The following is a 72,089-nucleotide window of genomic DNA, read 5'->3' as shown; positions in this document are numbered from 1 at the left end:
GTTTTTGCATACTTTCTCGATATGAGAAAATTTTTTACAACTTCTACATCGAATATCTGGCATGAACCAACAATACCTCTTCGGATGATTAGTCTTCTTGCAATGAGAGCATGGTGTAACAACCCTTTTTTATTGGTGTCAGAAATAGTAGTTTCGAGGCCACCAAATCCAACGAGTAAGTTCGTAAATATTTTATTTAATATTTATGAGTTAATTGTGACTTTGAAAAGGTTTTTGGTATAGTGATTTTTGTTTTATAAGCGATTTATTAAGTTCAAGTGGTATGACCTTAATGTCAAGTGGTTTTAGAAATTGAGGTTTCGGGACCTCATTTTTATAAAATGAGTAGTAAATATTTTCATGATTATTTATAGAGTGTAATTAAGGTGTTATTAAAGTTCCGTTGGAAAATTTTATCATTTCAATAGTTAATTAAGCAAAAAGGACTAAATTGTAAAAGTTAAAAAATTCAATCGCTATTAGTTTAAAGGTGTTAATTAAGTAAATGATTATAATTAGGTGGCCTTATTGTGTAAATTAGCCATCCTAAAGATAATGGGACGGCTGGATGCTTTAATTTCTTTTAATTATCAAGTTTTATATGTTATTTTATTAATAAAATAAATCAAAGGTTAATAAAATAAAGAAAACATGATAGTTTTCTTCCCCAATTTGTTTTGTTCTTCACCGAACCACTATAGGAAAAGCTTCAAGCTTTGGTTATTCTTTAGATGATGCATGGTAAGCCATTTCTCATCCATTTTTAATGATTTTTATGTTTTTGAGATCGTTGCAACTAGGTCCAACTAGCCCGTACCTTTGATTTTGAAACTTTTAAAGATTTTGAATGTTTCCATTGATGAATATTGTGATTTTTTATGTTATATGATGAATTTGGAATGTTTATTTATATTTAAAAGTATTTTGTTAAGTAATTTTGATGAATTTTTCAATTAGGGACTAATTTGTTAAATTAATAAAAGTACAAGGATTTAATGTGAAATTTTTGCATAAATGGAATTTTTTGAATATTATGAACATTTAGATAGCTTGGGTTTGTATTAAAAATGGTTAATTTGCATGTTTTGGGATTAGGAACTAAATTGAATAAAAGTAAAACTTTAGGGGCAATTTTGTAAAAATTTCAAAAATGACCAAATTGCATTAAATGAATTTTTTATTGTATAATTAATATATTGAATGAAATTATTAATTTAGATCAAGATCGGGTGGAAAGTCAAGGAAAATAAAAAATTACCGAAATTCCCTTGAACCTTGGTATTTCTGCAATTTAGCCAGGTAAGTTTGTATGAACTATACTATGTATATTGTTGATTAAATTGAATGTTATTATATGAATTTTATTGAAAATGAATCGATATATATATGTTATTATACAATTTAGCTTATAATGAAACGAGGAAAATTCAACGACGCACGACGACTATCGAGTCCCGTTTGAACCTTAGGAATATATAGGATACAAATGACATGTCATTAGGGGTTACCATGTTTCGAGTGCTGGTCTTGTACGTCCTATCGATGGTTGAGTTTCTAGCATGTGTTGCGGTTACTTGACAGCTTATGTGAGCAGCACCGTGTAGCTAGGTCCTGACTGACAACTTGTGTGAGCAGACCTATATATGGCTCGAGAGAGAGCACTGATATGAGATATGTGATAGTAGTAGCTTCAACCACATGTTGGCACCTAGTGTGCAAGATTCCCGTGTATCCGATATTATTCTAGTGGTTCAATGGGAAATGTTCTGTTACGAGACGATATGAGTTCGATACGAACTAATACAGGTATATACATGAAAAATTTTTCTAACTGTATGTGTGTTGTAACATTTGATATCCGAATTCGGTGATTCGGGTTGAGTAGAGGGTGTTACAAATTAATTAGTATCGGAGCTTTTGATTTAGTCGATCCACTGGCAGTTAAGTGAAAGTCAGCCTTGTATGCATAATATGCTGAACTTGGCTTAGTCCCTCAAGGAAGTTAAGGACTTTTGTGTAAAGAGCACTTTGGTATACTATTAATGATAAGGAGGTGGCAACAAGAAAGAAAAGAAATTGCATGAGGTTAGGATGGGTTTGATGGTAAATTTTGATAAGTCTTTCAAGTGGTAACTATGTAGTTCTTATGTTTTAAATAATTCTTAATGCAATAATAAGTATGTTTTGCACTAGTTTTTAAAATAATAATTCTACTAAGTGTTTATGTGTTTTAACACCCGATATCCAAATCCGGTGATTCGGGTCAAGTAGAGGGTGTTACATAAGGTACTTGTTAACAATTTCACTGCAAGAGTTGATCAATGTGTTATATGCTCAAGAACAGAAAAGAGCATCAAAATAATAGGGGCATGTTGAGAGAGCCTTTCAAGCGAGAAACAAGAAAGGCTCGAGCTCCTCAAACAACAAAAGAAAGAAAGTCTGGACAGACAAAATAGAGAAGAGTTTGAGAGATGTTGACAAGGAGAAAAATGCACCATGTGTAACACCCCTAACTCGAATCCGTCGTAGGAACAATGTTATGAAGCATTAACAAAGTTTACAAATCAAACAGATAGAAGATGCAAACATTTCATATCATATAGCATTCATGTCAAAAACCAATCAAAATCATACATATTGTCCCTTATACAAGCCCTTGAGGTCCAAAATACACATTAGAAACAAATCGGGACTAAATCGGAACCTCAGAGAATTATTTTTGGAAAACACTTAAAATTTTCAAAACTGTAGGGGTCACACAGCCGTGTGGCCAGGCCGTGTGACTCACACGACCCAGAGACACGCCCGTGTCTTAGGCCGTGTGGGCATTCAAAATAGGGACACACGATCGTGTCCCAGCCCGTGCTCGTGCCCGTGTGAGTATATTGACTTACACGCTCGTGTGCTAGGCTGTGTGAACATACTAACTTGCAAACCTTTACAAGCTACAAGGGACACACGGCCGTATCACCTGGTCGTGTATCACACACGGCTGAGACACGCCCATAGTCTCTGCCTGTGAAGATGAAAATAGGCTATTTTACAAGCCATTTTTCACACCCAACAAGGCATGTACCTACAGTAAAAAATGTACATGTATACCAGCCATAGCAAGGCACCAAAATCATGCATAATCTAGCTTTAGACATATAGTATAACCATACTCTACCAATATGCACATAGGCATTTCAAATAACAACTTACAAACATGTATAACCAAGTACTCCATTTGGTCAAAATAAACAACTAACTTCTAATTTGATTTGCATCCATACATACCATAAATCTTACTTACCAAAACACAAACCATTTGGTGCCAAAATGTCATTCTTTAACTAATATCAATTAACCAAAATGCCTATACATAACAAGGTACCAAATCACCACATATACCACATATCATAAAGCACATATGCCATATGCATATTCAACTATCCTTTCATATTTTATCATTCAAATAAACAAGCCAAACATTAACCATAATAAGGCTACTCACATACATGCCAAACTTTGCTATTATACCATCAATATACCAAAACTCAACCAAGTCAAATGGTCATTTCAACATTCAAGTACATAGGCCAACATTAACTAGAATACCTATACATGCCATTATAACCAAAATCAAAACATCCGAAAGTATCGATAGAACCGATGGATAGTGTGATATAACTCTGGCAAGCTTCCAACTCGATCGAGCTTCCGATAATCTGAAAAGTAAAGAAAAAAAACTACATAAGCAACGAATGCTTAATAAGCTCGTATAAAATTTAATCATATCAATCCATTTCCAATATAAAATTTATACATATCAAGAATAATCATATACCGATACCACACAATTCAGAAACCAAATTCAACAACTCACAAAATGAGTAAGTCCACAACATCACTTATACATATTATCCCTAACATAGTAGGATTTTAAACAACTTTAAAATCTTCCAAATTTATTTATTTTCATTTGCATTTTATTACTTTCCACACCCTTTCCATATGTAGAACACAAGTCATAAGCATATCATTCAACCATAGCCACAAGCTAGTGCATTTAAACATAGCCCTTTTCGAATTAGTTACATGATAAGTCATTTCATAAGAAATTGCATAATTTAAACCTTACCACTTTTTTATGAGTAAAAGCATATTTTCATTTGAGCACTTACCATTTCAATACAACTTATAAGTAAACATAATATCATTCAACCAATAGCTTGGCACTTGCCTAAGCATCAAACAACAACACATGTTAGCATATTTGAACATATTTCATATAAATTCAACACTGATAACCTTATTTTCTCAATATGTCACACTTGAGTTTATTACTCGTCTCAACTTACATAATTTCCATGTATCAACATATCAAAGATATTTATATATGTACATGTCATGAAACATATCATTCTCTTACCGTTTCATCATATACTTATATCATTCATTTCAATATATCAATATATCATGTATCATCATTTCTATGTGTATTATTATTTTACAACTGGTGCAAAACATACTTATTATGGCATTAAGAATTATATCAAACTTTACAATATAATCTGTTTAAGGATTACATCAACTTATAAAAATTAGGTTACGACGTGACAACATAAAACTTAGTTAAAGACAAACTTCTTATGGCGTGCTGAACTAAAATCATATTCCTATAATGCCTTCTGCATGCATAGTATCGCAACAAGATCTGTCACCTTAGCGTAATCCTGGCTTGGTCCCTTTTGGTGTTTTAACATCCCTAACCCATCTAGGTTGCTAGATTAGGGTTAAAGATTATTACAATACAAAACAAAACATTCAACAACATATAGAAAAAAACCTTAAATTTAAATATTAACATTAAATTGCAAGTTTCATTCATAACATAAACACATTTACGAGCCTTAAACCTAGCAAACGAGCTTTAAAAATAGTTCGGAAACAAACAGGGACAAATTTCAAACAAAATAGAAAATTTTAGAAAAATAGGAAAATTTTGAAAATAAGGGTCACACAGCCATGTGACAAAGCCCTGGCTATGTAGCCAACTGTGTACAATTAGAAATATGGGTCATATGGTCGTATCCCAGCCCGTGCGAGTACTCAAAATAACGTCACACGGTTGTGTCGCAAGTCGTGTGCCAGACCACGTATATATTCGAAGTAAGGTCACACGGCCATGTCAGCAAGTTGTGTAACTCTCTGTGATCGTGTGGACTAACCTACACTTGAAATTAAAAATGACACACGGTTAAGTGGTGTGATCGTGTGTGGCACATGGCTATGTGACAACCTGTGTGCTTCCAAAATGACTCCCAATACAATCCAATTCATCAACCTTTTCTTAAACACCAAGCCAAACCATTTCTAATCACTTTCACATATTTAAAACACATTCAAACACACCTAAAACATGTCAAAATCATACAACCTATGTGCGTAACCAATATGCCCTCACTTGGCACCACAATTCATACACCAAATCAATTCAATTACAATGTTACAAATTGACACCTTAAACGTATATTAAACATACCAAATAACCTTTTCATTCATATTCCATCCTATCATAAGTCATCTACTTTCAAGAAGCATAAATAAAGTGACCAAAAACACATACATATAAACATTTACAGGTGAAAATGAAGTCATATACACAAATAAGATCAAACCACTTCACTTTGGCAAAATATCATAAAGGTTCCTATTACATGCCATTTATAACCATCAACCAAATAACAAAACAACTACCAAAGTGATGGACGGATAGTGTGTTTGTGCTTCGACTAGGTTTCAACCAGTCGAGCTTTCTGATGATTTACAAGAAAAGAAATAAACAACTAACGTAAGAAACTAATGCTTAGTAAGCTCGTATAAATCTTAAACATAAACTTACCAATTAGGCTCAATTTATATTCATGTATAATACCATTAGCGTGCTCATAAGTTAACCATTTCCTATATCACCAAGCTCACAAGTTAGTGAATTCATACATGACATCATGCACACAAACTAAAAACATAGTAACAAAAATTACATTATCACTTTTGCAACATGTATCATTCATTCATTTTCAATCATTTACACAAATACTTTCCACTTCATAATTTAGCATGTGACATATCATATACTTATGTTCTCTTGAATTAAACCTTTAATACCCGTTGAACCAAATGAAATCAAGCTGGATACACGAGAACCATGTTCACACAAAGTGTGTCTGTATCTGTAACTGTAACCAAATTTGAAATACTCAAATGAGCTGTGGGTCGGGATGTAAGCTACACGATGCAACTCACACGAGCTGTGGAGAATTCGCAACAAATGCAGGACCTCAACCATCGGTAGGACATCCAAGACCAGCACCTAAAATTGTAAAACCCCTAAAGACATGTCATTTGTATCCTAGGCATTCACGAGGTTCAAACGGGACACATTACATATCCAAATCCTTTATAATCAATCTATTATACCTTGTCAAATATACATCCATAAAATTTACTTTTTCAATCACAATCATCAAACTAATAAAACTATAATTTAATCCAAGTTACTAGTTAACATTTAATAATCAACTAGAGCTATATAAAGCACAACATTAACCAACAATTCAACCAAAATCTCAATTAACAAACTTAATCAATATACAAACTTACCTGTACAAAAATGATTTCTAACACGAACCGACGGCTACTCTGTTACTTTGGCTTTTTTGAGATTTGGGTCTGATTGGTTCGTTTCTTGATCTAAATAAATAATTTTTATTCAATTAATTAATTCAAACAAATTAAATAATTAACTTATACTTATAGACCCATTATATTAACAATGTACAAAATTACCCCAATATTTTACCCTTCATGCATTTTAGTCCTTAAACTTGAAACTTGCAAATTTACCACATTTAACCATCATTCATGCTAGCCAAATTTCCTAGAGTTCCTTCAACCCATATTTATCACCATTTCAAAAGATAACGATGGTGTTTTTCTAATTTAACAAATAAATCCGTAAGCATTAAAATTACTAAAAATCACTTAACAAAATACTTATATTTATCTATCAAGCTCATGAATCTATCAACTAAGTTTACAACCACACCTAACTCATTCATGGTAGGTCCCTAGGTTTTTAACATTTCATAAAATAGTCATTGGCCTAGCTAAATTGACTTCCCAAGATTTTAAAAATATAAAAATTATAAGAAACTAGTTAGAAATCACTTATCAATTAAGGCTTAAAGGTTGAAATGTGAAAACCCTAATTTTCTCGCAACATTCGGCCAAGGGAACTAAAGATGAAGAAAATGATAAAAATATCATCTTTTGTTTTATTATTTTAACTTATATAGTTTGGTTTACTTGTAAATATTAATACATTTTTAATTAAGTCATAGCTAACCTATCTTTAAACTTAATTAAACCTTATTATCATGGATGTTGACATAAAAATCCACTAGAATAAATACATCTTGGTTTAATTATTCAATTGACTATTGTTCTATTTAACACTTTATGTAATACAACTTTTACCTCATTTGAAAATTAGTCCTAAAGCATTAATTAATCAACTAAACATAAAAAAATATTGAACTAAGATTTTTTACGACACTCTATTTGATTTGTAAATATTAAATAAATAATATTTACTGACTCGCTAACCGGAATTGTGGTCTCGAAATCATTGTTTCTAACATCACTGAAAATAGGTTGTTATAGGTGTACCCATTCTTAAAGTGGAACCTGCAACATAACCAAACACTAGTAAGTTCAAACGAACTTAGTGAGATTACCCCAGATTACCTTGCATCAATTGTTGTTGATTTCCTTTTTTTTTAATATTCTGGATTTCATTTCTATCTTTGATGGATACCTTTCCAATATTAGGTGCATGCTTATATGCCAGATTCCATACTTGGTCATCTTATACACCATTTGCCTCATAGATAGATTTCCGAATTTACTACCCAATACAAATCTTATATCCTTTACAAAAAGCATATACATTTCTCAGAAGAATATCCATATGAAACTTACTTTCGAAGGATCTTCACTCAGATGGATAATGTATACTCTTTGAAGATTGAAGTATTCATGGATACTATTATTGGCAGACTAAATAATCTTTTAAAAAAATTTCATACGAATCCAATCTCAGACGAGTCGTCATAATGAATTTGACAACTACTAGAATACCAGTCAGATTATATGTCGAAACAACTCAACTCACACTTTATCCTGATAGAGGTAAAATTTTAAGTCAACTTTGGAAGTCTTCAACAATTATATCGCATATCATAAGAATGCCAAGTTTGGCGGATAACTTAAACTTTAGATAACCTTTTCTGTACAATATGAAACACTCAGATTTGGCGAATACTAGATAATTCAAATTAATTCCTTAAATAGCATAAACAAATTCAAATTTGACAACCCTTAAACTACTTATGATTTTGATTACACCAAATTACTTGTACTGACAGACTATTATGGTGGATTCAACTTACAAATAAAACCAATGGGAACTCTTTCAAGAGTATCCCTTAGGTCATATTCAAATTTTGCTATAAAACTTAACCAAACAGAGATACCTTTACGTTTACCAAAACTTTATCATAGTATCAACTAGTAGAGAAGTCTCAAAGCTTACCCAGATCACGAAACAGAAGCATTTGACCAAACTTCGCCTCAAGAACTTTATAGAATACGTCATGCAAATATCATATAATACGCAAACACAAGCTTCACTTAATACGCCGTTATAAAATAAACCACACAAGCTTCACCGAATACGCCATAAAGGCTTTACAGAACGTGCCACAAAGATGTCACAGAGAGTTACGTGTTTACTGTCCCATCAAACCACCTCAAAAGATGCCATGGGGTTCTCCCAAATGGTCTTATACATAAATTCATGTCGTGATCTTCTAGTCCAGTGCATATCTCACCGGTGGCATCACCATGTGTATTTTCATAGTCACACAAATTTTATTCTCATGTCATGTTTTACCAGTCTGATTTTCATCTCATTGGAAGCTACACCATGAGTGTTCTTATTGTCACTGTGATCATTTTATCTAGTTATCAATATATCTATCCTATCAGAGGCATTACAAGTGGATGTTTGCTCATAAGCCACTTACCCAGATTTGCTCACATACTTAACTGATTCATACTCTTTCATATCAGATTTCACATGCATACTTACCCCACATCTTCTTACTCCTACAGTAACCATTTTATCTCATTTAGGAACATGCAACACATTACGATACTTCATACACACTTAAAATTTGTCTAAGATAACATCAATATACAAATTCCAATTATAAATTAATATACATGAGTCAGGTTAATGACTCACCTAAAACTCATTTATGTTGTAGCTTGGAGTTCCAAATTTGATCATCCTTCTCGAACCAGTAGCAATAACTGCTTAAAAGAATATGAAACTGCCATAAAAACTTCATTTACAGATGATTTACTAACATATTGATTACAAACGACCCCCATACAAGGCCTCTTATCCACACCCTACTGTTTCTATGCTTCTAACATCTTTACTCTTTCAAAATCATAACATGCATAGTTATCAGACTTACTAGGAGGTTGAAAATCCACAGATTATCCAAAAATCTTTAGCTTATAGTTTAACAAAGAAAGAAAAAATATTTGGGTTTAAGTATAAGAATCCAGAACTTGGATCTGAATGAAGGAAAAATCCTTTCAAATATGCCATTTTTACCATATATATTCCCAGTTCCTCTTAGTGGAACTTGACAAATGTCGACTGTATACAAAAGTTGTCCTTTAAATGACCTATAAAAACCTGGAGAAATATAAAAGAGAATCCTATACAGATGTTATTTGAAGTCAATTCAATTGGCTCCTAACTAGATTACTTTACAAAACCTAATTGGCATAATGTTTAAGCAAACTAGGTGTACTATACCTTTGGTGGTACCTCTCTCAAGGCTTACTCTTCATTTTTTGTATTCTTCCTTTGACTATAGAATACCTCGAGACGAAATATTTAAATACTTTTATAGTCGGATACTTTAGTTCGCCAAAATTCTATAAATAGGCAGACTACACTACCATAATACGCCAAAATAAGTAACATTTATATCTACACGCCTTTTTCTCAGATTCGCCAAATTTGGGGTGGTACACCTCGAGTCTTCAAGAGAGGATATTTTTGACTCATACCTCTCAGGAAGTGTAGTTATACCTTTCTAAACTACCCTACTGTCACTGAACTGGTCTCCTAGCAATCTGGTGCTATTGACCACTGCCATTATCCTGTCTGCATATTGATTCACTGTCTCGGCCTCCTTCATTTTCAAATTCTCAAAATCTCTTCTGAGATTAATAAGCTTTTGTTGCCTGATCTTGTCCGAACTTTGGAACTCCTTATTTAGCTTATCCCAAGCTTCTTTGGGAGTCTTACAGGCCATAATCCTAGTGAAAATCACATCTGAAACACCTCTTTGTAAGCATGATTGCCTTGTACTTCTTAGCACGATCACCACTATGATACCTGTTCTGTGCTATGGTAGGATTCGCCTTTAATGGTGGTGGCTCAATATCGTTATTCACTACTTCCTACAAGTCAAAAGCTTGAAGGCATGTCTTTATCTTTACTACCCAAATATGGTAGTTTTCACCTTTGAACATAGGTGGTAGAAGAGGTGAAACATTTGCTGAAGATATTTTTGCAACACTCAAAAAATAACCCTTAAATATCAATGACTCTAATACAATTGTTGGGTTTTTTAGAAAAGGAAGAGAGCAAAATAGAGAAAATTAGCAATCCAATTTGACTTGCTATATTTGATATCATTTTCAATACAAATTATACTATATATAAGAGTTTTTCTTAACAAAAAATTAACTAATCCCACTAAAACAGTCTTGATACTTGAAAAACATTGCTTGTACACAAAATAAATTAACTAAACATGTCATTAAAAACCTAAACACATCACCAATCTTAACAACTAAGATTTGGTTTTATCCAAATGCACTAAAAACTAAACACACACTCATTACTGGTAGCGTGCATAAAAAACATTCTCGTGTTATTCGCAACTTGTAGCTTGCAGTTCTACTTATTGTGGGACAACTCGTTGTTAGACTATCGCCATGTTTGTGATTACTTTGTCTATTCGCTATATGTGTCTTCTATACGTGCTCGTTGTTTGGTATGTCCACTATTTGGCTTGCACTTTTACATCTCGTCAAGTGAGAGAGCTACTGCATCGATAACCAATTTCTAATAGATTTCCATTCTATAGACTATCAATGCCATCAAGTTACTTTGTTTTCTTTTAATTTTTTTGAGCAACATAAGCTTTTTTTTATTTTAAAAATCTTAGAAAATTTGACCTTTTAGCTTATAGCAATTGATAGATAAGGTTTATGAATGAATATGGCAATTAATGCAAATAGAAACACAAACTCACCATGCTAATGGGATATTACTTATTATGGTAACCCTTTTGACCAGTAGTCCAATGGAGAGCCCTATATCGTGAAGTAAACATGCATAAGGTTAACTCCATCATTATCAAGCTCCCTATATTTTCTTAAGCCTTCAAATTTCTTCTGGAAATATTAAGTTGATATACAATGAAAATGAGATGATTTCTTTTTTCTCTTTATGTAAAAGAAACAAAAGTCAAAATATCATGGGTCGTACTTGCAAAACACTTGGTTCGAGTGCTTTACAGGGACGATCAGCCCTTAATTCCATTTTGCCCCTGTTCTGGTGGTTCAGGGTTGCACGGTGAAATTGCATGTACCATAACAAAACTTTTAAACTAGAGTTGTTCATGGACAAGTAAAACAATTAAGCTCGTTTTCTAGGCCCGAACTCGACTAGGCCTAAAAAATGGGCTTAAAATTTTGCCCAAATTCGATCTAGATAAAAAAAGCTAAAACTTGAGCCTAGCCCAACCCAGCCTGTCCATATTAGATTTTTTTATATAAAAATAAATTTAAAAAATATAATACATAAAATACATTAAAATAAATGTTTCCCAACAAATGGAAAAAAATAAAAAAATAAATTCTTAAATAACACTAAGATAAGTGCAACTTAGCAAGTAAATACCTTTAAAATAGTAGCAAATTTAGTAATAAAAACAAGGATTATACAATATCCAACCAATAACAACAAAATAGTATTAATATAATAGCGAAATGATAGCAAAACAATGAAAAACAGTAATAAAGCAGAAAAAAAAGCAGTAGTTTTCTTTTGCAAATTCAGGCTGAGCTGGGTTAGGCCCGAAAAAGAAACTTACCTGAGTCTCGACCCATTTAGAAAATAAGCATTATTCTTTTATCCAAACTTAATTTTTAGATTTATATTTTTGCCCAAACTTTCTCACTTTTTGAACGGGTAAGTCCACATACAAGTCTATTTTAAACTAAGAGCTCATTTGGATGCCAACGCACTACAGTGCGTTGAATATTTTCCCCTTTATTATCAATCTCACTGCACTGGGACTGGACTGGACAACCTTAAGCTGACTGGTGGTAAAAGCTCCAGTTAGGTGTAGCTGGGGCAGTAGACATTTTTAGATGACAATAATACCCATACTTTAATTTATTAATTTACCATTTTATCCTTAGATGTTAAACTAATTTCTTTCCCAATCTTATTTTTTTCAGATTTGGGAACAAAACAGCAGTTTCTCCCCTAGTTCTTGTTGGTTTCTCCCTTGTTCTTACTGGTTTGTCCCTCATTTTTGCTGGTTTCTCCTCTCTTTTTTGCTTTGTTCTTGGTTGTGGGAGCTTAGGATCTTATGTTTCTTCAATCAAACTAACAAGTTAGAGATATCTTGTGTTTTTTCCCTCTATTTTCTCATGCTCAACATTTACCCTTTTTCTCAATTAACAGGGGAAGTCTACATTAATTAGTGCACTCTCAGATAGTAATCAGTATAATGATGCAAGGTATATTTATTCTTTAAAACAGTTTTTCCTAGAAGCTAAATTCTTTATTAAAAGTAAAAGGATGGATGTTTTATCTAATTGGAGGCAATGGCTTTGTGCAGATTGTTTGCAACATTGGACGGTTGGTTCAAAAGTGTTGTTCTTCCTTCAGGGTGAGATGGTTTGCTATCACTCACTGTTATTATTGTTGTTATTGTTATTGCTTTTCTTTTGAGTAGTCTGGTTCTAAATGATATACTGACCTTATCCCATAGGCAGCAACTATTGAAACCATTTTTTTGAAAAACAAAAATTTTAGGTTGTCGACTTTAAAAAATGAAAATTGGGAGTCGCCACCAATCTTTTATTGAGATGTGATTGGATCACCTAAAAAAACGGCTTTGGTCTACAAGATTTAGAAAAACAGATCCGGGAGTCGGTTACGTACGAGGAAGGATTAGCACCCTCGTAACGCCCAAAATTGGTACCTAGTTAATTAATTAGTGTCTTAATGTCGAAAATATGAAAAATATAATCCTTAGCAAAAACTTAAAAATGTTACTTATTAAGACCCTTATCATTTCGGAGAAAGAAAATGTCACACCCAATGCGTTAGGGCACAACATTCTCATTTCCTCAAAAACGAATTAGTCTAAAACTCATGTAATAAAAATTTAAAAGAATATTCATTTGTTTAAGATTTAAGAAATCGCGGCCCAGTACGTTAGGGCACAATTCCTCAAAATCCCAAACTTGAAATATTTCCTTTATTATTATTTTTTTCAAAAAAATTTTGTCTCGAGAAATCAATACGTTACATCCAATACGTTAGGATACAACATATTTAACTCCCCAACAACAAGCTTTTTATTTTATATATTTTTTTATTAATAAGCAACCCTCGATCGTTGGATTTAACGAAGAAAATCGGAATCCAATACGTTAGGGCTCAATTTCCTTGAAAATCCTAAATACGAGTGTTATCTCAAATTTGAAAATTTTAAAATCGAAAAAAAAAATGATGTGATGCTACATTAAATATAAAATGTAATAATAAATACAACAATGACATAGAAATAAACGAAATTAATGTACATAAACAACGACATGTAAAATATCAAATGAATATAAATGAAAACATAAATCAATAAGCAAATGAAGGAAATAAACAAAAAAATATAAAGAGAAAAAGGTACAAAATATATATACATTTGAAACTATGAAGAATAAAAGACATAAAGATAATTTACTCATAAAATTTTGGGTTATATAATACATAATGCATTTATGAAAACAAGGAAAATATAAATATATACATATAAAATATATGCATGCATTTACAAAAAAAATGAAATATATAAGTATAATATAAAAACGTGGAAAATATTTATAATAAGCTTTGAATGGAGTATAAATATATGTGTATATATTACAAAAATGTATAAACATATAAAAATCATAGAATATGGGCAAACGTATAAATATTATGAAATATAAATGTGTATATATATATGTATAAAAAAAACTATGAAAATAAAATAATAATAAAGTATGTATATAATATGTATATATATTAAAACGTTTAAAATATATATGTATATATATTAACATGCATATGCGCACATATATGTAGGTATAATAATATATAATATAATAATAAAAATAATAATAACAAATTTAATAAAATAGACTAAAAACCTAAAATGAAAGATTAAGGATTAAATTGAAAATCAATAGAATTAAAAAAATGAAGGGCCCAATTAAAAGGCGCGAATAACTCATAGGGCTCGAATGGGAAAATATCTCCATCCTTTGAAACGCGTCACTTTATTAGGGACAAATAAAATAAATAAATAAAATTCGCAGTGGTATCACCTTCTCCCTTTTTTAAAATCGTAATAAGTAAAAAATAATTGAAAAAGAAAAAAAAAAGAAAACAGTAAGCTACCTTTAAAAAACTTCCAATCGTTCTCCCTTTTTTATTGATTCTTTTCTCTTTTTTTACAATGAAGGGAGATGCCTCTATTTATAACTGAGCCTCCCCAAATCCAACGGTACAGATCAATTACATCAACGGCGAAGATTAAAGCGTATCTACAAATTAAATCTCTAATATTACAAAATCATATCTTCTAAGATTACATATCATATCTAAGATTGCATATATAATATCTAAGATTGCATATATCATATCTAAGATTGCATATCCTCGAAGATTATTTTTCCATATGTGAGTTCGGGCTAAAATTGGGTATTACAGCTGCCCCTCTTTGCTCGTTGTCGTATAACAGGAACGGAGCAAAGACTTTAGAAATGACCAATTTTTGCCCGGTCACGCTGGATCTTGGTGCTTTTCTTCTTCAAGCAATCATATCCATCCTACTACATCTTCAGAGGTATAGGAATTGATGTCTTGATCTACTCCACTGCAACGTCGGAGAGATAAGATTGGTAGCTTCGGCTTGATCTGCTGCAACTTAAAGATGAATTTGATGCGATCTGCTCTACTGCAATTTCAGAGAGATAAGATCCATCATTCTAATCCACTTCGCTACAACTTTAGGGAGATAGGATTTGTTTATTTAGTCTGCTCCACTGCAACTTCAGGGAGATAAGACTAGATGAGTTTTGCTCTCTGCAACTTTAGAGAGATAAGATCCAAGGTTTTAATCCGCTTCACTGCAACTTCAGGGAGATAGGATTATCGGCTTTAATCTTCTTCATTGCAACTTCAGGGAGATAAAATTTTCCATCTTCAATGTTAGAGAAACAAGATTCGCCGTCGTAGTTTCAATCTGTTCCATTACACCGCTAGGGAAGTAAGATTCGCAGTTGCGGCTTCAATCTGCTCCACTGTAATGCCAAAGAGATAAGATTCGCTGCCTACAGCTTCAATCCGTTCCACTTCAGCTAATCCAAGCTTTAACGCCAGGGAGATAAGATTCACCATCATGGCTTCAATTTTTTCCATTGCAACATCCAGGCTATAGGACTGATGTCTTCGATCTGCTTCACTGTCGGTGCAGGAAAGCAAGATCTGCTATTTTCCACCTACTCCACTACTGCTCAAGGAGATAGGGTTCACCATCTTCAACCTATTCCACTGCTGACCAGGGAGATAGGACCTACAATCTTCAATCTATTCCACTGCTGCCCAGGGAGATAGAATTCTCAATCTTCAACCTATTCCACTGCTGACCAGGGAGATATGATTCACAATCTTTAACCTATTCCGCTGTTGTCCAAGGAAATAAGATTCTTTAATCTATTCCGCTGCTGCCTAGGGAGATAGAATTCTCAATCTTCAACCTATTCCACTGCTGACTAGGGAGATAGGATTCACAATCTTTAACCTATTCCACTGCTGTCCAGGGAGATAAGATTCACAATCTTTAACCTATTCCACTACTGACCAGGGAGATAGGGCTGGGGTCATCAATCTGCTTCGTTGTATGTGCAGGAAGGCAAGATCTGCTATTTTTAACCTGCTCCGCTACAACCTAGGGAGGTAAGGCTGGTGTCTTCGATCTGCTTCGCTGTCGGTGCAGAAAGGCAAGATCTGCTATTTTCTGCCTACTCCGCTGCAACCCAGGGAGGCAAGGCTAGTGTCTTCGATCTGCTTCGCTGTTGGTGCAAGAAGGCAATATCTGTTATTTTTAGCCTGCTCCTCTGCAACCCAGGGAGGCAAGGCTGGTGACTTCGATCTGTTTCGTTGTCGGTGTAAGAAGGCAAGATCTACTATTTTTAGCCTGCTCCGCTGCAACCCAGGGAGGCAAGGCTAGTGTCTTCGATCTGCTTCGCTGTCGGTGCAGGAAGGCAAGGTCTACTATTTTTAGCCTGCTCCACTGCAACCCAGGGAGGCAAGGCTGGTAACTTCGATCTGCTTCGCTGCCAGTACAGGAAGGCAAGATCTGTTATCTTCACTGATCTGCTCTCTGGGAACATGACCTGTATAATGAACCTAATTATGTCTAATGATTAGGGTGCCATTAATCAAATGCTCCTAACTAGACATGTGTGAATGGTGTTTGCACGAATGCGTAATTTTTTTAATTTTTTAATTTATTTATTTATTTTTATTTTTGTTTTTTTTAGAATGATTCCACTTAGGTTGTTATTGTTCGAAGTTTATTAAGGCTTCAACACTAATGTGCTACAATGCCTTCTTGCTTGGCTAGCTTTTCTGAAGAAACATTTAGTAAGGTTGCCCCCCACTGTAAACCTCAAAGTTCAATCCATTGGGGCGCAAAATTTATACCATCATTCTCCCACTGTAACCCAAAGCTAGAAATATATGGCTTTTTCTCGATCCTTTCCTATCACAATTCAAGGATACATGATCTAAATCTCTCTGGTCCCTTACACTATTCCCAGGGTATCGTACCAGAGGCACATGCATAGATGAAGGCTTTCTTCTCTGAAGAAACCTCTTCCTATTGTCTGGTGATCATTGCTTGCTTGTTTATTTAAGCTTTGTCATCATCATGTCATTTTTTCAATCAATTTTTTTAACAGCAAAATCCAAAGAGAAAGTCCTAATTTAGCCTCTTCTTTTTCAGATTTCCAACCTTTAAACATGGTGCGTTCTAAACAATAGTCCTGTTTCAGGTTCCTGTACTATTTAGAAACTTCTAGAGTAATATGTCAAACTTCCATTGTAAAAGTTTTATTAGTCCATTAATCATTATTACAATGCAACATGCTTGCAAAAAAGGGTATAACAATGAATGAGAATACAATTGGTTTTGAGCATAGCTTGAAAGGAATAAATCATCAAAAATAGTAAATAAGGATAACAAAGAAATTGATTGGGAATGTGTATCTTGGAAAAGAATGAAGTATTCCAAGAATAACAAATATAAAAATTGGATGCCCCAGATATCACAGCTTGAGCTTCTCTATACAAACTTTCTGGCGACCATTCTGAGTTAGACATGTGTTTAGGAGATCCACAGTACTCTGCCAATGCCTCAAGATGTTGCCTACCCTTTCCTGATAATTCAGGTATAACAAGATCACCACATGCCCCAATATGGTTAGAATTCGAGTTGCTCTGATCACCTCATGCCCCATTCTGATCAATATTTGAGCCGCCCTTTTCGGGTTTTCAACTCAAATCCCCTTTGGTCCCAATGTGCCCTTTGCGGGTTTTCACTTTGGCCTCTCCATTTTCCTTTTCCTTTTTCTTTTTATCACTTTCATTTTTTTATTCTGATTTTGACCCTTTTTTTTGAATCTGAACTCATAGGATTAGGTATGTCCTTGTTATCCCTTCTGATCGACGCTTTTCCAGATAATGCCTTCAACATAAGGTCCTTCCCAACTTGGGATAAAGTTCTTTTTGTATGGGAAGGATCTTAGGAGTTCTCTAGGGCGGATCCTTTTTTTTTGTGAGCTCGCATCATTTGCTTTTGGCGCATTTGACCATGATGGATAACTTTGAACATTCCTCTTCAATCAGAATTGGATCCAAAAACTCAGAGAAAGAATCTTTTCTTCAATAGGCGAAACCGCGATGGGCCCAAGAGAAAGGTATTGCCCCGGTAGAGTTTTTTTTTGGGGGCAATATGACATTAATCGTGAACAGACTGTAAACTTTTGATATTGTGCTATTGTTCAAATTTAGTACATTGTCAGATATGATCCTTTTGACGTTCCATACTGACATATGATTTTCACGAATTTGCTAACTGTCGACTTTGTGACATTGGCATATGAAGCAGCTTCCACCCATTTAGTAAAGTAATTGACGACCACAAAGATGAATCGATGACCATCAGACTCTTTTGGCGAGATCGACCAAATGACCTTCATGCCCCACATAAGGAGAAGTCATGTATCCCAATGATTCTTTATAGGGTAAGATCCGTCTCTCGACTTGTTCTACCATTCTTAACAAGTCTGGAAATAGGCTACAATCTATGTCATCTTCAAGGTCCTCAGATCCCTCTAAACACATATCTCACTCAAAAGAAGGTTCGAAATCTGTAGTAATGTCACTCATGTCATTGATATCCGGGGACCCATAGTAAATACCAAAGACTTTACAAAGGAATATATGAATTTATGAATAATTATTTATACAATATGATCATGAATGAATGAAAGAATGATTGTGGAAGAAAATCCAAAAGAATGAAAGATAATTATTCAAAAAGAATGAAAAATATTGGCTCAAAAATAAATGCAAAGATATATTTTATTAGAATAATGACGTTCAGACAAGAGCCTTTTTCACAAAGGAATTTCTATCATTTTTAGGCTAAAAATAACAAAAATGTTCTGAACATTACTCTAAATAAGCTCTAAAAACTATAGGAATTTCTTTCGCAGTCCAATTGTTTAGAACACTCCAGATTTATAAGGGCGGATATCTAACAAGGTCCCTTTTCATTTGTGTCCTCATATATGTCATTGACGTGAACACTTCCCATCATTATGTGCATATTTTTCTCCTCTTTAATTTCCTCACAAAGCTTCATCTGATTTTCGTCCATCATGCCCTGAATCAAGACCTTGAATTTCACACTCTCTTGGGTCTCGTGTCCCTTCTCGTGATGAAACTCACAATGGTTCCTTGTCTTTCAATGGTTTCCTCCTGAATCAGAAATAACTAATCCCATTCCTGCCCTCACGTCTACCCCCTTATCAATATGATTGGGTAGTGGATTTTCTACGCTAGACGAGTCATCAAATCTGACAACACCCATGTTAATGAGTCTTTCAACTAGTTTCTTGAAGGCAGTGCAGTTCTCTATTGAGTGCCCCGTAATTCCTACGTGGTATTCACACTGAGCATTTGCGTTATACCATTTAGGAAATGGAGGCAACATTGGTTTCTAGTAGAAATGGGACACCACATGCGCATTAAATAGGCTTTGATATAGCTCGCTATATGACATCGGTATAGGTGTGAACTGAGACTTTTCTGTATTTGCCTTCGTGTAAGATTCTCGCTTTAAAGGACTCTGATGGCTGGTGGTTTCTGTCTTTCACCAGTCTACAGAGATTGGTTTTGAGTGGCCCTTGTTATATCGGCCTGCATTATCCCCCTTATTCCCCTTTCACTTTGGGGCCATTATAGTATCTGAGTATTCTACCCTCGCCTGTTTTATTTCTGCTGGATTATCAAGAGCAATAGGATTGACTAAATTGTTCATCAGATTGGATCTTAAGCCTATCGGGCGATTCATTGGTGTTAAGGTATTGGTCTGATATTGCTGGGATTTAATAGTAAGGGGTGCCCCTTGTGGGTGCATACCTGGCTGGACACTTATCAGGATAAAATTTTAGGGATAAATAGGGTCTTCGTTATCCTCCCCAAAGTGGACCACTAGGCTTTCCTCTCTTTCTAACCCTCTAGCCAATAACTGGGTTAACTGGTTTATCACATTGCTTTGGAATTCTAGCATCTGATCCTTCATATTTTGTTGAAATTTGGTCAATTGCTCTAGCATCTGTACTTGCATCTGCTCTATTCTCTCCAATCTTTGATCCATGCCTCTTGACTTTGTTTGGGTACTGTAACAGTGTTTCGTTGGTTAGTTAGTTTCCAGATTAACTTGAATGATTTTAATCGATTAGGCTCTTTTAGTTGACTTTAATGTTTATGATGTCATGTAATGCGAATGCATGCAATGAATGCATAAAGAGATGTTGATTCTGATTCAATTCCATTTAGAAAACTTTACTAGAAAACAAATCTCTTTACATAAAATAGATATTTATACGGCCTTGCCCTCATAGGCAGAGATATTCGATCCTCTTCTTCATTCGAGCGTTAAGATAAATCTCACGAACTCTTCAAAAAACGTCTCTTCTATCTCCTTTTTGCTCAATCCAGGCCATAACTTGTTGCTCACTCATCCTCGTGATGCTTGTTGGCTTCTCTTTAAGAAGGTTCAACAGCTCTCGAATAATCGTTGACATCTTAAATCCTTGGGCAACGGAGCCATAGTCGTGTAGTCCTCCATTAAATTATCATCATTCTCTTATCATGTGTTCTTGGACCATATTCGGACAACCATATTGTCATCCACTTTATCAAGAAACTCATTTTCTTATGACAAGCTCTCTATTTAGCAACTGAACGTGAATCAACACCTCTTTTTAAGATGCAAATGCAATGCAATCATAATAAAAACAACATAAAAAAACAAGTTAGTACAAAGTAAAAGCAAATGAATAAAGTATCTACTCGGGAAACCACTAGGGTTTGGTGTAATTATTCCTAAGGTGGGCAAGTAGTGTTCACTATATGTAGTTTGGCTCTAAGGTAAGGGTACCTGAACTAGCAGATTCCTCGATCCTTACCCATTATAAGCTCATACGGACCAAGTTCAGTTCAGGGGAATACATTTCCCTATGGCTGCACGGAGATGAAAATCTCACGAAGACATAGGTACGGATGTATCCCGAAAGCAATCCGCTATCCTGCACGGAGGTGAAGACCTCACGACGGAAATAGCTTCTCACTCCCACTTAAAATGATATAATCGAGTGGTTATGTAATGCAATATGCAGAAACATCAAAATTCAAACCAATAAAGTAATTACAAACCGAAGTAATTATAATCGTAACAAAAATGGACAAAATACAACAAAATGATCGTAAATTTAAACCAAGTTTTCGGGTGATCTCTAGGTATTCGGTGTGATTCTACCTAGGGTAGGCTCCTAAGGCTCATTATATGCGGTTCGGTTCTAAAGTAAGGGTACCCGAACCAGCAGATGCCTCGATCTTCACCCATTATAGGCTCATATAGATCAAGTTCGATTCAGGGGAACACATTTTCCCTATGACTATACGGAGATGATAATCTCACGAAGGCATAGGTACCGATGTATTCCGAAAGCGATCCACTATCCAATACGGAGGTGAAAACCTCACGAAGGAATAGTTTCTCACTCCCACTTAAAAGGGTAAAATTATTCAACTCATGTAACGAATAATGCAAAGATCAATTAAGCAAGAAAATGAATGAATGCACAATGATCTCATGATTTTTTTAAAAAAAAATTATTTTCTCGACAATAAGATAGAAATTAATCAACTTTGTGGTTCGACTCTCATATGTGTCCCCAGTGGAGTTGTCAAGCTGTCGAAACCATTTTTTTGAAAAATAAAATTTTAGGTTGTCGACTTTAAAATATGAAAATTGGGAGTCGCCACCAATCTTTTATTGAGGTGTGATTGGATCACCTAAAAAAACGGCTTTGGTCTACGAGTTTTAGAAAAACGAATCCGGGAGTCGGTTACGTACGAGGAAGGATTAGCACCTTCGTAACGCCCAAAATTGGTACCTAGTTAATTAATTAGTGTCTTAATGTCGAAAATATGAAAAATATAATCCTTAGCAAAAACTTAAAAACGTTACTTATTAAGACCCTTATCATTTCGGAGAAAGAAAATGTCACACCAAATGCGTTAGGGCACAACATTCTAATTTCCTCAAAAATGAATTAGTCTAAAACTCATGTAATACAAATTTAAAAGAATATTCATTTGTTTAAGATTTAAGAAATCGCAACCCAATATGTTAGGGCACAATTCCTCAAAATCCCAAACTTGAAATATTTCCTTTATTTATTTTTTTTCAAAAAATCTTTGTCTCGAGAAATCAATAAGTCACATCCAATACGTTAGGATACAACATATTTAACTCCCCAACAACAAGCTTTTTATTTTATATATTTTTTATTAATGAGAAACCCTCGATCGTTGGATTTAACGAAGAAAATCAAAACCCAATACGTTAGGGCTCAATTTCCTTGAAAATCCTAAATACGAGTGTTATCTCAAATTTGAAAATTTTAAAATCGAAAAAAAAATGATGTGATGCTACATTAAATATAAAATATAATAATAAATACAATAATGACATAGAAATAAACGAAATTAATGTACATAAACAACGACATGTAAAATATCAAATGAATATAAATGAAAACATAAATCAATAAGCAAATGAAGGAAATAAACAAAAAAATATAAAGAGAAAAAGGTACAAAATATATATACATTTGAAACTATGAAGAATAAAAGACATAAAGATAATTTACTCATAAAATTTTGGGTTATAGAACTTATATATATAATACATAATGCATTTATGAAAACAAGGAAAATATAAATATATACATATAAAATATATTCATGCATTTACAAAAAAATGAAATATATAAGTATAATATAAAAACATGGAAAATATTTATAATAAGCTTTAAATGGAGTATAAATATATGTGTATATATTACAAAACTGTATAAACATATAAAAATCATAGAAAATGGGCAAACATATAAATATTATGAAATATAAATGTGTATATATATGTATAAAAAAAGCTATGAAAATATAATAATAATAATAAAGTATGTATATAATATGTATATATATTAAAATGTTTAAAATATATATGTATATATATTAACATGCATATGCACACATATATGTAGGTATAATAATATATAATATAATAATAATAATAAAATTAATAAAATAGACTAAAAACCTAAAATGAAAGATTAATGATTAAATTGAAAATCAACAGAATTAAAAAAGATGAAGGGTCCAATTAAAAGGCGTGAATAACTCATAGGGCTCGAATGGAAAAATATCTCCATCCTTTGAAACGCGTCATTTTATTAGGGCTAAATAAAATAAATAAATAAAATTCGCAGTGGTATCACCTTCTCCCTTTTTTAAAATTGTAAATAAGTAAAAAATAATCGAAAAAGAAAAAAAAACAGAAAACAGTAAGCTACCTTTAAAAAACTGTCAATCGTTCTCCCTTTTTTATTGATTCTTTTCTCTTTTTTTACAATGAAGGGAGATGCCTCTATTTATAGCTGAGTCTCCCCAAATCCAACGGTACAGATCAATTACATCAACGGCGAAGATTAAAGGGTATCTACAAATTAAATCTCTAAGATTACAAAATCATATCTTCTAAGATTGCATATATCATATCTAAGATTGCATATATCATATCTAAGATTGCATATCATATCTAAGATGGCATATCCTCGAAGATTATGTTTCCATATGTGAGTCCGGGCTAAAATTGGGTATTACAGCAACATTTTATCTTTTGATCTTTGGACCTATAATTTAGCATGCTTTACACACTATTTAGTAATATTATTACTAACTATAATTTTAAGTCATACACAATGAAATTACCTAAACATCTAAACTCAAAAACATTATAACTTAAAGCTTGTAGGGCTGAAACTGAATTTCCAAGGCTTTTAACACTTGCTTAAGCAAAGAAAAAATACAAACAAATGCATGTAATTATTCCCGATAACGATCAAATTATATAGTAGATTCAAAGTTAGAACAGAAAAAAGTGAAAGGAACTCAAAAATAGTACCTCAAAGGAACTAGGATAGGAGTCAAATGGAGTCTCCCCTACTTCAATAGCATCAATCCCCATTCAATTTATATATCCCTGACTATATATAAATAAAGAACACTAGTCAAGTAATTAAACAGATCAAAAACTGCAAACAAGCTATAAATGATAAAAATTGCAAACCAATCAATCTAGGAAGAAGGAGATTTAATTTATTGACCTGAAATCCAGCTGTCTTCTCAAAGGTAATAATCTTATGAACAAATCCAAAAGCTGAAAATACCTGCATTATGAAGTCCTTTAGAAAGATGAATGGAAAACAAATCAAGTAAAAGGACTCCAAAAAGTTATTACAACCTATAATTTCCACTAACAAATCTAGTTCATTGATATTTTGCTTTAGGTATAATTTCCACTAACATTCAAGAATCAGCACTTAATGGCTAAAATTATTCCAAAAGCTATACATTCCAACAATCTCTTAGGAGAAACATGATGCTGTTCTAATAACCATAAGAAATTAGAAGAAAATGTGTTCATAGACCATAGTGTAGAAAACATTCACAAGAATTAACTGTAAAATGACAACAATAATCTACAACATGCATCTCATATGAAAATATTAACGTTTAGACAGGTAATTGATCAAAGCTTCATGATATCAGGTGAATGTCAATGCCTAAATGTTTAACTTAGGTACTTCTTTTCCAGTCATAAGTGGACTAAAATTGCTAAGTGAAGATGTGAACTCAAGTAACTAGTAACTTACAAAGTAAACTTTACTCAAAAGGGGTTGCCAGCTCTCGAATTGCTCTCTCAATTCTTCTATAGAGAGACTCAATCCTTCAAGTGCCTTACCAAGCACTTTATCAGAAGTAATTTCTGAATCAATAACTGCGCTAAGAATTGGCTTTAACAACTTTAGTATCTCTTCTGCTCTCTGGTAAAACTTCTGAACTGGTTCTGAGTTAATGTTCTCAAAAGGTGACAAATTTAAAAATAAGGAAATGTTACCGAAAAGTGCTTTTAACAAAGAAATCTCCATATGATCTGGGTAACAAAAAAATTCAGAGAGATCACACATAAAAAGGAGTAGGAGAAAAACTATAAGAATAATAATAAGCAAACAAAATATGCAAGTATTTTTGTCGTGAAACAACAAGGAGAAAACTTTGGGCCTAATTACTTTAGTTTAACAACATAATTCCTTTCTCAGCATTCAATTTAACCTAAAGCAAAATATCAATGAACTAGAGCTTGGTATGAGGAAATTATTTTAAAAGAAAGAGGAAAAAAACAAAACAAGAAAAAAAATGAACCTTGGTATGAGGCCAAAGTTGATCAGGAGACACATGCATTGTACAACCTTCTTTACCCGATTCCCACTCCACAACATGGTGCTTGCTAAGACACCTGATCCAAAGCAAAACCAGAAACTCAACAATCCTATTGCCTCAATTTGAAGAAGTAACCGTAAATGGGAATGGGAAATGAGAGGAGGGGAATCGATGGAAGAGGGGAAATGGGATGGGAAATGGGAGGAGGGCACGGTGGAAGAGGGGAATCGATAGAAGAGGGGAGATGGGAATGGAGAAATTGTATTGTATTTGTGTATTTTAAAAATAAAAAAATATATGTAATGTATTTTAAAAATAAAGAAATATATGTAGTGTATTTTAAAAATAAAAAATATATGTAGTGTATTTTAAAAATAAAAAATATATGTAGTGTATTTTAAAAATAAAAAATATATGTAGTGTATTTTAAAAATAAAAAATATATGTAGTGTATTTTAAAAATAAAAAAATATATGTAGTGTATTTTAAAAATAAAAACTATATGTAGTGTATTTTAAAAATAAAAAAATATATGTAGTGTATTTTAAAAATAAAAAAAATATGTAGTATATTTTAAAAATAAAAAAAATATGTAGTGTATTTTAAAAATAAAAAATATATGTAGTGTATTTTAAAAATAAAAAAATATATATGTAGTGTATTTTAAAAATAAAAAATATATGTAGTGTATTTTAAAAATAAAAAAATATATGTAGTGTATTTTAAAAATAAAAAATATATGTAGTGTATTTTAAAAATAAAAAATATATGTAGTGTACTTTAAAAATAAAAAAATATATATGTAGTGTATTTTAAAAATAAAAAATATATGTAGTGTATTTTAAAAATAAAAAATATATGTAGTGTATTTTAAAAATAAAAAATATATGTAGTGTATTTTAAAAATAAAAATATATATGTAGTGTATTTTAAAAGTAAAAAATGTATGTTGTGTATTTTAAAAATAAAAAATATATGTAGTGTACTTTAAAAATAAAAAAAATATGTAGTGTATTTTAAAAATAAAAAATATATGTAGTGTATTTTAAAAATAAAAAATATATGTAGTGTATTTTAAAAATAAAAAAAATATATTGAGTGTATTTTAAAAATAAAAAAATATATGTAGTGTATTTGGTTTATTCGAATTACTTGAAGCATGAAGATCCAATATTTTTCTTGAAAGATACTAATTTTGAACTTAAATCATGATAATAAAAAATTATGGGATTTGTGAAACAAATTAGGGAATTACCTTTCTTGTGAAGATATAGAACAACTCCAAATGTACAGAGAACTTGAACCAGTTGAATCAAAGACTCTAGTGTATTTTAAAAATAAAAAAATAAACACAACCAAATTTAAACGAAAAAAATTACAAAGAAGAGAATTTCAAGCCAAAAAAAAGTACAATTCTTGCAGCTTTACCATAGATGACTAAAATGAAAAGAAAACAATAGTTCAAGTAAAGCTTTAAAGATGAACAAAGAAAACAATAGTTCAAGTAAAGCTTTAAAGATGAACAAATCGATTGCATAATCTTCTTGCTTACAAAAAAAAAACAGCTTTTAAGTTTTTTTTCAATAACCCAACAAAAAATAGTGAAATATTTAGCTGTTTAGAGCTCTTTAAAGATAAGGCAAACAAGAAAACCAAAAACCCAACAAAAAAAAACCAAAATGTCTTTATTCATTTTGAAAAGATAGTCATAATCAATTATCCTTTTTATATCATCGTTATTGTTTACCAGGGATCTTTGAGAATTTTTTCTTTAGTGTTCATATTATGGCTTTCATCCATTTGCGATGTATTATTCTTATTTTTATGAAAATATATTATTATATCTAATTATATATTTATGGTTTTATGTCGGTTGACATTTAAAATCAAAATAATAATATATGGTAAAGACACGAAATTTTGTGGAGGGAGATAGTACATTAGCAACAAAAGCTGTTTGGGATGATGAGCTGACGCTGATATTTTGTGAGCTTTGTGTGAATGAAGTCAATGCTGGTAATAGACCGACAACTCATCTAAACTCAAAAGGATGGGAAAATTTCATTGCTCTTTTTCAAGCAAAAACACAAAAAAATTATGGAAAACCTCAATTGAAAAATAAGTGGGATACATTAAAAAAGGAATGGAGGTTATGGAGGGAGTTGCTTAAGGAATCTACAGGTATTGGATGGTGTCCATCTAAAAAGACGGTTGATGCTACCGAAGAATGGTGGGCTGCAAAAATACAGGTTAGTGTTAACTTTATCATTATTTTAATGCATAAAGTTTATTGAAATTAATAATTTACAATTATAAAAATCTTAGTATAACGTTTAACATTTAACACGTTATGTAGGAAAATCCTGATTTTAAAGGATTTAAGAAGAAAGGAATTGAACCACTATTGAATGAGTTAATGTGGCAAATGTTTGCTAGCATTGTAGCCACTGGAGAGAACGCATGGGCACATTCATCTGGTGTTCTTCCAAGTGGGGTTCCTATGGGAAATGATGCACCTAATGAGAGTTTTGGTGATTCAGATGAACATTGTAACGAGAATGAATGTATTCCTCCTGATGAGGTACCATCAAACCCTTCTCATGAAATTCCTAATCGAAGAAAGCAAACACTTGGGGCTGTACACGGTAAAGGAAAAAAATCAAGTTCAAGTAGAAAATCATCAAGAAATACATTAACTACTCATATTGAGAAATTGTGTGAGAGTATGGCTAGTCCAAGGAAGTCAGTAAATGAAATTATTTTTCCTCACTCTCAATATACTATTTCAAATGCAATGGATGCTTTGCGTGCTTTGGGAGATGAAATTCCAAAAAAAGATGAATTGTACTATTTTGCCACCAAAATGTTCCAAATACCGGTGAAACGAGAAGTGTTTTTAAACTTAGATCCAGATGATAGGGTTTGGTGGCTTCGACGTAAGTATACTGAACAAAATCCAATTGCATCATTTTCATCCTTGGTAGCAACATCCTCATTTCCCTTCCAACCATACCATCAACCACCTCCACCATAAGCTCTTTAGAATTATTATTGTAATATACTTATACTACTTTTTTATATGTAAAACTAATGTATGATACTTTTTATGTTTGGTATTTTTATGCTATGCTTTTAATCAAGTTTCTGCGTTGTATAGAATGTCACGAAATATTAATTTATTTTCATTTGATTACTTTTTCAGGTTATGGATGAATTTAACAGTATGTATAATAGTTTTGATATGAATTATGATACTCTGAATTAAGTGAAGAAGCTCAACGAAGAATAGCCACAATTGTTACCCAAGTTGAGCACAACAATTATCATGAAGAGGAAGAATATGTTTTAAGCAGTGTATTGGTACACCATGAAACTTATTTCACTATGCAACCACGTATGGATTCAAATTATACAAGTCAAATGTGGGTGGACGAAGTATTAAATGGGCACGATGATCGTTGCATGATTAGTTTTAGGATGCCAAAAAATATATTTTACAGATTGTTGCATGATTTGCAAACAAATTATGGCTTAAAGAATGGGAAAGTATCGACGATGGAGAAGTTAGCATTATCATTGTACATTCTTGGAAATAGAGAATCAAATTCAAATGCAATAGAGTGATTTCAACGATCTGGGGAAACTGTTAGTCGAATTTTTACTGATATGTTGCATATATTTGCTCGAATGGGAATAGACACGATTAAACTCATTGAAGGTCAATTTGAGGAAGTACCGAACCATATTCGACATGATACAAGATATTTGCCTCACTTTAAGGTAAAATTTACACAATATTTATATTTTTAAAACATAAATTATTTCTAACTTTTATCTCATTACTTGTATTTATTTTAAAGGATTGTATTGGGGCCATAGATGGAACACACATAAAAGCATGCATTTCGCCTTCTTCTCAAATACCTAATATCAGACGGAAAGGTGAACCAACTCAAAATATTATGGCAGTTTGTGACTTCAACATGTGCTTTATTTTTGCATTTCCTGGTTGGGAAGGAACACATGATAGTAGAATTTTTTTGCAAGCACTTAGAAAGCAAGAGTTGAAGTTTCCACACCCTCCACCATGTTGAACTTTAATTTTTTAATTACTTTTTACATAAAAAATATTAAAATTTTTAATTTATTTTTAAACTTGATATTATGTTTTACTTTTTTGTAGGAAAATATTATCTTGTGGATTCAGGATATCCACAAATGGCAGGTTTTCTAGGTCCATATAGGGGGAAACGATATCATTTACCTGATTTTCGTCGAGGTAATCATCAAGTATCTGGAAAAAAAGAAATATTTAATCATGCCCATTCTTCGTTACGCTCTGTGATTGAACAAACATTTGGAGTGTGGAAAAAAATTTGCCAATATTAAGAGATATTCCAAGTTATTCATTCGACAATCAAGTTTTAATACTTATTGCAACAATGGTTTTGCATAATTACATTCGAAGACATGCTTGGTCAAATGATGAGGATTTTCGAGAATTTGAGAATATACCCGATATGCCAGTCTCTTCAAGCCAGTTTGAAAGAGGTGAATCAAGTTCTTCTAACAGAGAAAGTGACCTTGAAATCACGATGTTAAGGGAAACCATTGCAACTAGTTTAATGAATCCATATTTGTAAAAACATTTTGTATCATACCCTAATTTCTAGAAATAATTAAACTTGTTATGTCTTATGTTACTATATTTTTTTATTAAAAATCATCCGTTTAGATACTTCAAAATTTGATCCAAGTATAATGTTACTATTTGTGAAAATAATATTTATCATTGTTATAAAAAAATATTTAACTATAAAAAAAATTAAAAATAATTATAATTTTATCTAATAAATAATTTATTTAATTATATAATTCATTAAAATATTGGAAGATACATTTTAATATTTTCTTAATTGAATTTATAAATTCACATATTTTAATAATTTTAAAAAAGTAAAATAATTTAAATAACTTCTATTATATATCAATTCTAATCTGATGTCCTTAATAGTCATTTTTTATTCTCACATCACCGCTACAGCTGCGTTTAAATCTAAATATACACTCCACTATTGTTTCTAATCTTACCGCTACAGTATCCAATTTCACTGCTACAGTAACTAATCTCACCGCCACCGCTGTTTTTAACCTCACCAGAGGTAAACACACCGCCCATCCAAAGTAGCCCTACAGCTTTCAAACATAATATTAAATAGTTCAAAAAAAATACTAAAATGTCAAAATTAACCTTTGACCAAAAGAAAACCCAAATCGTCAGAGTCAATTGCTTGGGTTGTAATTCTAACCCAAATCGTCAGAGTCAATTGCTTGGGTTGTAATTCTAACTTAAGAAAAAGAAACTAAGAAGCCTCTGTAGACCCTTCGCCGCCTCTTGTCTGGCGCTCCTTCGGCACCTAGCCAGTACATGAAGCAGCATCCAACCATTGTTAGCTGAACACTGAGGTTTGAGGTCAGTTTTCTTCTCCTTTCTCTTTTGTTTAATGTATTTTGATTAAGTTAAACATTCTAGAATGGATGAAAATTGTGAGCGTTTTCAAGGCTTCTCTTTGATTTGATTCAGTGACTTGCATCATTTTTTATTTGATCCAGTGCTCAGCCAGTATCAGTGTTGTCAATCCTTTTAAGTCTCAACAAAGGAATCTGTCTGGTTCAGTATTGTCTAGCTTATGAGACTTTGCTTGGATTACATGTTGCTACTAAAGCTAGCTTTCTTGAATGATTTGTAGGTGTTTATAATTTTATTTTGATAATTACACTATACGAAGAGAAAAAAACAAGGGGAAAAAAAACTATAAGAAGCAGTAACGAATGAGAGAAATCAGTTAAATGCTAAAATCACTATAATTACATAATACCAAGATATTTTAGCATGTCAAAATGCCTAGTTTCAAAAGTACACAACCAACATATATCAACCTTATTTCACTAAAATGCTAACCATTGATAAATGAGAGAAATCTGTAGGATTAGGAACTCAAATTTCTTACCAGTAGGATTAGAAAAAATATTGGATGCTGAGAAAAAGGGAACAAATTAATCAGTTTATATAGTGGGCGAACGACTGACATGAGCTTGATGAACAAATTGATCTAATTTCAAACCGTTCTTCGAAATCTTAGATTCTTCTCTTTTCTCTTATTGTTTTTAGTTTTGATTTCTTTCTGATAGATTTAATTTTGATTTTTTTTTGTTTCTTCCATGAATTTGATGAACTATGGTTAAGAATTTTCCCCCTTTTTCATTTTAATGTATTTTTCTTTTAATTCAGTACCTTATCATATACATATATTCTTTTTGGTTTATTATCCATAGTCTCTTAGATTTAGATGGTTTTTTATTCATTTTTATCTGTTGAGTTGTTCGGTAAATCTTACGAACTAAGTTTAGGAAAATTTTTCCTCTAGTCAATTGGATTTGTATTTTTTTTAATTTAGATTCTTTGATTTTCTTTTTAGCATAAAATTTAGGGTTTTGTCGATATTATCTTTATTCAGGCTGCAAAATAGATTAACTAATAGAACCCTTTGGTTAATTCTTTAAGTAAGAAGTTTTGCCCAGGTAGATTATTAGCTAATCGGGAAGAAAAAGTTCGAGAAGCTTGCCTTGTGCCTTTATTAATCAAGTAATTAGAGCCTCTAGCTAATTAAAATATTTGCATCCTAAAATATGATATGATAAGAGGTCACATCTTGAGATGAAAAGAAATTATAAATGCTGCTCGGATTGGATTTTTTCCCCTTAAAATGACGTACAAAGTTAATCATTGCTTAAAGCTGTTGTGCCATGCTTGTTAAACTGTTTATGTGTCTATTAAACATGTTGTGGTTTCATATCATATCCAAAATTACCATGTCTGAAATATCTTCAGCTATTTCATTGTTGCAGCTATGAAAGAAGAAGATGTAAACAGATGCCAGATTCAAGAATGGTACCCAAGATTTAAATTAGTGTCAACTAGGACTTTCATTCATGAGCTTCCTGAATCTTTTGTCCAGTATCTACTTGATGATTCAGGACCTTTCCTCCTTCCTGTTTCAATCTCAAATGAGGATGCCTTTCCGAATAGAATTCATAATCCAGAAGAGGAGGAAGATTATCAGGTATCAGAAGGATCTGGAGATGAAGCAGAACCTTTATCGCCCCCTTCTTTCCCAGAACTTGAGTTGAAGATTAAGGAGTCAATTGAAACCCTTGGGGGTGCAATCTTTCCTAAGTTAAATTGGAGTGCGCCAAAGGACTCTGCATGGATAAGCACCTCCGGGACTCTTCGATCATCTGATTCCTTGATTCATGATCTATGTCATGCATATGATTCATGCAGTGACAAAACCTTGTCAAGGCCCCCAAATTTCTTCCTTGCCCTTCGGAAATGGTACCCAAGTTTCCAACCTGAAATGGAATTCCGTTGCTTTGTAAGGGGCCAGAAGCTTGTTGGAATTTCACAGCGGGAGGTCACTACATTTTATCCAGTTCTTTGTGAGAAGAAAAATGATCTTGAAGTTTTGATTGAAGAATTCTTTAATGGCATTGTGAGGCTGAAATTTGAATCCAATGATTACACATTTGATGTTTATGTTACACAGGATGAACGTGTAAAGGTGTTGGATTTCAATCCTTGGGGTGCTTTTACATTGCCTTTGCTGTTCACCTGGGAGGAATTGGAGCAGAAACCCAGGGAAGGAGATGATTTGGACTGTAGAATTGTAGAGAGCCGATGCGCTGTTCAGCCAGGTTTGAAGACAGCAGTTCCATATGATTACTTGGATGTTAGTGCAGGGAGTGGTTGGGACCAATTCCTGAGAAATGCTGGTGAAGAGTTGCAGCGGCAGACCAAGTCTCCTGAAGCAGGAGCCTAACAACTTCAGGTTTGAATTTTCAGAATTTTGAATTTTGATGTTGTAATTGTTACTCCTCCCAATGCATGTTAACCGAGTCAACTACATGACATAGAACCTCTATTTTGTGCTCTAATGTAGTACTTAATTTAGGGATAAAATGATTGATCTTGGAATTCTGGAACTTCTATTGTTGACGTTTGCCACTTTTTTCAGTTATGACTGGTTGTAATTAAGGAATCTCTTAAAGGTTGCATGCTTGTTGGTGAACACTGGATTTGGATGATGTGCCGATTCTTATCTCTTAATCCTTTTTAGTGAGATGATAGCCGTTCAATCAATCAGATAATATAGCGTTGAGCTGATTTGCAAAACGTCTTTATTCTAGAGCGATTCCTGTTCCTGTTTTACTCTATTCTTCGGCTTGCGTGGACTGCTTTGTTTTACATTATCTGCTTACACTGCAAGGCACATTCAGGGTTTGTTCACACAGCTTGAGGGTTGGGTGATTGATTGTTTTCTGTAGCTGCTAAGCTGTAGTTTCTGTTTAGTGTTACTTGTAGCAACATTTTACATTCTTTGGATGAATGAAATTTTACTTATCCAAAAAAACAAAAAAGTTCACAGTCAGGCTCAATTATTGAAAGGCTGCTACAAACATGTATGATTTGCTTTTGCAGATCTTTTAGTACAAGAGTCTGCAAGATCATCTCCGAATTAATCTTATTGCCACTCTGGAGTAGTTGGATATACAGGAACAAGGTCTTTGAATGTGCAGATGTCTCACCATTGCAAGCATTACATTTATCAAATGGTCTAACACAACAATGGCTAGAGGCCTTCTCAAAGCATGCTGTCACACGACCCCAGAAGACTCAAAACACCTGTGCAATCTTCTCTAGTGCATTTGCAGCAAGCTATTCCAACTGCTTACATTGCCTGGATAAAAGGGAAGGGCATGGTATCGTATGCTCTCCTCAGCTCTAATGTAGTTTTGAAGCAAAAAAGTGACTGCCTTCCTGCAAACTTCATGTTATCAGAGAGGTTTTAACAATTTTCAAACTTGGGATGCAAGTCAGGTTGATAATACTTAGAGAGAGAAAAAAAAAAAAACAAAGCTTCTGAAACTATTGCAAAAAGGCATTGGAAGTATCGGCCTTGGGTTGAGGCTATTGGAAAACTGAAAGTTTTGAGCCTTTAGGAGCTCTGGGATAATAACAGGTTGAGACTTGCAAGTGAGCAGCTGCTGCAGCAAGACGGGAAATTTCTTTTCTGTTTAATGGATGTTCTCTCTAGACATGATTGGTTTTTGTACCAAAAAGAAAAAGCAATGCTATTTTAGTCATACCCAACTAATTTGATGTCCAGTTAAAAAAATAAAATATTTGAATAATGTAATATACATATACATAAATATATTCATGTATGGGATGATAAGTTTAGCTTTCTGATGAAAAAGTCGTCATCATTATTATATTAAATAAAGAAATTAGTGTATCTCTAAAATATATAATATGGTGAATATTAAGCAAGATTTTCCGAGCTTACTGCACCAAAAGAGACAGACTTTCGTTCTGAAGCAGTTCAAGTTAATTCCTTGAAGTCCGTATTATGGGATACTTTACTGTTAGAGCAATAGCTGAGACCAAGCTAGTTTCGCAGTCGGACGTCATCTTCAGGTTTTCTTCAAAATAGTAGATAAAGACGAGCATTAACTGCTGAACCATTTGCATTCACCAGGCTTTATGTATTCTTAAGCACTCCGTTGGTCACACCATTCGCCAGAGAACTACCCAAGGCAAAAAAACCAAGGAAATTTGTTTATAAACTAGGAAGCACGGACACGGCTCATTCCTCCTCGTACCAATATTGTACGTGTGTCCAACACGGACACTCGTCGGACATGCCCGGATACATACTGGACAAGCCGGAATACATAAAAAAAAAGAGGTCGGACAGGGTCCCAACACGGTCATGACATGGGTGTCTAAAAATGGACACGTGACAGACGCAAGAAAAATAGATGGACGGCGGCTAAAATTTTCGCTTTCAAAAGTAGCAGACGAAGAGTCAGCGGCGGGAAGAAGATGATGTAAAGAAGAAATGTGAAGTTTAGAGTTTCCTATTAATGAAACCCTAAATTTTACTATCAGCCTATGTAAACGTTGAAAAAACTTAAAATTTAAAACATTAAATAGCCATCAAAATAGTAAAATAAAAACAAAAAAAAAAGCTTATTTGAGAAGTTTTCGAGTTTTGTACTTGCTTTACTGCCTTTAACGTTTCCATTTTTCACATTTTAAAAAATATTTTAAATATTTATCACTCTTATTTCTATTTTCCTACTTTCAACGAACATGGAAGTTTGAAGCAATTGAAGGTAAGTTTAATATTTTATTTTGTTTATGCTTTAAATGAGTAACATTTTCTTTTGGATAAGTTTGAATGTGTTACATTATTTTATTTGTTTAGTTACTTTTTATTTTTATTTTTTTTGTATATTTTTATATTAAATAATTGATTTGTGATGATTACTCTTGAAGTATACATTGATTTTTTTTATTAATATTTTAGGTTTTTAATTATGACATCTCAAAGTGACAGTGGAAATGTTAGTTCATCAAATAATGTTACTAATACTAGTATGTCTCAAGATGATATTAGTAACACTCCTCTTTAGAGATATATTACTAAATTACCGAAAACTGTTAAAAGGAGACAGGAATGTTAGTTTCGTGTGTAATTTTTGCAATGTTACACTTAAGGGGTCATATTCTAGGGTTAAAGCACATTTATTGAAACTAATTGGGTTAGGAATTCGAGTGTGTCCTAAAGTAACACTATAACATCTTGTTGAAATGCAAAAAATAGTTGAAGATGCGAAACTCAAGTTGCAACAAAAAATAGTCCCATTGCCACCTAGTTCTTAAACACTAGCATCTTCCTTTGGGCCAAACAGAACCCCACTTCAAGGGCATAGTTTAGGTTCTAAAAGAAGAAAAGATCCTTTAAAACAATCATTAAACCTTGCTGCTCGAGAGAATTTAGATGGTGAAATTGCTCGAATGTTTTATCCAGGTGGATTCCTTTTCATCTAGCTAGGAACTCTCATTATGTGAATGCATTCACCTTAGCTAGTAAAAATTTGATTCCGAGTTACATTCCTTTAGTGTATAATGCTTTAAGGACTACATTGTTGCAAAAAGAATGAGCAAACATAGAGAGGTTGTTACAACCTATAAAGGGAATGTGGAGGGAAAACGATATTAGTTGTGTATGTGATGGATAGATGGATGCACAAAGACGGCTATTGATTAACTTTATGGCCGTTTTTGAAGGTGGAGCCGTTTTCTTGAAAGCCGTCAATTGTGAAAAGGAGTACAATGATAAGTTTTATGTGGCAACGGGATCATTAGTAGGGACACATCCTCATATCTTTAGGACACCTTATGTGGTACATTCTCTTAATTTTGCTCTTAAAAATATACATGCTGCAAAAAACACCAAAAAGAACGAGGTTACATATGATGTTTTGTGTTGGATAAATAATGTTGGTGATGATGCCAGCTTTATAAGAAACTTCATAATGAATCACTCTATGAGGTTGGCGATATTTAATTTTTTTGTGTATTTGAAATTACTTGTCGTTGCGGATACTCAATTTGCTTCTATAATTGTGATGTTTAAAATATTCAAGCTCATTAAGCGGGGTCTCCAAAATATGGTTATTAGTAATGAATGATCTACTTATAGAGAAGATGATGTTCCCAGAGCCTCTTTGGTGAATGAAAAAATTTTGGATGACCTTTGATGTGATAATGTTGATTATATCCTTTCTTTTACTAGACCTATATATGATATGCTTCGAATTATGGACACAAATAGGTCTACTCTTCACTTAGTTTATGAGATGTGGGATGAAATGATTGAAAAAAATGAAGACAAACATTTATAGGCATGAAGGAAAGAAAGGAGACGAGAGATCAATCTTTTATAAAGTAGTATATGATATTCTTATTGATCGATGGACTAAGAGTAGTACACCACTTTATTGTATGGCTTATTCTTTAAATCCAAGGTAAATTTAGATAACATAAATTCCATTTATGCTTATTTTTATTCAAAAAAATTTAAATTTTTTTCTTTACATTGGTATAATTATAGTGATTGCCTTAATGAGATTTCAAATCGCCTTCCTCCACATAAATATGTAAAAATCTTAGAGGAAAAGAAAAAGTGCTTAATATGTATTTTCCTTCTACCGAAGAATGAAAGATGACTTTCCAAGAGTTTGTAAGATTTTCGGGAGCATTAGATTTTTGGGTTCATTTTATTCACTACAAGATAGATGACTTGGTTAGTTCATGGGGTTTCAATGCCTTTGTTCCAAAACTTAGCTTTGAAATTTCTTAGACAATCTTCTTCAACATCTTGTTGTAAGAGGAATTGGTGTACATATTCGTTTATCCATTTCATGAAGAGAAGCAATATTAATCCTCAGTGTGCTGGAAATTTAATATTTGTGCATACTAATCTTCGATTGCTTTCAAGAAATACTCTTCATTGTAAAGGAAAGAACAAGAAGTGGGATATTGGAGGTAATGTATTTAACTCATTTGAAGGAGCTAGAGTTCTTGAAGTTGCTAGTTTATATCTTGATGAACCGGATATGAAGATGGTAATTTTTGCCAATAAAGCTATAAATTACACTAGAAAATTGCTCTCTTTTTGTTTGTTTTTGTATAAGCCTTCTTAGAAATATAGGTTGAACTTCAAATTTAAATTTGATATGACATGTTTTGTCTAGTGAACTTGGAAAATGCATTACTATATTTTGTCATATTTTATGTAATGACAAAAGAGTTTAATAGAAAAAAATTGATTATATATTAATGAAAAATATCAATATTTTCATTTACATCAAGTATTTTCACATAAAATATATATATAAAAATATTTTTAATATCTTTTATTGCTGTATCCTGCCGTATCCGTGTCCTCGGGTTTTAAAAATTGCTGTGTGTCCGTGTCCATGCTTCATAGATTTATAGATATTTGGATTACCCCTCAGAACATAGCAAGTGTATTCTTCATTTCAGAGAGTCCGATTTGAACTGCTTTAGGACTCGGTCTCAATCATGAACCAACAGCAGCTCTTTAATTAGTAACTTCCTTTTGATGATTCGTTTGAACAGAATGGCGGTGCTTTAAGTTCAACAGACAATTCTTGCTTCAACACCTGAACAAGGAAGATTAACCAATGTCAGCACAAAACAAAATATCAGTTGCTTCTGTCTGCGAACATATTAATGAAATATGCAGAACTTTATACGACTTGCCTTTTTAAAATAATCTAATTCATGTGTTAGTTCTACTGCAAATTTATCAGTCACACATTGCTCGACAACTGGCTGATAATTCAGACCCCTTTCTTCCCCAATAACCTGTAAAAAACCATATTTAAGAAACATGGAACTAATATAACAAAAAAGTTAGTGTTAATTTCCGGCATCCCAAACATATTTAAGAAGCATACAAGCTATATTGATTTCACCTTTTACTTGGCATTAATATAATAAAGACGGTGAAATCAAGAAATAAAAGCAACGAGTGCCAGCAGCAAGGCTAAAAACATGTCAAAATCAGATTCCTCTACTCTCCAAATGTCCAACACACACACCCAGCATGGTGGTATTCGATCTTCTTTCCCTTTTGAAAATTCAGATTCGATCATCAGGGTAAGATAATAAGAGCTCCTGCTCCTACTCCTACTCTTATAGGGCTCCTAGAATCGTAAAACGAAAACCTGATCCTGTAGTACCAATGCAATGAAGATTGTCCAGATATCTGGCATTGGATCTAAACACACTGAGCACATTTTTCAAGTAGTTTACAGTTTTAGGGAACTTATAACTAATTTTTCCATCCCAGTGGAAACATTAAATAATATGGAATTAACCATCCTTGTAATCTTCAAATCTCAAAATAAGAGAAACTGATATATTTACCTTCCACAGTTCAATGGGAACAGGACTTAGAAAAACATATTGCTATATGCATAATTAGTATGATGTGTTACTACGATTAGAACATGATGCATCAGAGTTTTGTAAGACATAGAAAAGACTCAACTATAGACATTACTTTCCATTGTTAGCAAAGAAAAATGCTACATGAACTGCAGAGAGTGAAACAGAACATATTTAATTTCCACATCATATTTCTAGACATTACCAGCTTGAAACCTTCATGAGAATGTGAGAAATCCATTTCTCTGTAGTTTATGTATCCATTCCGATGTAACACAACAGATAAACGTATAATTGCACAAAGAACTTTGAATTTCTGCTTTGCCTGAAATAGAACATGAAAGATCATATCGAACTCTCTCAAAACCAAATGAACAATGATCACCCAGCATATAGAATAAGATACCTCTTCTAACTCATTAAAAGAAGCATCATCCAACTTGGGTAATTTCTTCCTATGGTGTCTTGTAAGAAGAGCTATTAACTGCAATCACACTAGCAGGTGATCAGAATTGAGAACATGATTAGACATCCTTATTAGGAAGCAAACAAGATTTATAGGCAGATAGCGTACCTTGACCTCCTCAGCACTATAACCACGAAGATGATTTCCATTCTATAGATAAATCATGTCAACAAGTGAAGAATAGAATGAATCAACTCTAATTTATGCATTGCAAGAAATTCGAAGACTTTTAAAATATAAACTCCTAGCTGAGTATTGATGCCATCAAGTTACTTTTTCTTTTTTGAATTTTGCCGAGCAACATAAGCATTTTTGGTTCTAAAAAGCTCAAAGAATTTGACCTTTTTGCTTATAGCAATTGATAGATAAGGTTTGTGCTTGATTATGGCAATTAGTGCAAATACAAAAGCAAACTCACCATGATAATGTGATATGACTTCTTATGGTAACCCTTTTTACCAGTGGAGAGCCCTATATTGTGAAGTAAACATGCAGCCTCAAGATTTTCCAGATCTTTTTCATCTAAATCAACAGTAAGGTTAATTCCATCGTTATCAAGCTCCTTGTATTTTCTTAAGCCTTCAAAAATCTCCTGGAAATATGAAGTTACATACAATGAAAATGAGATGATTTGTTTTTTCTCTCTTTTTGTAAGAAAAACAAAAGGCAAAATATTCAATCCCTAATTCATCAACCTTTCCTTCTTAACTTTGAAACCAAATTTTATTAGCAAGTATTGTTCCAGAAAATTGCAACATTCCTTCAAGAAAGAAGATGAAAGTGTACGTATTAGTTAGTAATTACAAACTCTTATAATTAAAAAAATGTAATTTAGTTAAATATTTAGTAGGTAAAAATGCAGGTCGATAAAATTCTCATGTATGCGTGTGTTTGAGAAGCCGAGTGTGATGAGCAGTGCTTCGATTATCCTCAAATCATGTGTAATTACAATCAAAAGTCTAAAAGAAAGAAACGGAAATCACCCTTGCAATGCTAGCAATTTCAGCAGCAGAAGTGGTTATCCTTTTGCTATTAAACCTTGTAGCAAGCCGTAAAATGGACCGAAACCGAGCGTTGGCATTCAAATCATAACCATCATCAAAGACCTTAGCTAAACTATCAGCTATCAAACCTTCTCTCAATCCATAACCAGAAACTAACATTTCTTTAATCCCAAGCAGATCAAATATCTCATCCAACAAAATCCCACCAGCAACAATGGACTCTGATCTTCTCTTAAAAAACCCATCTCTCCTTACGTTTTGTCCTTCTCCTCCCTTACATAACCTCTCAACAACACTCTTTAATTCCTCTATACTAAACTTCCAATCCCTTTTACATTCACTAAGCAAAGCTTCGTTATCAGCAAAATCTAATGCATACCCTTTGAAAACTGCTTTCTCAATGGCTCTTATCGTCCCTGATGACCCCAAAGCTATTTCAAACCCAATGTTTTTAACCTTGTCAATTAACCCAGATTCCTTAATGACATTCCTAATATACTCCCTCATATTCGAAGCTCTTTCAGCTTCTTCATCCCCGAAATTCTGTTGAGTCAAAGTAACGTGGCCAAGCTTTAAAGACAAACAAAATTCGACCTTTCCACGCAACCCAATAGCAAACTCAGTTGACCCACCTCCGATATCGATGTTCAAAATCAAATTCTCAAAAACCGGAAAAAATTGGAGAGCGCCCAGATAAGAGAATCGGGCTTCCTCTTCGCCTGATAAAACATCAACTTTGAACCCGGTGGTTTCAGAGATTGAGTGAATGAATTCGGCCTTGTTTTGGGCTTCGCGGACAGCAGATGTGGCGACGCAGCGAGTGTGGAGTAGGGGAACATTATGGGTTTGAATAAGCTTATTGAAATTCTGAAGGGATTTGATAGAGAGGTTTTGGGAATGGGTGGAGATGGTGGAAGAAGGCGAATCGCGGCCTAAAACGACATGCTCTCTGACGGTTAAAAGAGGGATAAATTTGCCTGGGAGATGAGCTTGAACTATGAGAAGCTTGAAGGCATTGGTGCCCATGTCAATGGCAGCGAAGAGAGTGTTGGCCATGGACTTTTCCTTTTTTTTTTTTTTTTGCCCTTCTTATTATGATTCTGTTTAAACAACCCAATGAGCAATGTTGCCGAACAGAGAAGGAATGAGCCTTGGGTCCTATCCTATGGAATGACTCAAAACTAGACCTGTCCATGGGTCGGGCGGCCCGTCGGACAGGTCGGGCGGCCCGGCCCGGCTCGGCCTGACGGCCCGCCCGAAATATTGGATGGTTCGGGTAAAAATATAGGTCCGAAATATGGACTTGGGCAAAAAAAGAGGCCCGTTTAAACAATGGGCCGAGCTCGGGCTCAACTTTTTTGGCCCTGGCCTGAATATAATAAATATATATTTTTATTTTTATTTTTTAATTTTAAAATACTTTAAAAATATATTTTTTTATTTTTTTATTTTTAAAATATTGTGTTTATTAAAAATCGGGCCAGGCCGGGCCGGGCTCGGGCTTATTCTTTTTTCTCGAGCCGGGCCTGAGTAAAATTTCAAGCCCATATTTCGGGCCGGGGCCGGGCCTAAGAGTCAGGCCAAAAAATTTTCCGGGCCCGGCCCAAACCTGGCCCATGAACAGGTCTACTCAAAACACCCCAAATCAATACATCCATTTCTCTTATCACTATTTAAATATAATATTTTTAATTATAGTTTTTAACTTTTAAATAATATACATAACCAAGTAAAGTATAATATTTATTTGAAGTCAACATTTTAATTTGGTGACAATCTAAGAGTTTGTATGCCTAATTATTAATTTCAAAAAAAAAATAGATAAAGCAATATGCAACAATTAAAACAATAGTTCATGATAAATATAAACTAAATTAATAAACACATTCAAAAATAAATAAAGAAATGATTAAAAAACAGTTCTAAAAGTGTTTGTTTCACACAGTATAAGCAACTTAACTTATAAGAATTATAAAAAAAAATCATAATATTACGGTACCTCATCATTTCAATCACTCTCTATTGCTATTGCTATTGCCCTTCAAATATGATTCAATATTGCATATTTAAAGAACCATTGTTTTAATGCCGCATTTTTTTTCCATATATTTCTAATTTATTAATTTAACATTAATTTTTCTTAGATGCTACTTGATTGAATATGTTTAACTTCTAAATGTTATTTATAAAGCTAAACTTAAATTTTGATTGGTATATAACTTTATATTAATTAAAGGCTAGGTTATGTTACTTTTGAAAAGTGCTTGTAAAAAGTATTGTTGAGATTTTAGTATTTAGCATTTCTATCAAAAAGTACTTTTAAGAAGATAATCTTATTTTAAACATGATATTGTAAAGTATAAAATACACATGTAAATAATATTAAAATTTATTAATATTATTATATTTTTATTGAAAAATTAAGAGAACACTAGTAATAAGTAAAAGGTGGATGAAAAATACAAGAGAATTTTCATATATTAAATTTTCACTTTCAAGGTGATTTATTTATAAGCTCATTTGCATTCAATTAAATAAATGTAAAATAAGCCTTCTTAATTACTTCATTGAAACATCTCATGGTCATAAACAAGCCAGAGAGTTTTATCTTATCACTTTAATAAGGGTTTAAAGTGGTTATGGACATCCATTATTAATGTATTTACAACACTCCCCCTTGGATGTCTTTTGAATAAAAATGTGTCTAATTAAATCTTTATTAAGAAAAACCCTATGAGATAAAAACATAATACAGGAAAAAGAGTACATAATCTCATATTACAAGCTGCCTCGTTAAAAACTTTTACCATAAAAACCCAATGAGACAAAACCTTGGTTAAAGGAAAAAAGTACAACATGTTTTAGACTCTCCCTAATGGCAACATCACATTACATATTTGAGTCGATGCTTTCAATCATGTATATACTAGTCTTTCAAACAAGAACGAATTTGTTGAACTTCTATATTACCTTTCTTCTCAATATCATGAGTGAAGAATAATTCTGGCGAAATATGTTTCGTTCTGTCATTTTTGATGTAATCACCCTTCAATTGAGCTATAAAGGATGCATTATCTTCATATAAGATAGTTGACATTTTCTCTTGTAAAGGAAAATTACATATCTTTTGGATATGTTGGATCAATAACCTTAGACAAACACTCTCAACTTGCCTTTTGCATTATTTCTGCATGATTTGAAGAGATGACAACTAATGTCTTCTTTGTTGAACGCCATGATATGATAGTACCTCCACATGTAAATAAATATCCTGTTTGAGATCGACCTTTATGTGGATTCGATAAATATTCAGCATTAGCACAACCTACTAATAGGGATTTTGAACCATTTGAATAAAATAACCCCATATCAATGACCTATCTAAGATATCTAAATAAATTTTTAATTCCATTACAATATCTACGTGTTGGAGAAGAACTAAATCTTACTAACAAGTTTACAGTGAAAGTTATATTAGGTCTTGTGCTATTTTGTAAAATACATCAATGCCCTTATGGCACTTAGATATGATACTTCAGGCCCAAGAAACTCTTCATCATTCTAGCAAGGACAAAATTGATCTTTATTTACATCTAACAATCGTACAACCATCGGGGTACTTAATGTATGTGCTTTATCCATGTAAAATTTCTTTGAAATATTTTCCGTATAAGTTGACTGGTAGACATTAATTCCGTCTTTTAAATGCTTAATTTACAAGCCAGACAAAACATTGTTTTTCCAAGATCTTTAAATAATTTACTGCATTTTGAAGCTCTTCAGGAGTTCCAATAATATTTAGATCATCAACATAAACAACAATCATCACAAAATTTGATCCAAACCTATTTATGAAAACAAATGGACAAATTGGATCATTTTTATAACATTCTTTTACAAAATATTCATTAAGACGATTGTACCACATATGTCTAGATTATTTTAATCTATATAAACTTTTCTTTAATTTGATCGAGTAATTTTCCCGAGAAACTTTATATCCTGATGGGATTTTAAATCATTCAAGGGTTTTCATATAAATTTCACTATCAAGTGTACCATACAAATAGGTTGTAACAACATCCATTAGACGCGTGTCAAGTTTTTCATGTACTACCACTCTAATAAGGTATCTAAACATGATTGCATCCACCACAAGAGAATATGTCTCTTCGTAATTAATGCTAGGCCTTTACAAAAATCCTTATGCTACAAGTCGTGCTTTATATCTTACAACTTCATTTTTCTATTTTCATTTTCGCACAAATATCATTTATATCCTACCGATTTTACATCTCTAGGTGTTTGAACTATAGGTCCAAAAACCTCACATTTAGAAAATGAATTCAATTCGCTTGAATTGCGTCTTTCCATTTTGGCCAATTTTTTCTATTTCTCATTCCTCGATAGATTTAGGCTCAGGATCCTCATTTCCTTTTGCTATTCAATAGCAATATTATAAGCAAAATTATTGTTGATAACTATATTTTTTCAGTTCCATTTTTTTGGAAGTAACATAACTCATCGAGATCTCTTTGTTATCACTATTTTCAGGTACTTAAACCTCGTTTGGGGTTTTTTGATTAGTTATATCTTTGGTCTCTTCTTGGGAACTTGCCTCCACAATATGACCATCTTGAATATTTTATCCTTTCTTTTTATGAGGATTTTTATCTTTGGACCCAACTGGTCTTCCATGCTTTAGGCGTGGATTACTTTCTTTTACACTAACAGTTTTCCCTATTAGGACATCAATTCGTATTGAAACATTTTCAGCTGGTATGTGAGATTTTGTAATTCTCTTTAGGTTAATAAATGAATCTGGCAGTTGATTTGTAAAATGAATTATCTGCTGAACTTCTGGTTCACATTGCTTTGTAAGAGGATCTTAGACAATGATAATTCATTTCAAGTACTTTATTCATCCAACTTTTTATTTTCTCCCCCTAATGTTGGGAAAATTATCTCATAATAATTGACAACTCATGTCATAACTAAATCTCAAATTAATAGCTCAAAAATATTTAATAATATTGTAATAGCCCAAATTTGCTCGGCCCAAATCAGAAGGAAATAAACGAAAAAAAAACAAACAACAAAAAAAAATAGTCCATTTTAAATGTCCATTTACAAACTATTAACCAATTACAGGCCCAACTCTACCCTAACCCAAAATACATCAACAATGCCCAAACCCAAATAACCCAACACTAGACCCAAACACTAGCCCAACTTGAAGTGGCCCATCTACTTGAAACATTCAAAAACCCTAGGGTTTCTGGAACATTTCGCGCCGTAGGCAGGTCAGGCTCCTCCCGCACGTGCACCACCACGCCTCCCAGCTACGCGCGCCTCCGTACGGCCACCTTCGTACCTCCAGGTTGGCCGAATACCTGCAAATAGGAAAAGAACAGAATAGGGGAACCTTTTTTTTATTTATTCTCATTATTTTTCTATAAATCGGGCTATAAGAAGACCGATTCGAACACTGTAACAGATTTACACATTCAATATACTCATTGGAAATACAAAAAAATCAAAGAGAAAAAGGTGATTCCCTAGTTTCTTTTCTCCATTTTTTCTGCTATTCAGTTTTCCTTTTTCTTTTCTGCGTTCAATAGTTAGTATTTAGGTGGGAAAGTGTTAAAGAAAAGGGGAAAAACGTACCTGGTGGCGCGATCCCGGCTCTCTCCGTCGCCATCGGAGTATGGGCTGAGGTCGGCGACTGCTCAAATACCCACGGTACCTGGAGCGGCGCAGAGTTTTTTTAGTTTAGGCTTGGTTTTAATGTAGATGCCAGCTTATTTAGGGTTTATTTTAGTTTAAAAGTAAGGTCATTAAACGCCGTTGTTTAGAGTCAATCCAATGACTCCGAAACGACACCGTTCTGAATACCCGATCCAGTAGTGACCCGATCCGGGAAGGATCCGCGCATCATGGGTCGCTTGGTTTATTTATTCAGCAGGTCCCTTCATGTTTAATAGAATCGCGATTTGATTTCTTTTATTTATTTGTAATTTGTACCTTACACTTTACTCTATTTACGTCTGGATCCAAATTGAAATGGTACCGTTTTATGTGGTTGATTGTAATTATTTTAGTGTTTGCGCTTAATTGCTGGATCAGTCCCTCAATTTTGAAATAAATTTCGATTTAATACAAATTCGTTTTTTTATTTTCAATAATACTTTTTTATATATAACTAATCCTACCTTCACATATTATAGATTTTAATATTACTTATAGTATTTAATTTTAATAATGTTTAAATTTATTATTATAGTTTAAAATGTAATAAATTATTATTTTAGTCCGTATTTTATATTTTAAATTCATTATATATTAATACTTTAAGCTTATCGTATTTTATTTAATTTTGTTTCCTCTTATTATTTTAATTTTATTTAAACTTTGATTTAAAGGTTGTCGATTATTGTTCTCGATTTCAAAAATGTTTATGTATTTAATTTTGCTTCCAAATTCTTTTTTAAATAAATTATTTTTAATAATTCATTATTTTTAATATATTTTAATATTGGCTAATATTATCATAATCATTGTTACCCATTTTAAAATTATTTTTCTCATATCTAATGTTGTCTATAAAAGTTTTTTAGATAAATTAATTCATATCTTAACTCATCAGTTTTAACATTATTTTAACATTTAGCTTATCATTGTATTTTAAATTTGTTTTGAAATCCTCATGTTAATTATTATTTTCATTTTATTTTATTTTTTAAATCAAGGCATCTTTAGGAATTTAATTATTGATTTATTAGGTGTTTAATTATCAATATGGATGAATTATATGTTTGGTTGCTCTTTAATGTAAATTTAGATTACTATTTATCTTTTGCATTATATATTGCCATTCAATTATATTGTTTGTAAGATCGCATTTCATTAAAACATTATAATCGTTTCACTTCAAAATTCCTAAAAAAGGGCTTAGTGTTTAATAGTTCTCGAGAGAATTGTGCCCTAACTTACTAGGCTTCAATTCTTCTCGATGAATTTATATCATCAAGTATTCATTTCATACAATTTTAAAATAAAATCCTTTAGATTTCAAAATGTGAGATCCTAACTTACTGGATATGACATTTTGTTATCTTGATTTTAAAATAAAGGCAATGTTTGATGTTTTGGAATTTCGAGAAATTGAACCCTAACTTACTGGATTCTAATTTCTCGTTTGACTTAAATGACCAAATAACCTTCTCAAAATCCATGAATTTTAAAATTTTAAAAATAAAAAGACATACTTAATTTTGACAATTGAATTGTTGCACCCTAACTCACTGAGTGTGGTAATTTATTTCGTCAAAATTAGCGCGTCTTATTATTCAATTTTGTTTATTCAAACTTAAACTTCAAAGGATCGTATTTTAAAACCTTTTCAAAATTTCGACCCTAAGACATTAAACAATCAATTTGGTACCAATTTTGGGCGTCACGAGGGTGCTAATCCTTCCTCGTGCGTAACCGACTCCCGAACTTGTTTTCTCAAATTTCGCAGGCCAAAATCATTTTTAATGGTGAACCAATCACACCTCGATAAAAGATCGGTGGCGACTCCCATTTTCATTTTCAAAGTCGATCCCCGTTTTTCAAAATTCAAAAAAATGGTTTCGACTTTGATGACTATACTATTTAATAATAGCTCAAAAATATTTAATAATATAATGAGACTCATATCAATATACATTCCCAACCTCTTATGATGGCCCATCTTTGTGCGTTATGGTGGAGCAATTGAAATATATACCGCACATCCAAAAATTCTAAGATGGGAAATATTTGGCTCTTAACCAAAAGCCAATTGTAATAGGGAGTATTTATTATAACTTGTTGGACTGATGTCACAAGTGTTGTTGCATGCAAAATAACATATCCCCAAGCTGTAATAGAGGGTTTTATTCTTATAAGTAATAACCTAGCTATTAGTTAGAGGTGCTTGATAAACGATTCAACTAAACCGTTTTATGTGTGAACATGAGCTATAGGATGTTCAACTTTTATCCCAATTAACATACAATAATTATTGAAAGTTTGGGACATAAACTCACTAGCATTAGCAAGATGAATTGTTTTAATTGCACAAGATGAATTGTTTTAATTGTATAATATGAAATTAATCATTTAAACAAGCAATCTTGCAAACGATAGGTTGCGAGTTGATAACACATGCGATTATTTTGTAGATGTATCTACCAAAACCATATAATATCAAAATCATCCACATGGTGGATGAATGGTCCCATATTTATTTAAAAAATGTAAAACATTAAATCTCAACTTTAGCTAGTGAGTTTTTAATAATCAATTATCATTGAGAACAATGAACACGTGAGAATTTTTTAATTTAAAGAAACTTCTGGTTCTTTAATGAATGTCCATATGAATTATCAGTTAATTTTTGCATCATATATGATTCATGATGGTCTAACTGGTCACGCCTAGTAAATGTATTTGTATCAGTAAACTTTTGGTTTACTTTAACACGCTTTTCAATTGTACTAATAATGTCAATATAAATTTTGACAATTGATAGTTTTATTATCATTCCTTTTACTTTGTATCCACATATAAGCAATATTATGACATTTACTTTTGGAAATATCTAAATCAATGTGAAGTCCATAATGTCATTAACTCAATAAAAGAAATATAATTTGCAAACTATTATATACAATATTCACTATAGGGAATATGCCAAAATCTTTAAATGACCAAATCGACTTTAATGATCAAACGTGATTATAAAATATTTATTGTAGACATTCACTTCAAGGAATGTGCAAAAAATAATTTGTACAATAATGTAAGCATATATCATATTTCTTACCAATAATATCTCATATATATCATCCACTTCAAGGAATGATTAATTAATATAAATCATTTATCTTTCTATTCTAAGAATGAACATTTAACAACATTTCGAATCATTCATCTTCTTGTTTATTTTCTAATAATGACAATAGGTTCCATTTTCATATTTGTTATGTATTGCTACATTCACTTTGGGGAATGGAGCAGAACCAGTGGAATTAATAACTCATTATTTTGTTTAGCCCTAAGAATGCAATCGATCAATTCATAATATTTTTAAAATCATTTTCATAAGAGTTTTGCATCATCAATTAACTAGAAAGAAATAATCAAGTCATGCATGGAGTTTATTGTAAACCAAATGTATGGATAAAACTGACATCTAAAATATCAAGCCTTATACAATGCTAGTGCTAGAAAAAAAATCATAAACCATTGTAGACATGCATGAAATTTACTTCAAAATAATACTTTTCATATCCACTAAAACCTTTCCGTTTATAATTGATCATATCATTTTTCTAAATAATTAACAAATGGAATAATATAAAGCGTATGAACTATCTTTAATAGCTCTATAAAAGTAACAAGTAGGGCTATATAGTAGGAAAAATATAAGTCATTTACAAAATTAAACCACACGAGTTTTTCTTTTATGCTTCTTATCAAACAACAATCCATTAATACAAATGAGATCCATAGAAATGCCAATGGCCAAATTAATATAATAAATTTCATTTTTAAATTTATGAAAATGTTTTCAACCAAAATAATTCAAAAATAAAAAATGAGTGCGATTAAACTTGAAATTCTATATTAGAATCAACCAAAAATCAATTTAGACATTGCTCAAAATTGTCTTTAGAACTACGCATGTGTTAGTATTGAAAAATTTGAAATTGTATAACCAAATTAAGAAGAGATATTGGAGGAACGTAATTTATATTTGAACTAAATCAAATATGAATAATAAAATTCATTAGTTTATCAATACAAATTTGCATACTAAATATGTTTTAGTCAAATATATTATTTAATTATAGAACCTATTATAGCAACATAAATAAGTCAATCAATATTCATTTTGATAAACAAATAATATGCTTAAAATAATAAGTAGCCCATAGAATCAAAACTTAATAAGAAATACCATCTCAAATATTTAAATCATATATCAAGCTAATTTAATATTTAAAGATGCTATTGTTGAGAAAAAAACACGTAAATATAGAGATCTAATAAGTTGATATACCTTGACCTTAAGTCTTGATGATTTTATCAAGAAGTAAGAAAATAAAGCTCTAGTAGAATACTTTAAATCCAATCAAAATTCATCAATAGCAAAATTTCAAAGTAACTTATATGATATTGATACACCCCAACCTTAAGAACATTGAATCAAAATTATACCGATATCAAAATCTAAAAACATATGTTGTCTAGAATTTAGAATATATATATATATATATTCAAATTGAAACCATCAAATAAACAAAAAAAAAGTTTAATGATGACTAAGAATTGATGCAAGTCACATATTATGATGAACCTTAGGCCTTGATTAATAAAAATGATCAATAAAATTATGGACCGTTATTTACAAAACTATCAATTTATAATATTAAAATTAATCTATCATCATTCAAACATAATCACCAAACAATTATCAAATAACATATATTAAGAAAAAAAATTTATGAACAACAATCTAGGTACATATAAGCATGTGAAGTGATAAACATATATAAGTTTCAATAGTACAACAATCAATCCATAAATTTTGCCATAAAATTAATTTTGATCAAAATCTATATTGAGATAAAATCTTTTACCTCCTTAAAATATAGAAATAAAATAAAATAAACAAAATTATCATAATTATTCAAGACTTTAAAAAAAGAATCCAATATAAAAAGTTAAATAAAAACTCCCTGTAAAATTTTTTGCATCTTGTGTCTAAAGCATTAAATGAAAAATCATGGAGGATAAGTCTAATCTTTAATAGATAAGAATTTTACTTCTAAGCAAGATTATGTCGATAATGTTTTATAGAAAAATTAAGAGAACAATAGTAATAAGTAAAAGGTAGATGAAAAATATAGGAGAATTTTCATATATTAAACTTTCACTTACAAATGATTTATTTATAAGCTCATTTGCATTCAATTAAATAAATGCAAATTAAACCTTCTTAATTACTTCATTGAAACATCTCATGGTCATAAACAAACCAAGAGTTTTATCTCACCACTTCAATAAGGGTTTAAAGGGGTCATAAACATCCATTATTAATGTATTTACAACAGATATGTGAAATATATCAACTTAAATTATAATAAAATACATAAAATAATTTATTAGACTCATTATTAATATTTTGATACATAAAATATAAATTTTAAATATTTTTTAAACAACTAGTTTGAAATGTTTGTAAACTTTAATTTGAATATAAATAATATTAGACATTAAACTTACAATCAAACATAAACATCACAAATTTAAATATGCTATATATTTGAATTAAATTTCAAAAAGGAAAATAATTGGAGTGGATTTGATATATATGTCTATTTTTAAAAAATATTTAGGACTTTAGGCTAATTTTTCTGATATTTAGGAAAATAAATCAATTTTGGAGAGAAACAGAAAATGCGTCATGTACGGCACGTTTAACCCAATGATAACTTTTCCCCAATAGTAAAAAAAGTCCAACATCAAAAATTTTCCCAATAGCTAGTTTATTTGCTATATAAACCCAAACTATTTTCTTCTATTTGCATTCCAATCTCATTCTCCTCATTCTCTCAATTCTCTGAACTTTTTAGTTCTCAATTTTTCATTCAACTTCTCTCAAAATCTTGTTGTTTTAATTTTATATTTCGTAATTTCTTTGTTTTTAATTGATTTTTATAATGACAATTCCGCTTATTCATTTGGATGACAAACACATTTTTGACGTCTAATTGCAAATGGTAAAAAAATATTATTAAAATTTTAAATTTTAATTAAGTTCATTATAAGTTGTTAACATTATTAATTTTACAATTTTTTATGTTTATATAGTCATGCTAAAGGTTAGATTTTAGAGATGTACATATACAATTTAATTGCGAAGGCACCGCGTGTAATTGAACAACACTTGCAAGAGGCGGGATTCTTGCACGTGTCTCATATGCTTGGGGGGACTAAATTGAATCCCGCACTTATTAGCGCTTGACCCGAGACATACACATTCTATCTTCTGTACGGTGAATGTAAAATTACACTTGAGGATATAGCTTTATAACTCGGTTTACCAGTGGATTGGTCAATCGTTACAGGGGCAGTAGGCGTTGGCGATTGGAGCACAATTTACGAGCAACTATTAGACAAGGCGCCGGGCAAGTTTTTTAGTAGCCAAATAGAGATGAAAAGGTTGGAAGAAATTTTCAATTATATCGACAGCTCCACGAGTGCCATTGAAAGAGAATAATATACCTGAGCATTCACCTTGAGGTTAATCAGGGGTCTTCTAATGCCTAATAAATCTCGAAATCTGGTACATTTAAGGTGACTACTACAACTCTTAAACTTGAAAAAAGCAGGCAGACTTAGTTGAGGATCAGTTGTGTTGGCGACATTGTATACCCTACATATAAAAAAAATCAGCCCAAAACCCTAGATATTTTTCAAAAATGACATATACTTTAAATTTGCCCAAAATAATTGTATACCCAATATAAATATTACAAATAATACATTAGTGTTTGCAATTTAAATTGAATTCATTAAACTACAAGCTATGACATCCCTACTAATTCTATTTCATTACCACCTAAATTGTTTGATTCATCACCATCATCACTTTCTCCATCATGTACATCTTCTGAGTTAATAATATTATCATATGTCCTCTTCTGAGTTAATAATATTATCATATGTCCTGCCATTATTTTCATATTACATAAAATCTGCATCATTTAACCTTGCATGCTTTTGAATAAAATTGTGAATCGCTATTATAGCAACAACAATCATTATTTGCTTTTTAAAACTATAACTTGGAATATCCCTTACAATGACCCATTTTTTTCAGTACATCAAATATTCGTTCAATCACACTACATAATAATGAATGTGAATGATTGAATATCTCTTCTTTATATAAGCATACCTCAACAATAGTTAAGTAAAATGACCAATACTTTTTTATTTGTTAAATTGTTTACTTTTTTTAATGAATTTTATGAGTGTTGCTCTTAAAATATAATATGAACAATAGTCCATTGAGAATTTTTTAGTAGCAAACATCCCTTTGTTTCAAATTTCAACCGTTAATTACGTACTCCTTTTTATAGTAACGTAAAAAGGAAAAGGAAAAGGAAAAAGAAAAAATTAGCATAAAACATAAGATGGGCAGTTTGTTAAGAGCTAAAAAAGGAAATTATATATATTTTTAACATAATCTTATTATAGGTTCTTATCATATATGCTCTTATCATAACCCCTCCTCAACCCTTCAATAGGAGGATAATGCGCTTCAATACACTCAAACTCACATCCTCTTGCACTGGTAACAATGTCGATGCCAATCGAGCTAAGGCTCAGTCGACAACAAACGAAAGTAGATCCAAACTTATTTACACCCTCTCACACTAAAAAAAGGAAAAGGAAACAAAAAAAAACCATACCTTGAAAGAAAGGAAGCTCCTTTGCTACTTCAAAAAGATCTATCCTTCTAGCACTACTCAAATTATAAATCCCTACTTGAAGGGAAAAGGGAAAGTGGTCTATAATAATAAAAATTATGGTTGGGATGTTTTTAATGAGGGCAAAACAATAATTTTGCCTGAAATGTGATTTTGGGTAGATAAATTGCAGTTGGAAATCACTTTTAAAGCTAAAAGTTACATGTTTAGCATTGTTTATGGCCCAAAAGTAATGTTTTTTTAAATTGGATCGATGGTCTAACCGTTCAAACCATTACTTCATCGGTCCAATTGGTTCAATTAAAATTATTAAAAATAAAAAAAAATCAACCAGTTTTTTAGTTGATTCAACTAGTTCGTATCAATTTTTGGTCTAATTGATTCGAAGCCACTCTCCGGAATGGTACCTTAACCTATTCTTGGTCCAAATGGTTCGACATGTAACACCCCTTACCCGAGACCATTGTTGGAGTCGAGCTCGAGGCATTACTTTACTTAACTTATTAATTTGGGGCATAAAAATTTACTTTTAAAACCTATCTCACTATTTATCATAAAGCTGTCCACTCGCGCAGCAGTTACTAAATCATTTATAACTCGAGCTACAAAACTCAAAATTTAAATCTGTAAATTTTCTCTGAAACTAGACTCATATAAATTTTTACCATAAATGTTTCAGAATTTTTGGTTCATCCAATTAGTACATTTTATTAGTTAAATTATCCCCTGTTTCACCACTTGACTGTCCTGACCTCTTGCCACTAAAAATAAGTTTTATCATAGTAGGATTTTCATATGGTGTTCTAACTTGTTTATAAAGAAAATAGACTCAATAAGTAATCTAGAAATATAAATTATAACTTATAACTATTTTTGTACAATTTTTAGTGATTTTCTAAACTCAAAATAGGGGACTCCAAAAACAATTCTGACCCTGTCTCACCAAAATTCACATATCTCAAAATATAAAATTCCTTTTGCTAAACTATTATTTTTCCATGAAAATAGACTCAACAAAATTTCATTCTATATATCATACACCCTTTAATTCATTTTATACTATCCTAAGTTATTTTTCAAAATCACGTCATTGCTGCGGTTTGAAATCTGTTTCTTTGCAAATTATTACTCTTTCATGATTTCTATGCATAATTTATCACATAGACATGTATAACAACAAACACCTTCATACTTAGCCATTTTGACAACCATTCATCATTAGATATTTACACATCATTCTTTAGCAAAATCATAATACAACATTCAAAATAAGTAAGTCCCTATACAGGCCATAGTTCAAACATAGTTCATCATAAAATACCGAGTCGTTGTGGTTGATAGTGTGGACGATCTCCGACGTCTTAAGGATCCTAGACTTTGATTAATAATGCTATATAAAAAGAAAATAAACAAAGTAAGCATAATGCTTAGTAAGTTTACAAGTAAATAAGTAGCAACATTAAACACAAATAATAATAACCAAGTAACATAACTTTAATTTCCTCTTTACTTGATCTCTTACTCATTCACTTACTTGTTTACTTAGATAACTCATAATATGACTTACTTTTCTCTTGTTGAAATGTTGATTCTCAATGGGTAACGTAATATACTCTTAACTCTTATAACTCACTTGAACTTGTCATTTATGCTTTTAACTAAATTTTCATGGACATAAGTTATTTACTAGCCCATTGAACCACATTGGAATAATAATGATACTTGGGTCTCTTTCTGATAATAACATGCCAAAGCCATGTCCCAGACATGGTCTTACATAAGATGTTTCATGTACTGCCAATGTCATATCTCAGATATGGTCTTACATGAGATTTCTCATATCGGTGCCCATGCCATGTCCCAGACATGGTCTTACGGGAGACCTCTCATCTCGGTGCCAACGCCATGTCCTAGACATGGTCTTACATGGGACCTCTCATCTCGGTGCCAACGCCATGTCCCAGACATGGTCTTACATGGGACCTCTCATGATCTCAAGGATACCAATGCCATGTCCCAAACATGGTCTTACATGGGATCTCTTTACCCAAATGTCATGACATTTGTATCTAATACATTCCTAATGTTTCAACGGGGATTTTATCATTGATTCTCTGTCATCTCATACTTAAGTCAACATTAAATAATTTCATGAAATAAATACATAATTGCTGGAAAATAGCAGCATTAATAATAATTATTGAAATATTGTATTTATTTACCGTAAACTTACCTCGGTAGCAAATATAGCCAAACTTATCAATTTAGTCTTCAACTTTATTCTTTCCTCGATCTAACCTCGAATTCCATTCTTCTTGATCTATAATAACAAATTTAACTTATTTAATACTCACATTCATTAAAACAGCCATCGACTCTAACTTTGGCAAAATTACAATTTTTCCCCTAAACTTTTACATAATTACGCTTTTGCCCCAAAGTTCAGAAATTAAAATTCATCTCATATTCTTATGTTATATAACATGCTGACCATTTTTATCTTCTATGACAACATCAAATTCTCACTCTAACACTTACTTATGTACATTAGGGATTTTTATCGATTACGTCAACTTACTCGTTTTCGCTTAAAATCGGCTAGAAAAAGTTGTTTAACATAATTTCTAGCTTCATATTCTATCATAAAACATAAAAATAAACACTTTTCACCTATGGGTATTTTTCCAACTATAAACCCTACGTTAAATTATTGCTAGAATAAGCTAAATTAAGCTACCGGGATCTCAAAAACGTAAAAAGCATTAAAAATGGGGCTTAGAATCACTTACTATGAGCTTGAAAAAGTGTGAAAACCCTAGCTATGGTGTCTTTCCAAATTCGGCAGCAAGCTATGGAGAAGATGATATTTTTGCCATCTTTTTCCCTTTTTATTCTTTTTATTATTCATTTACTAAAATACCCTTCATTAAAACTTTAGTTATTTTTATCTATGCATGCCTAGTTTTGTCCATGGAAATTTTATGGTCTAATTACTATTTAAGGACCTCTACTTTGATTATGCACTTCAAATAAATCCTTTATCATCTAAAACTCATATTTACCCACTTTTGCAATTAAGTCCTAATAGGCAATTTAGGCATGCAATCAATAAAATTTCTTATCAATACTCTAATACTTATATCTAATCACTCGATAAATCATAAAAATTAATAATAATTTTCTCTTTAAATTAGATTTGTGGTTACGAAACTACTATTCTGATAACCTTAAATTTGGGCCATTACACAATCAACCAATCTGATCTGATCCAAACAACATTGTCCAAAACTGCTTTTCATAAGCAATGCTAAACACAACCTAAGTGATAATTAAGAAGTTTAAAGTTCTATTCAAGCAATAACTCTAACTTACATCAATAAAATTAGCAAATGATTAATGCAATTATTTTTACGTCAAATCAAATTTTTTAACTAATAAATGTAAATTAAATTATAATTATCCTAAAGTTAATTTTGTAATATGATGAAGAATACAAGATATTTTGGTTAAAAGTTTCTCCAAACTTGTGCTTATATATATTATAGATATAAATAGATTATAGATTATAAATTTTAAGAGCAAATTATATTGTGTTGGTTCAAAAGTTTAAAGTTCTTGTTAAGAAATATTCTGGCAGGTTTATAAAAGCTTTGAGAAGTGAAAGAGGAAAATAATACACCTCTAGTTCCGTAAGTTTTATGAAGATGAAGGCATGGAATATTAATTGACAGTTGGGTATTCACCACAACAAAATGACGTGTCTAAAAGGAAGAATCAAATAATGATGGAGATGACCAAATTTATGTTGTTCAAGAAAGGGATGCCTAAATAATTTTGGTGTGAAGTTGTTAACATAGTTGTGTATTTGTTGAATAGATGTCCAACTAAAGTCGTGTGGAATATGACTCCATTTGAAACATAGAGTGAAAGAAATCCATAAGTGAACCACTTTAAAGTTTTTGGGTGTGTTTGTTATGCTCTAATCCCTAAAGAAAAAAGGGCAAAACTTGAAGAAATAAGTGAGAAGTGTGCTTTCATCGGCTATAATTCTATGTCAAAGGGCTATAAACTTTCAAACATGGAGACCAAGAATGTGGTTATTAGCCGAGATGTCGTATTTGATGAAAATGCTACATGAAATTGGTAAGAAAAAAATAGTTTATACATCTAGTAAATGTTGATGAGCAACCAACTCATTCTACGACAAATTCTCCATCCTTATCATGTTCTCTAAGTTCTAGCTCTTTATTACCTAGCTCCACTCTAAGAAAAATAAGGAGTTTAAGTGATCTTTATGCTAGATGCAATTATTGTGTAAATGAACCAAAAAGTATTGAATAAATAATCAAAGAGGATGCTTGGAAGAAATCTATGCAAGAAGAAATTGATGCAATTGAAAATAATAAGACATGTGAGTTAGATGAAAATCCAAATAGTAGAAAAGCTATTAGCGTGAAATGAGTATACAAGGTGAAGCAAATTCTAGATGGTTCAATCTAAAGAATCAAAGCCAGATTAATGATGAAAGGCTATGCACAATAGTCTAATACTAATTATCATGAGACTATTGCTCTAGCTGCTCGTTTGTACACAATTAGAGCAATCATTGCATTGGCAGCATCGAAAGGTTGGAATCTTTACCAACTCAATGTGAAATCAACATTTTTAAATGGAAAATTGAAAGATAATTTTACATGCAAAAATCTTAAGGCATTTTTATTAAAGGCCATGAAGATAAGGTGTACAAATTAAAGAAAGCTCTATATGGGTTGAAGCAAGCTCCTAAAGCAAGATTCTAGCAACTCAGAAAAACATTAGGAGTCAAAGAACATCACATTAAATGGGAGTATGTTGAGTAATTTGATAAAATTAAATTGTATTTAAGCAAAGTAACTAAGATAGATGAATCTAGGGAATCTAGTAGTCATTTAATTAACATGCATGAATGTAGTAGATCAAGAGTCACATTAAAAATGTATGTATAGGAACTAATAGTCACTTTCAACAACTATAGAAAAGGTTGCAAGTGATGAAACCATTGTAGAGATAAAAGATGTATTATGAGTGAACCAAAATAAAATAAAAATTCATTCTATATTGAATGTTTCTTCCCTTCACCATTTCTAGAATTCTCTCCAACAATATCATTAACTCAAATCCATCAGGGGATTCTTGATTCAAATCCTTTAAGGGATTATTAATTCAAATCCATCAAGGGATCCTTAAATCGATTATCTCAAGGGATCTTTAATTCAAAACCTTCATGGAATCATCAATCCAAATCTTTAAGGGGATAATTAGTCCAAACAATTAAAGGTTGGAGGAAATCATTTAAAATTCCTTGATATCGCAGTTCGCTAATGCTTTCCAAATGGAGTTTTGTCAATAGTAAACCTGTCAAAAAGCAATCTTGTCACACCATTCCCTTTGCCTTGAATAGATAAAGCAAGATCATTAGTGAAATGCTCTTCCATAGCCTTAATGTTTAAGCAAAACTATATTTCTAAGTCTTCAACTAGTCACTTTATAACTATTCTTAGACTTGGAAACATATTGTTATACCATATAGTATGAGTTTATAAAATAAAGGATAAAGTTCGCAAAAAGGGATAAACGCACAAGAGAAAAATAGAAAGGTGTCACAAAGAGCAACCTCAGCAAATCCTATCGAGATCAATAATAAAGTTTGACGAGGTATCAAAAAAGTAGGAACAAGGTATAAACGACAATGCCGTCTCTGTCAAGCAAGGCCACCTGCCCTAACAATTATCAACAATAAGCAATTACGCCTTAGACATCTCTACGCACTCCCATGCAATTGAGATGCTTGGAATGGCTTTTGTATAAAGGTAGAGAGATATCTGATTTAGGGTAAGAAAAACACTATACTCTCATTTTATGTGATTACTTTTAGAACATTATCCTCTTATTGGAAAGTGTCCCTATGCATAAGCTTCGACACCTCAAACTGACATTTTATTTCACAAATTCCTAGCTCTATAGTTTGAACTCCCACGATTGAAACAATATCATTTATGATAATTTCTTCATTACATTAATTTCACATGATTTAGCATTTCAAAAGATCTATCTTTTGATTAATTACACTCATTCATTTATAGTTATTGGAACACTATAGATATTTGAAAATGTTTCCAATACTATGAACGCTTAAATCTTTATATCGATAATAATAGATGCTTGCTTAAGAAATTGAATCAAATAGTTAGTCATTGTCTAGTGAAGTTAGATAATATTCTTAATTAATTTTATATTATTTGAAAGTTATTGGTTTAACAAACTCATGCAATTTGTTAAAAAAAGAAAAGAAAACAATTAGAGTTTAGGTTTTATTTTTTATTTTCAAAAACAAAGTTTTTGGAATATTTCATAAAGAATTTTCAAAAAAAAAAAAGAAAAGAAAAACTTAATGCTCAATTTAGCCTTTGAACTATGTTTGTTTCCCGCTTTGATACCAGCGTTTTTATTATTATTATTTTAGATTGGTACTTAAACTATCATTTCGTTATTCGATTGAACCTTTTCTTTGTAACAGTGTTAAAAAAAACAATCGTCACATTACGTCAATCATAATGTGCAACATGATAATTAATTTTTTTAAAAAAATAAAAGCATTAAATTTAAATTAAAGAAACACCTTTGACTTTGACTCACTATTGATCAGTTGTTGACCATCCACTTGGCGCTATTAGAACACGCCATGTGTCCTGATTATTTGTTTTTTTTAATATTATACATATTATATTGATTAAATATGTAAAAAAATTATATATAATATATAAATAATCCAAATTTTTTATAAAGTTTAAAGAATTTATAAAATTCTAAAATATATAAATATAAAATTTAAAAGGTCAAAATAATATATAAAAATTTAAAAAATATAAATTATTTAAAATTAAAAAATATTAAAAAAACCTTAAATTTAGAAAATATATATTCTAGAAAAAATTTTCATAAATTTGAATTTAAAAAAATTCTGAAAATTCAAAACAATATATCTAAATTCAAAAAAATTTAATTTTTTTCTAGAATATATATTTTTGAAGATTTAAGTTTTCTTTTTTGCAATTTTTTAAAAATTTAAATACTTTTTTTAAATTTTTATAAAAAAATTATATATTATTTTAACTTTTCAAATTTTATATTTATATATTTTAGAGTTTTATAATTTTTTAAAAAAATTGAATTATTTAATATTATATATGATTTTTTTATATTTTTAATCAATATAATATGTATAATATTAAAAAAGGACACGTGGCACGTTCTAATTGTGCCATGTGGATGGGCAATTGAGGTCAACTGTGGTCAATGCCAATCAATGATGGTCAAGGGTGAGTTAAAATCAAATATGTTTTTAATTTAATTTAATTTTAATATTTTTATTTTAAATAAATTTAATTATCATATGGCGCATTGTGATTGGTTAAATGTGCCACGTGACGATCAATTTTTTTAACATCAACACAAAAAAAATTGAAATAATAGTTTAAGTAGTAATCGAAGACAAAACAAAATTTGAGTACAAAGTAGGAAAACAGACAGAATTTGGGAGAAAACCCAAATAAAGAGCTGTAAAAAAAACTCCTTGAATTGAATTTTTTAGATTTACTTGGATAATTAATTTTATTTTTAAAAAAAATATAAAGCATTCATCTTTAGTAATTAAAAATTCATATTAGTCGGGGGAAAAAGCTCGTCATTTCCAAATAAAGTTTGCCGAGGCTAATATTATCCCAAATATATGAACAGTCGGAATTTTACTTGTTACTTAGGGACAAGGCAAAAATATATTTATAATTATATATGCAAAGCAAAAGAGAAAGAATGGAGGTTTTGAGCTTTACTAAAGAGACAAAACTAGGAATAATCATGGCAGTTATTGAATCTTTGTCAGAAAAACAATTATTTAGTTTAAGAAGACAGTGACGTTTTCAAATCTAAAAAATCTCAATCCCAACAACGCGCTATTTGTAGAAAAACCAAAAAGTTTTCTCCTCCATGCACGCGTTTTAATCCACCGTGTTTTTTTTGTCATAAGTTTCTTGTCCGAAGAACTACAATTAAGAAAAAAAAAAACTGTTTTCTTGGATTACTCGTTTTCATTGTACTAGTTTTTGCCATTTTATGAACTATTCAATGATCATCACGCGTTTGTTCAATTTCCAGTTCATTGTATCCTTCGAAAATCCAGTTTTTCAAGTTTACTTGTCTGGTTTTTAAAGTCCAGTGATGTGTACAACAATTCAAGCAGTTGTACTATATATATGTATTTATATATAAACAGTAGTTATACAAGCATATTTTAATAATTTTTCAGTTGCTAGCTCTTTTCTTTTTGGGTTTTTCTTATTGCTTCAAATGTTTTAATTACAATATTTTATTGACTTTAGTTGCATTTCGTGTTTTGGGATTAGTGATGTTCTTTAATGAGTTTCCAGGTATCTTCTATGACTGAGTTTAGTTCTAGTTATTAGTCAACTAAAGCAATCTATTTACTGCTAAGCATATCTATAAAGGGGACACCTGGAGAAGGTTTTCGCTACTGGGGTTTGAATATTTATGCTCTCAAAGTGTTTGGGTTTTTACCTTCATTAAATCACTGTCAAGTTCCAACTTTCATTTTTCCCATGATGTTTCCAAGTAAGAGGCCTGCACCTGATGAAGCTGATAAGAGGTGTGAATCTATGGTTCCTGAGCCCAAAAGAAGGGCTACCCTTGAGAAGTGAGTTGGTTTATTTGTGCATGAAATGAGATGAGTTTGCTTCTTTTGTGTTCTAAGCTAATTAATGTTTTGCATGTGTCTGAATTGGGTTTTCTTGTTCTTGTTCTTGTGCAGCGCTGTTAGAAGCATAATGGGATTTGGAGGGCTTTCCCTGAATAGAATTGTGCTCAACCTGGAACCAATGCTGAGATCATGGGTTAGTCATTATTTCTTTGAGGACCTAACTAGTACATATATACATATTGATTCAAGTTCAATTAATAGATCATTTGACTTTGTATTAGCAACTAACCTTCTGACTCAACCTGAGATGTTTTAAGCAATCCTCTATGTTACTCGGACTCTATTGTCTTGCGATTTTGAGAAAATGACCAAAAACTGAATTTGTTAAGTTCTGATTTCCCTTCCTCTTTCATCTTTTGGAAAAACATATGAATTCTCAATTTGCTGAAATGCTTTAAGCATATAGATCTTGTTCATAAACTTCTACAAAGAAACTAGCACTACTTTTAATAGTGAAAGGGCAAATCTCTGCAAATCTTTTCAAAACTTATAAAAATAACAGGGCATACATGATATTGATCAATGGATTTATCAGCTGCATGTGTTTCTTTAACTTGAAACTTGGATTGAGTTGCCTGAAATTCTTAATACAAAGTTCCTTTTTTAGTTATACCTCTATTTTAAATCTTGTACATATCATTTGTGATTAGGTAAGGGAAGAAGTGGAAAAAGCAATTCTATCCTCTTTTCATCCATCTTCAAGGTAAGCTATATTGGACCTACTTTCATGGATCGTATGTTGACAGATTTGTCTCTTTGATAGATCCATTCATCATCTCCAAGATCCTCTGAATTAACTTCAGCTTTGCATTGCTTGTATTTTGTTGCCTAGGATCCAACACTAGAATTATTTTGACCGTTTCTAAAGCTCTCCACCTGAAATATATTCTGATATACTAATATATCATCCATGTCTCCTTACAAGTTTTTTTTCTGAAATCTTGCTTTATTTTCTCTATTAACAGTCTAACATTGGTCTCTTATTTACTGGTTTTTTAGGTCCTCGCTTAATCAGATTGAGGCATCGAGAGGAAGAAGCTTGCAGTTGCGTTTTGTTAATAAACTACCCTCTACCATATTTACGGGTAGCAAGGTTGAAGCCGAGGATGGCAATACCATTAAGATTATCCTAGTTGATGCAATGACGGAAACAATGGTCTCATCTGGTTCCTTGTCTTCTATTAAGATTGAGATTGTAGTCCTTAATAGTGAGTTTGGTGCTGATGAGCGACAAGATTGGACGGAAAATGAATTCAATGCCAGTGTTCTTCGTGAAAGACAAGGTAAAAGGCCACTGGTGACTGGGGATGTGAGTATCACCCTGGTTGATGGTGTGGGGAATGTTGATAATGTGATTTTCACTGACAATTCTAGCTGGATAAGAAGTCGAAAGTTCAGATTAGGAGCCCGAATTGTGCAAAGAATTTCTGGTGAATCGAAAATCAGGGAGGCTACAAGTGAAGCATTCATAGTGAAAGATCATCGTGGGGAGTGTAAGTTCATAGTTCAAAGGTTCTTTTAAACTTAAGCTTCTATAATCTCTTTTGTAGAACTTATCATTGGAATATATATATATCTATGCAGTATACAAGAAGCACTACCCTCCCTTCCTGCATGATGAAGTATGGCGTCTGGAAAGGATAGCCAAAGATGGTACCTTCAATAAACGGCTGACCTCTAATAATATTTTCACTGTCAAGGACTTCCTGCGGTTGCATGTTATTGATTCATCTGCACTGCGCCATGTAAGCGAATAATTCTTAATTTCAATCACAAAACTTCAAGCATACATGTTATTGTCATGGTCTATGTTACTTGACTTGAGATGACCGCAGATACAAATACATATATCTGAAAAATATATTATTAGCACCGACAATTTAGGGAAACGAAGAGTTAGGAATAATATAGGTGTTGATGCACCTTTTTTTTTTTTTTCATTCTGCTGAACCAATCTGTGTTGTGACATTAAATTACTGCAGATACTTGGTTGTGGGATCTCAAATAGGGTATGGGACACAATCATAGAACATGCTTTATCTTGTGTTCTTGATGATGATGAGTGGTATTCCTACTATGGAACCGCACAAAGCGTTGGACTCCTATTAAACTCCATTTACAGAGTTGAGGCAGCTACATTTGATGGCCAGAATTACCAGCCAGTGGAAAATATGACCTTTTCACAAAAGGTTAGTGTGTCATATCCATGGACAGTCAATCATTGCAAATCATTTACCATACTTCACCTCGGATATGTTCCATATGACTTAAGATTGAATGTTTTCTCTGCTTAATTTTCAGCTTCTGGTGGAAGATGCAAAGAGACAAGCTTACAATAATGTTGGGGACCTAGTTTCGGTTGATCAGCGAGCAACTATCAGACCCTTGATGCCCTTGACAAATTTTTTGCCTGAGCCACTTTGCATCCCAAATTTACTTCTGCAACAACCTGAACTCTCAGTTGAAAACGAAGGTACAAGAATTTTCTAGTACAGACATGTATAGTCGTCGTTCCGAAGTACATAGTGCAGGCTATAACATAAAGTCTTCTTGATCGAATTCATTGTATGTAAGCAGATAAGCCAGATACACCACATGGTAATCTCAACCAATCCTCAACATCCTATGTCTATGAAATGGAAGATACAAATCAGTTACAGGATTGTTTACCACAGGATGAGCTTGCAATTCAAGCTTTTAATCCAACGCTAAGAAACAGCTTCAGAATGGGGGGGATCTTCCATTCCAATGGAGAGAACAGTTTGTCATTTTTGTCAGATGACCATTTTGCTACAGAGGATAATTCTGAAGCTGAAATGCCAATTTGGATTTCAACTACTCCAGCATGGGGATATGCCAGTGGATCTGTTTCAACCCCGGCAGCATCCGAATCGTCTTCTACAAACTTTGATGTCAATAACCAGAGAAGCATGGGAGAGAGCAGAGATGTGTGGCCCAAAGCTAGGTGGTTGAAGTTAAGAGCTGTTATCCATTGGAGGTCATTTACTCGCGGTGCTGCACGAAGGCGCCTCTGCTTGCCACTAGGCACATGTATATAATTCAATAGATTTAAAGCAATTAAGCTTCTCAAGGTTACGTCAATGTCCTTCAACTAGATTCATGCATGCAATCAGGAGGCAAGAATCTCCTAGATGTTTTAGCTTGTCTTTTTTCCCCCCCTCTTGTGGAAAGGGTTTGTCCTTGTAATTGTTTTTGTAAAAAGTTTGTAACTTTTTATTGGGTACGCAAGTGTTTCTAAATAACACAGTTAAATTATGCATTTGGTGTTTAATTAGATATCATTTCTAAGAAATCGATTCAAATTATAAAAATATGATGCTATACTGTAAGATAAAATAATATGAATTGAAGTGCAAAAGCATTTTCTAATGCGCAAGAAAATCTAATGATTGACTAAGGTACACATGATGAGACAATCTTTTAATGATTGATATATATTGAATGATGGATGAATCCCAACCGTACATTCACATGGCAATAAACTTGACAACCCTTTTTATAACCAACAGTATGGTTGCGTTGGGCTAATTGTTTTTCAATTAAAATATATTTTAAAAGTTAAAATATTTTTTTTTATTTTTTATATATTTATTTTTAAGAATTTAATCTCCTTATTTTTTAAATTTAAAAATTCATCTCCAATTATTAATATCATAAAATTGCAATGGACGTGAATTTTGTTATACATAGTAGGAATGATCACAAATCAATAAGAACATGCAGATTTTACATGAAAAATTCTTATCGGAAAAAAAACCACGGGTAGAGGAGGAGAAATTCACTAATGTTGAAAAGCAACAATACAAGAGGTTTGTGGCTATGCGCAGTTTTCAAAGGTTAAACAACATGTCTAATAGACGAATTATAGTTTTATACGAATTCAACTTATGCGGCAAGGTCCGTATCCACAGATCTCCAATTTTGCCTCTCTATTTTATTTCTTTAACATGTGAGTTGCACCTCGAACTTTTCAGGCCGGATCAAATGGGATTCGAGTCACACAACTCTAACAAATTTAATAGATAATTTTAATGGTGTTAACAACTCTTAAAAATTACATCATCATTTTAATCAAAATAAAGCATTTGAGATAATCAATGACCTTGTAAAAATTGAGGTACCAAATTATGCTAAGAAGTTAAAGTACAAAGATTAAATCTTAAATTTGAGCATAGTATAGGGACTAAAATTGAAACTTGACCATTGTTATATAATGTATAGGAAAAATATGGTTTCATGCCACTTTGCCACATTCATAGTCTTTTTTTTTTTGCCAAGACGTTTATAAAGTAATCACCTTTAGCCTTTCACTAACAAATAACTTTTTTATTCTTAAACACTTGTCAATGTACAATGGATATGATAGTAAAATAATAAGATAACTATCACATATAAGTATATAAATTATTTGGGCTAATAAATGGCATTTTAAAAGTAAAGGACTAAATTATGTAAAATTAAACCACAAATATTAAATATCATATGTGAGCATAATAAAGAAATCAAAACTATAATTTTACCATTATCTTAAAATAACTAAAAAAAGGGGAAAATCATGTCATTAGTTAATCCAAATAATTAGCACGGTTAATAATTTTGGTAGCGTGAATTTTTTAAAAAGGGCTTATTTCAACTCATCATGTCAAAATAAATTTTTTTTGTTAGAATAGTATTTTATTTTAAAAAATTCACATAAAATTTTTTATCGGAGTAGTTAATAATATTAACTATTTAGACTAAATATTATAAAAAAATAGAACTAAATTATTGTAGAAATTCAAGTATAAAGATTAATTTTAGGCCTAGTAGAGAGACCAAAAGTGATATTTGACCATTTCCGTAAAATGCAAAAAGAAAAACTGAACATGTGCCGAGTAAAGGGATTCAAAGTGATATTTGACTGATATTGTATAAAATGAAGAAAAAAAGAAAAAGAAAAAAGGAAGGCTTCAACATGGGTCAAGTAGGAAGGTACAAAAGACATTCCTCTATATACAGTAGTATAGATTTATCACAATATTTAATATTTAAATTATTTTTAACTATTAATTTTTGTCTAAGAAAATCGCTTAACTTTTAGACCCAATAGAGCATGAATGATAAATAATAATAATAATGAAAAGTGGGGTGGTGATTACTCACCTCATTCTTTAATCATGAGGTTAGGGGTTCAATCTTTATCTATAGGAATGGAGTATATTCCATGACCAACCATTTAATTCTTCGAAGAACCTCCGCAATGAGGGGATTAGTCATTATATTTTCGTATTTCTCATGTTTGAAGTTGATAAATTTATCACATTTAATTAACCAATTTATGATTTACTTAATTGATTTATGAGTTTTTTTATGTTCTCAATCCATAGTAGATTACTTAACATACAAAACTTAAACAATTTATTGAATCGATATCTTTAATGAAATTCACAAATGTAAAACCACTTATTAAAAGTTATTTTTATTTAATAAAATATTATCAATATATTTTTATGTGAAATCTAAAAATTTTATAGAAATAATATCTTAACTAAAATTTATTATTTTTATTTCACTTATCTAGATCAGATTTATTTAATAAAAATTAAATAATAGGTTTACTTATATGAAAAATGTATAATTTTTCTTTAAATTTTGAGGCAAATAGGTTTTTATAGATGTTCGAACATTTTCTGTTAAAAAGTTTTGTTACACTTAATTTTGCAATATGAGTTTTTACAAAAAAAAAAAAAAACTAAAACAATAAATACATATCTTATTAGATCGGCAACTTTTTACTTATATGTTTGTAATAGATATTTTGCAACTCAAAATAGATAGAAAATGAACAATTAATTTGTTAAATGGGAATTAGATTAACTTGCACAAAGTCCATGATTATGAGAAAGACAGATTATTTTTGAAGATCTAGAAGAGTTTGTATTTCACAATGACTCTTTTACCTAAGAATGATTGTTATCCGATCAGCTAGGAGGGTTTTTAAATGAGCCTTATCAGGCATTGTGAACTTGGTTTATCAGTTAAACATTCAATGATAATTTAAAGTTCAAAAACAAGTTGATAAGATAAGATCATACTATGTTTAAATGTAACATGTGTTGCCTATATAAAGGTTGTTGAGTTACACACTTTGGCATGGGTTTTGAAAGTTGATTATGTCCTTTTAGAGATATTTTTATTAAGTAGTTTATCACTCATATCTTAAGATTTTATTGAGAGTTTCATTCACTTGTATATGAGGGTGAAATTGGTTATACCTTATGTTATTGGGTAGTTAAAGCCTTAAGCATAGGGTATATAGTGAAAGTTGTTTAGTGGATTCATTCTCTGAGAAAGGCTTCGCAAAGGAAGGATTATTATTCAAACTACGTAAACAATCTTGGTCCCGTTTTGTACTTTGGTTTTTTTTTTGTTATAATTGCTTCATAGTTCTATCAAAACAGTTTTTGTGACATCACTTTTGACAAAAAAAAGTGCAATGTCTGCAAATCGGTGTGTTTTTTAATTGGTATCAAAGCTTTTTTTTAGACATACTTAAAAAGGATCTTAAATCCGGTTTATATTAATAGAGGCCATGAAGGAAGGTAACTTTATATCTCAAATTATGATGTTTAGAAGGTTAGGATAAAAGCATTTATAAAGTCCATTAGTAAAAGGGCATGAAGAGTTATTAAAGATGGTTGGACTCAACCTAAAAATATTGTTAATGATGGCACTATGACCCTGAAAAAAAAGGTAGATATATTGTTGAAGAAGAAAAGGTTGTACAATGTATTTGAAACCATTGAATGCAATCTTCAGTGGAGCAAATATTAAACAATTCAAAATTATTTCCATGTGTGAATTTGCCAAAGATGAATGGACAGTTCTCCAAAATCAACATGAAAGTAATGTATCAATTCGCATATCCAAACTCAAAATCCTTACTTTTAAGTTTGAAAATTTAAGAATAGATAGAGAAGAAACTATTTATTATTATTATACTCATTTATGTAATATTTCGAATGAAGCCCTTTGAAACACCCCTAACCCGTCTTTGCAGCTGGATTAAGGTTACGTGATATTACAACAATTAATAAGACCGATAATACAATGACACAATTCAAAGATTAATTTGAACATCATAAATTAATAAACAATCATCATCATATAATACATTCGAAAATGAGACTTAAATTGAGCCTACGGAACCCTAGAATCAGTTTAGAAACAAGTATGGACTAATTTGAAACAAAGCAGAAAAATATGGTAAAAACTAAAAATAGAGGTTACAGGGCTGTGTGGCAGAGCCCAAACCATATAGTTTAAAGATATGGTCGTGTGGCCAAATCGTGTAACAACCTGAGTTTGAGTAACTCAGGGTCACACGGTCGTATTGTAATAGCCTGTTCTTAGTGATATCAGAAATAGTGGTTTCAAGACCATAAATTTGACAAGTAAATTGTCATTTCATTATTATTTTAATGTTTGTGGGATTATATTAAGGTCGTATTAAAGTTTCATTGAGAAATTTTGAAGTTTAAATGGTTAATTAGGTGAAAAAGACTAAATCTGGTTAATTAGGTGAAAAAAACTAAATTGTAAAAAGGGTAAAAGTTGAGTTCTATTAGTTCAAGGGATCCAAAAGCTTTGAAATTTTAAACTAAAAGACTTGAATGGTAAATAAGTTATTTAAAGAGTTAATGGATAATTATGGATTAGATTTAATTGAGATTTTGAAAGTTTTTAAAGGTTAAAATGGTAATTAATCAATTAAACCTAAATTAAATAAAACAGAAGTTAACTTCATCTTCTTCAATCTTTTCTCCACCAAAAATTTAAAGGGAGGGTAGCCATTTTAGGGTTCTAAGGTTCGATCACTTCAATTGCTTGCATGGTAAGTGTTTTTCATCCCGTTTTTAATGAATTTTATGTTTTTGAGTCCGTTTTAGCTTAATCTAGCTAGCCTAGGGATTAATTTGTAAAAATATTAAATGTTGAGGGACTTACCATGAATTTTTTTGAATTATTTTTTTATGTTAATCGGTAGATTATGAATCTTTATTGAAAAATAAACAAGTTTTGTTAAATGATTTTTGATGAATTTTGGAGTTAGGGGTTAAATTGTTAAAGGTGTAAATTATAGGGTTTTATTGTGAAATGATGGTAAATATGGGTTATATCAAGGTCTCTTGTATCTATGATTAACATGGATTTAGGTTAAAATGGTTAGATTTTAAGTTATGAGCTTAAGGATTAAATTGTGAAAATTTAAAATGTTAGGGGCAACTGGTAATTTTGCATTAATATGAACTATGGATTAAATTGAATTCTAGAAGTACTTAATTGATTGAAATTATCTATTTAGATCAAGATAAACCACGTTCAGACTTAGATCAAGGAAAAGCTAATGCTTCAGATTAGTTCGATCTAATTATTACGCCCCTAGTCATCGAGGTAAGTTCGTATGAACTGTAACTGTTTATATGTTATTTAAATTGAATATTCATTATGTTGAATTGATATAAACAAACTTATATATGTATAAATATATCAATGCTATGATGAATTAATGGATATCGAGTCCCAATTGAACCTTAGGAATTCTTAGGATACAAATGACATGTCATTAGGGATTTCATGTTTCGGGTACTGATCTTGAATGTCCTACTAATGGATAAGGTCCTACATTTGTTGTGGATTCTCCACAGCTTGTGTGAGCAGCATCGTGTAGCTTACATTCCGACCTACAGCTCGTATGAG

At 31.6% G+C, this 72,089-nt stretch overlaps 3 protein-coding genes and 1 long non-coding RNA gene across 12 annotated transcripts; 2 read left to right on the top strand and 2 right to left on the bottom strand.

The window, feature by feature from the left end:
• The first annotated feature begins 30,923 nt into the window (after window positions 1–30,923).
• On the top strand, window positions 30,924–34,947 carry LOC107918386 (cell division cycle protein 123 homolog). Of its 9 annotated transcripts, none has more exons than XR_005922682.1 (4): window positions 30,924–31,103; window positions 32,540–33,130; window positions 33,238–33,519; window positions 34,170–34,947. XR_005922682.1 is itself a non-coding variant. In XM_016847944.2 (4 exons), the coding sequence occupies exons 2-3, from the start codon at window positions 32,542–32,544 to the stop codon at window positions 33,508–33,510; spliced, it is 837 nt and encodes a 278-aa protein (XP_016703433.1). In that variant the 5' UTR covers window positions 30,924–31,103; window positions 32,540–32,541; the 3' UTR covers window positions 33,511–33,519; window positions 33,706–34,947. The 9 variants fall into 9 exon arrangements, 7 of the variants coding, with proteins under 7 accessions (XP_016703433.1, XP_016703431.1, XP_016703430.1 ...); XM_016847944.2 differs by having other exon boundaries at window positions 32,540–33,105; window positions 33,706–34,947; XM_041108719.1 differs by having other exon boundaries at window positions 30,941–31,103; window positions 32,523–33,105.
• Window positions 33,889–35,683, bottom strand: LOC107918388 (uncharacterized). The gene is made up of 2 exons (XR_001690082.2): window positions 35,038–35,683; window positions 33,889–34,508 (listed from the first exon to the last, which is right to left on the bottom strand). It is a non-coding gene; the product is annotated as an uncharacterized lncRNA (long non-coding RNA).
• A 2,669-nt stretch (window positions 35,684–38,352) lies between these two features.
• LOC107920668 (exopolyphosphatase) lies at window positions 38,353–42,134 on the bottom strand. Its single transcript, XM_016850483.2, has 7 exons — window positions 40,968–42,134; window positions 40,403–40,576; window positions 40,093–40,134; window positions 39,925–40,002; window positions 39,724–39,843; window positions 38,829–38,933; window positions 38,353–38,728 (listed from the first exon to the last, which is right to left on the bottom strand). Exons 1-7 carry the CDS (start codon window positions 42,042–42,044, stop codon window positions 38,651–38,653), a joined length of 1,674 nt encoding a protein of 557 aa, XP_016705972.1. The 5' UTR covers window positions 42,045–42,134; the 3' UTR covers window positions 38,353–38,650.
• Window positions 42,135–62,641: 20,507 nt separating this feature from the next.
• LOC107918457 (calmodulin-binding protein 60 C) lies at window positions 62,642–66,609 on the top strand. The gene is made up of 8 exons (XM_041108715.1): window positions 62,642–63,266; window positions 63,381–63,462; window positions 63,980–64,032; window positions 64,329–64,822; window positions 64,914–65,074; window positions 65,312–65,518; window positions 65,631–65,802; window positions 65,907–66,609. The coding sequence occupies exons 1-8, from the start codon at window positions 63,172–63,174 to the stop codon at window positions 66,386–66,388; spliced, it is 1,746 nt and encodes a 581-aa protein (XP_040964649.1). The 5' UTR covers window positions 62,642–63,171; the 3' UTR covers window positions 66,389–66,609.
• The last annotated feature ends 5,480 nt before the right edge of the window (window positions 66,610–72,089 follow it).

Source organism: Gossypium hirsutum, chromosome D13, assembly GCF_007990345.1.
Source record: "Gossypium hirsutum isolate 1008001.06 chromosome D13, Gossypium_hirsutum_v2.1, whole genome shotgun sequence".
Lineage (NCBI taxonomy): Eukaryota > Viridiplantae > Streptophyta > Magnoliopsida > Malvales > Malvaceae > Gossypium > Gossypium hirsutum.
This window is presented reverse-complemented; position numbering and strand designations above follow the sequence as displayed.

Bases quoted from the DNA above. Each gene is read 5' to 3' on its own strand.
- LOC107918386 (XM_016847942.2), top strand. From the start codon at position 32,542: ATGAAAGAAGAAGATGTAAACAGATGCCAGATTCAAGAATGGTACCCA.
- LOC107920668 (XM_016850483.2), bottom strand. From the start codon at position 42,044: ATGGCCAACACTCTCTTCGCTGCCATTGACATGGGCACCAATGCCTTC. The intron at 40,135-40,402 runs GTGAGTTTGCTT...ATTTATCTATAG, and splicing joins AGTCATATCACATTATCATG to AATGGAAATCATCTTCGTGG. The intron at 39,844-39,924 runs GTATCTTATTCT...GTTCTATTTCAG, and splicing joins CTTTTAATGAGTTAGAAGAG to GCAAAGCAGAAATTCAAAGT.
- LOC107918457 (XM_041108715.1), top strand. From the start codon at position 63,172: ATGATGTTTCCAAGTAAGAGGCCTGCACCTGATGAAGCTGATAAGAGG. The intron at 64,823-64,913 runs GTAAGTTCATAG...ATATCTATGCAG, and splicing joins GAAAGATCATCGTGGGGAGT to TATACAAGAAGCACTACCCT. The intron at 65,075-65,311 runs GTAAGCGAATAA...AAATTACTGCAG, and splicing joins ATTCATCTGCACTGCGCCAT to ATACTTGGTTGTGGGATCTC.